Genomic DNA, 72089 nt, shown 5'->3' with positions numbered 1-72089 from the left:
ATATACCTAAAGCTCCTCTGTGGGTAAGTTAGAGAGCAATAAAACATATTCAGAGTGGTATATCAGAAAATCTTCAACTAAGAAAATTAAGGTAGGGACTGGAGAGATGGCCCAGTGGTTAAGAGCACTGCCTGCTTTTTCAGAGGTCCCAGGTTCAATTCCCAGCACCCATAAGGCAGATCACAACAGTCTGTAACTCCTGTTCCAGGGGATTCAACACCTTCACACAAACATACATGCAGGCAAAACACCAAGATAAATAAAAAATAAATAAATAAATAATTTTTAAAAGTTTAGATCCGAGACCTCTGTGGGTCCAGGTGTGAGTCTGGGACCTCCAAGGGAGTAGACTGGAGCCAGAGACCTTTACAGGACTGGGTCCAAGCCAGGGACCTCCACGGAAGCAAGCAGGCCCAGACCAGGGACATTTGTGGAAACAGGTGAGCCAGTAACAGGCCAGAGCAGGCCTGAGACAGCAAATTCCACAAGAGTAGGTACAAGGGAGCAATCACTGAGGGAGGAGGCCAGAACCAGAGATCTCTATGGGTCCAGGTGTGAGTCTGGAACCACCAATGGAGTAGACCAGAACCAGAGATCTGCAGGTCCAAGCATGAATCTAGAACCTCCAAGAGACTTGGCCTGAGCCAGGACCTGTTGTAGGAGGCCACTTGTATGTTTCCTGGCTTCCCAGACTCCCAAAATAACCACACAGAAACAGTATTAATTAAGTCACTGCTTGGCCCATTAGCTCTAGCTTCTTATTGGCTAACTCTTACAAGCTAAATGCCCCTAAAGAATAGATAAGGAAAGTGTGGTACATTTACACAATAAAGTACTACACAGCAGAGAAAATAATGACCTCTTGAAATTTGCAGGCAAATGGATGGATCTAGAAAACATCTAGTGAGATGTTCTCCTAGAGCCAGTTGTTTGTTTCCCGGCTGCCCAGCAGCTCAGACCCAAAATAATCACACAGAAACTGTATTAATTAAATCACTGTTTAGCCTATTAGCTTGTGCATATTTCTAGCTCTCTCTTATATCCTAAATTAACCCATCTCCATTATCTGTGTATATCTGTGTATCGCCATAGGGCTGTGGCTTACCTGGTCATGTTCCAGTGTCTGTCTCCGGTAGAGCTACATGGATTCTCCTGACTCTACCTTCTTTCCCTCAGCATTCAGTTTAGTTTTCCCCACCTACCTCTGTTCTGCCCTGCTATAGGTCCAAAGTAGTTTCTTTATTCATTAACCAATGGTATTCACATCATACAGAGGAGAATCCTGGTGTCGGAGGGTCTTCTTTCTATGTGTTGCTTTCATTGGTTGAATAAAGAAAACTGCTTGGCCTGATAGGTCAGAACATAAGTAGGCGGGGTAGACAGAACTGAATTCTGGGAGCAAGAAAGCAGAGGCAGGAAGCTGCCCGCCATGAAGCTGCCAGGTCAGATATGCTGAATCTTTCCTGGTAAGCCATGAGCTCATGGTGACATACAGATTATTAGAAATGGGTTGAATCAAGATGTGAGAGTTTGCCAATAAGAGGGTATAACTAATGGGCCAGACAGTGTTTAAATGAATACAATCTGTGTGTTGTTATTTTGGGGTATAAGCTAGCCAGGCGGCTGGGAGCCAGGCAGCGGGAAGCAGCCTGCCACTCCCTCTTACAACAGAATCCCACATCAGTGAGGTAACCCAGACCCAGGAAGGCAATTATCATATGTACTTCCCTCCCTCATAAGTGATTTTTAGACATAAAGCAAAGAAAACCAACCTACAATTCACAATCCCAGAGAACCTAGACAACAATGAGGACTCTAAGAAAGACATACATGGATCTAATCTACATGGGAAGTAGAAAGGGAAAAGATCTCCTGAGTAAATTGGGAGCATGGGGACTATGGGAGAGGGTTGAAGGGGAAGGGAGAAGAAGGGAGTGGAAGAGAGAAAAATGTATAGCACAATAAAATCAATAAAAAAGAAAAGAAAAAAGTTTAGCTCCAATCTTTGTCACTATTTTCACCTAGCACACTTCTCTCTGTCTTCTGCATGTCATATTAAAAAAAATCAAAGGAAAGAAAAACAAGGTAGACTAAATGTCCATAAAATGTAGGTATGACATTTACCACAAAATTTCAACAGTAAACTACCATGGTATACTTTAAATTCATTTAGAAATACTGAATTTCACTAAAGTATTCCTTTTTTTTACTTTTTATTAAGATACAAAGCAATGAATTTCCTTAGGAGATTTCCATCCATACTTTGTTTCTCTTGATCATTCCCCCTCTCCTCTATCTCATCTTCTGCTCTCCTCCCTGCTACCATTCTGCTGTCTATTATTTCCCTTTCCTTGAATTAATCTTTCCACTCAGCCCTCCCCCAAATCATTAAATGATGGTACCCTTTAGAATGAAATGTCAACAAAGTGCAACCTCTTATCATTAACCCATAACTTGTAACTGAAATCATGTCACAGTGCTATCCCGTAGGCCTTTAGTCTCATATTGAAAGTCCAAATTCTCAAAAATGGCTGGAAGTCCTCCCGCAGCTCCCACCTATCATTGCCTCTCTAGCCTCAGCTCCAATTCTTTTTGCTCTGCGTCATTCAGCTGCATCCTCACTCTACTCCCCTTGCTCTTGAACATGCTAAGACTCCCATCATGTCTTGCTGCTTCTGCTGTTCTCCGCCTCTTTCTGACCTCACTTGTCACCTCCTGTAAACACTTCTGCACCTGCCACACCTCTCCCAGGCTTCATCTTTCTCCTTAACTCCTCTTAGTGTCTCAGATCATGCAGACTTGCTATTTTGTCACAGGAGGAAATTTTACGTTGTATTAAATGTATATCCCTGACATTGATGTAAGAACACATGGTATGGAGACAGGATTCATAGAAAGAATTATCTTTAAGGAAAAAAAAACCTGAAGATTTATTTCAAAATGCTTTAAAGGACAGGAAGAAACAACTCCATTTATTCACTCACCATGTCATTCCATATTTACGTGGGTATTGTTTAGGAAAATACAATAATTAAACACACTCCCTCAAGAGCTTCATGAATGTTGAGAGTGGTGGCATGCACATGCAATCCCAGCATTCAGGGGGATGAGAAAAGGTTACATAATAAGACCCAGTCTCAAAGACAAAAGAGTTGAAGAGTAGGATGCTAGCTCAATGGTAGAGTGCTTGCTTATCATAGGTGAGGCCCTAGTTCAATACCCTGGCCATTGACATGAGGTTAGCTTCAAAATACTTTGTGAGCTGTGTCTTAGTCACTGCTCTATTGCTTTGAAGAGACACCATGACCAAGGCAACTCTTATGAAGAAAAGCATTTACTCGAGACTTGTTTACAGTTTAATGGATTAACCCATTATCACCATGGCAGGGAACATGGCCGCATGTAGGTCTGGTACTGGAGAAATAACTGAGTGCTACATCTTGATCCATTTACTGAGAGGGGAGTGGGTGAGAAACTGGGCCAGGCCTGAGCTTTTGAAACCTCGAGCTTACCCTAAGAGGCACACTTTGTATAACAAGGCACACCTTCCTTGCCACACTTCCTAATCCTTCCCAAATAGTGCCACTCCCTGCTGAATATGCATTCAAATATGGGAGCCTATTCAAACTACCACAGTCTGACAAGATGTTTTATGTGTGATGTGCTTGTTGTGTTCAGGTCTTCAGTTCCCGTGTGAAAGACAGTTATGGTGCCACATGTCTGTTACCCCAGTGCTAAGGGGATGAAGAAGAAAGGAGATTCTCAATGAGATGTATAAATACAGTCTTCAGCAATAGGATCTTACCATCCATTTGTAGAGAGCAACCAATAGCCTTAGTAATTTTTTGAGGGAGGGTGGCGAGATCCTTTTGGAGAACAACTCAATAAGATAGAATCCATTTCTGTCATGTGAGGTTTCACTTGGACTATACAGATCTCTAGTAGGGCCTTTGTCTCCCCAGTTATTTGGTGACTCTGTTTAGGTACCTTTTTGTGGGGGCCCCATTTTTCCTTGCAATCCATTGGCCACTAGTCCATGAGGACAAAGGGACAGAAGCAGCCACAAAGAGCTTTGTATGGCCTATGAACACGACAGAAATAGCCTTGCAGGAGACTGTTTCAGTGAGACGGCTCAACTTTATTCCAGAGTATAGGAGATATATAGGACTGGGGACAGTAACAGGGAAATCGCCTAACTTGCATTAAACAGCACTCTTCTTTCATAAGTCTTAGTTATCATCTGTGGAAGCAAGGTCCTATTGTCAAGTTCCTAGCACAACATCTAATTATCATATAGGAAGTAGGGGGAAAGCTTCTACAGGGAACCATGTCAAGGGCCACGGTAGAGATAAGTCAGGCATCTAGGCCTGGAGAGTCTCCAAGTAAGGTCAGGTAGAGAACAGGATGCATTCCACGGGGTGGAGCAGGGGGGTCCTCCATAAAGCTGCCAGGCCATGGTAGGCTACAACCTCCAACCAGCAGCACCTACCAGCATCTTTCATATATAAATGCTTCTCCATTTAATTCTCCCAGTTCCCCACCTGTCTCTCCATAACTACATATTCTATTTCCCCTTCCTTGAAAGATCTTTCTCTCTCTCCTCTGACTAAGCCAAGATTCCTTCATTTTGTTCCTGCTGCAGACATCTAAGGTCTGACTGACAGCTGACCCTCTACTTACACCCCATCTATGGGAAAGTCCGTTAGAAAATAACCCAACCCTGTCCCATGGACTTGAAGTCAAGATGCTTCAGTTAACTGATGATTTTTGCTTAAACTGCTCACTTGTTGGGCTCCCCCCTGCAACTAGCCACAAGGATATAGTCACTGCCTTTAAAGGATCCGTGCAGAAAGCAGTCAGGGCTTCTCTGAAATAAATGTTTCTCGGAGGCAGATGCATTTCTGTGAGTTTGAGGTCAGCCTGCTCTATATAGAGCAAGTTCCAGGACTGGCTCCATAGCTACTGAGAAACCCTGTCTCAAAAAACCAAAAAAAGAAGAGAAGGAAGGAAGGAAGGAAGGAAGAAGGAAATAGAGAAAAGAAAGAACCATTTCTCTCCAGGCAGTTTTTGGCCAGCTTAATAAAGACTCTCAAACTCAAACCCTGGCTTTGCTGAATGGTCCTTGGGGCCTTTGCCATGTGATACCTCATAGTCCCTTACTCTATACCTAACATCTGTGGTTATGTAGATGATTGCATACCTGTGGAAGGCTTAAAAACTACCATTCACATACTGAGGATACATCCCATATTTATCTTGGGGTCTGGGTTACCTCACCCAAGATGGTTTTTTTTCTAGCTGCACCCATTTACAGCAAATTTCACAATTTTGTTTTCTTACAGATGAATAATATTCCACTGTATTAATATACCACATTTTCATTAACCATTCATCTGCTGACAGAAATCTAGTTTCTAGATTTCTAGTTAGAGTGTCAGTGAAGATGGATGAGCAAAGTTCTCTGGGGTAAGATGTGGTTTTTATTTGTTTTTCCCTGGTGACGAAAATGTTGAACTTTTAAGTGTTTCTCAGTCGTTTGTGATTTCTCCTTTGAGAACTCTGTTTAGTTCTGCACTCTATTTTTTAATTGGGTTATTTGCTTTCTCACTGTCCAGTTATTTTGTTTCTTTAGATATCAGTCCTTTAGCAGGTATTATTGGTAAAGACCTTTTCCCGTTCTGTAACCTGCTGCTTCACCTGAGTGATGGTGTCAAGAAATCTTTTCTGATTAGCGGAAGGGAGGCCAGAAATGACCTCAAAGATAGACTTTGACTCATTCTTCAAAACTAAAGCTGCTCCTCTAACTTTAAGCAATGTTCACACTGTTACTCATTTTTCTGTAAGGTTATTTTCAGCACCTCCCTCTCCCCACTTTACAGAGAGGTAAAAAAAAAAATATATATAGGTTTACTGGCCCTCAAAGGCCTTAGAGTAACTTACAAGTCTAGAAAACACTAGAATTTTAACAAGAGTTCTTATATTTGAAACAGAAAAGCCTAGCCCAGATAGCCAGTGAATACGGTCAGCTGAGAACAGAGTATGGGCTGAGGGAAGGGAAATGAGATATTTGACTAATTTTAACAATAACTTATCTTTTGGGCAATGCCATGCCATATTCTGAGAGATTTTTGTTTCTTGTTATGCCATTTTACTACTTAAAGAGAATAACTGAAAAATCAAAGTTGCACGAATCTCCATTCATCTTCACTTCAAACATCACCTTGAGGATCAGGACATCAGATATGACAGCTCTCAGATTTTTTCCCAGGGTACTCAAGTCCTTTCATGCCAAAAGAGAAGAGGTAGGAACCCAGGAGCCACATTCATACTGAGTGACATTTCTATATCTTTCTAATATGTATATTTGTGATCATTACACCAGCTGGTTCAAAAGAACCGAAAGACCAGGTTCAAAAAGCTGTGTCTACTTAGTGGCTGAACTAAAATAAGAGTCTGAGAAAAAGAGACATGTGCTTAAGAGTACAGCAAATATATCTGCCAGATCACTGGCAACTGGGAGCAGCCCAGACACGGGGCGGTGGTGGGCAAGCTGGCAGCCAAAGGCTCCTGGAATCATACCTGAGGTGAGCCTGTCATCTGATGGGCAATGCCAAATATGACATCTCAAAGGACCTTCCAGAAACCTAAACAGACCATTGACAACAGTATGACAGTTGTGTGGTGACGAGTGAGCAACAATAGCAGATGGTTCCAGCATTATTCCTATATCGGCTAAAGACACCCCAATAGAGTCAGATTCCACACACAGTCATTTATTTATAAGTACACGTCTGAAATGGCATACGAACAGAAAACAGTTAAAGATAGAAACTCTTCCCTTTATAAATTAGCATCTACAGCTTTTAATCAAGTGTAAAATACCATCTTCTGCTTGAATAATTTTCTTAAGAAATTAAAATATGCAAATCAATGAAAAAAATGTCTCCAAGTAACGGTATGATTGTGTGATAAGGATTTTTATCCGTCATCATGAATATCACTTATCACAAACGTCCTCCCGAAGGCAAGGCACGGATGCTTGCTGTGTAGATCATTCCAAAGCTCAAAAGAAATTGATTCGGTTTGCTACCACTTTTTTTCTTGCAACCGGGCTCATGTTTTCCATTTCTCGTTGATTCAGAACCTGTGAATAGTTGCTGCGTAGTTTGGGAGATCCCTCCGGAAAACTGATTTGTGGCAACCAAGGGGTTAACTCTCATGCATTTTTTTTTTACAGGACACCCCGGAGGTTAATTATTAAGCAGGTGGTGTGCCTTTCATTTCCAGGAGGAGATAGACATCTCTTCCCCTGTCCACAGTGACAGCGGAAAGAAGAAGGAAGAAGATCTGATCTTCATTTCACCGTTGATGGAATGAATATCCTGAATGGAGATTCCGCAGCGGCCTAATGAGGCAACACAGCTCTCAGCGGAAATTTGAAATATTCTGAGGCACCATAGAAGGGAAGATTCTACCCGGCTTTCATTTTCTCATTTCTAAGAGCTTTTATGCTGCTCCTCCAACTAAGAAAATGCTGGTCTCACTGTTCATCACCCCCCTTCGACAGCGTATGCTAGTCAGGGTGTGGCCGCAGGTTCCAACCATACACAGGCACAGTATCCCCAAACAAGCATCTGGGTTTGGTGTCTGTCCATGACCACTGTCATGACAACACTTATGCTCTTTCAATTCTTGCTCCTTGTAGAAATGGCCGTGACACAGCCCAAGGCACAGACTACAGGCACGTTGGCATGCTGAGTGAGTTGTTCCACGTCTCTTGAATAATTCATGTCACTGTGAAAGGCACACTTCAACCCCCATTTAGAATCAAATGTGCAAGATGGCTCTAGCAGAAGTCAAGTCTGTAGCCCCAGGAAATACTGCAGTCAATATTTATTGAAATCCTTTATTGGCTGGAGGCTACCTTCTTTTAGATTTAGATGAAAGTCTTTCAAGTCCTATGGCCTGTAAACTTCTTGTGATTTATCTACTCTATGAGTAAAGAAAAAAAACTAACCTTTAAAACTGTTATTGTAACATTTTTGGTCAAAAGTCCTGAAAATTCCCAAAGTGTGCCTTAAAAACACCGCACAATGCTTGCTTTATCATCTCGGATTTCTCGTACTTGCAATGACACAGAGTTTGCTTCCATTACAGTATCTACTGCCTTCTCCACACACCTAAGTCAAATGCTGGCTCACAACAGATGTCAGATCTATGATGGGGAAAAAAATAATATATTTCTGTTGCTTAAGCAAAACAGCACAAGGTTTTCTTCTATATTTTCAGGCACGGATAGAGAAAGAAAACTGAAGGCAAATAAAGCAGACTACCCATTTTTAATCAAGATTTTTGTTTAAAGTTCAGTCTTTATAAGTAGCGCATGTGCATGGATATTTTGCCTTTTAATCCTAGCAAACTTACCTTAAGAAACTATGCCTACCAACCAAAGAGAAGAATTGCAAGCAAATATTACTCCGTGGGCTATAAGGGCTTGGGGAAGGATAGGTATGATTCTACCAATGAGTTTGCATTTTAAACAGGATGAATGAGTGCCTGGCACTTTGGAAATGGGGTCCTATGGTCTTCATCAGTCTGTTCAACTCCCTCTGAGATACCACATTTCAAAACAAGGCATTGGCTGGAAGATGGGACATTAAATGATGAAAATTAGTTCAGAATGATGCAGTGATGTACTGTCTCATCCCACTCCCAAAGACAAACAGCATCTTCTTCCAGCATTTTTTGTGCCTGAGTAGCTTTACTTTGTTTTTCCCCCTTCCTCCCTCTACCCACAGAGGAAGGGGAACTGGAGAATGAGGGATTCTGTTTTTTCTTCTTTCTCCTCGTCACCTCTGTCTCATTGTAACATGACGGGCCAGCTTGTTGGGGTATCTGTCCCGCCTGGTACCCCACAACTGGCAAGTCCCAGAGAAAATCAATCACACAGAGATCTCTATGTTATAAAGCTGATTGGCCCATTAGGTCAGGCTACTTATTAGTTCTTATGACTTTTCTTAACCCATTATTCTGATCTATGTTAGCCATAGGGCTCAGTACCTTTCTCAGCTGGGCAGGTTACATCCTGTCTCTTCGGTGGTCTGCGCAGGAGTGTGGAGGGAGCTTTCTGCTTCCCAGAATACTCCCAGTCCCTTTGATCCGCCTCTACTTCCTGTCTGGCTTTCCCACCTATCCTGCCTGCCTGGCCAATCAGCGTTTTATTAAAATATGATTGACAGAATACAGACAATTCTCCCACACCATCTCATCGGTTCTTATCTCTCAGCATCTCTTCCGTCTGCTTTTCTCTCTCTCCTCCTCCTCCTACCACTTTTTCCTTTTCTCTCCTGAAGATTTCACTTTGGCTTTCTTTGTTTTGCGAAGAGCAGGCCTAATTTTACACTTCAGGAAATGAGAGAATACACCCGGCAAGAACTTCTCAGGGAATGAGTCACTGCTGTTCCCGGAGGTTTGATTTGTCTTCTTTACAAGTCTCCTTGCTGCCCACAAAGTGCCAAGCTCCTGATGAACGGGACAGTGTGGTGTCACATTTCTTCCCCTCTAAATGCAGAGTAAACTTTCACAGCCTTGTTCCACTGCACTGAGAAATGAAATGATAACCGCATGCTGGAAGGCCCTTAAAGAGCTCTTTCTAGGTATGGCCCCTGAGTGGCTTCCACACAGCTAAACAGGTGCTTCAAAGAAAGAATACTTTATCCTTATAAAATGATTTCCCACAAGAAAACTTGGGCACTTCAATTACCTTTTCCAGGAATCCTAGTCACTCCATGGACACCAGAACTCGCATCTGGTATATAAAGTGTATCGAGAGAGAAGCAAGAGACCCTTCACAGTGAGAACACAGCTCTGGGGTCTGCCCTGTTCCCCATGACCAGCATAAAATAAACAGCAAGTGAATGTTGGTAATGATAAGACCTGAGTTTTATGACTTACTGTCCTGCCAAGACTAGAACCCAAGCACATCCCTTCTCTTCCCAGAATTCCGTTGGCTCTGAAAACAATAGAAGTGCCTTTGCAGGTTCAGGAAGCCACCACTTTCAAGAAAAGGCCTCCCCACAGCTCTGTTAATTCACTGTTGCAGGTCCTGTTGATTTAAGCCCGAAGCTGACAAACTATGATCATGACCCTTATCCAACCTACCGCCTGCTTCCAGAAAAGTTTAACTGTGGCACAGCCACACCCATTGACTGCATCCACATTGTCATGGTACGATTGAGTGTGTGTCATAGAAACTGTGATTCTTTATCTGATGAGTATACCAACAGTTCCCATGCTAATAATAGTTGGTTTACATGTATGATTACTGGCCGCAGCAACTTTCCAAGTATCCCATTTATAATATTTCTAACATACCCTGAATGTTTGGATATAGAGTCTTGAGAAGATTTTTGAGTAGAGTACTCATGCTTGTGATTACTGATTCTGAGAGAGAGAAAGAGAGAGAGAGAGAGAATGCTCACAGAAGTCCCCTGCCCCTGCTGATGAGTAAAATCACACCAAGAAAACAGACCAGCCACTCAGCATCTGGGCTTTGATCTTCTATCTCTAGCCCCTAGAAGTGTGAAGAACACATTTGTCTGGTTTCCAGGCCACTGTGTCTAGGATGCACTGTTATAGCAGCCTAAAGGGACTAAGAGAATCATCATCTTAAGAACTAAACTGTGAATCTTGCAAGACGTACCAAAATAAACACAGACAGTCTGGCTGGAGCGTCCATACTGGTGAGCATTCCTCCAGCCTGGCTGTGGACTGGAGGAAGCTAAAATTCTCTCAGCTAAGAAGCTCTGCGATACTAGGATATGGTACAAAACATTGATAGCATCTTTTATGTTTTTAATTGACCAAAGAAATGCCACACAATAAGAATAAACCTGCCCTCATAAGTACAAGAGTCAAAACCCAAGTCCACCTCTTAAAATGAAGATTCCTTGTATGAAGTTACTACCTCCTGAACTTCATCTAAATTGAATCCGAGTCCTTGGGAGCGAAGAATTGGTGGACATAGGACTATTCCGTGATAGAGGCTGGGAACCATGGTATAAAGGCAACTGGAAACAGCAGAGTAAATCACAGAACTAGAGCCCTCACTGGCTTTCCAGATACAGGGGCAGTAATAGCCTCATTATTCCCAATACTAACCTCTATTGGGTCTTTTCTTACTTCCTGATTGTAGCAGGTTAACTAATGCAGACCTCCTAGAATGAGAGAACCCGCTAACCTGAATCGTTGTCACGAAATGAGACCCCACCAGTTAATCAGCAAACTCTGAGTGTCTGCTCTGTACACTCATGTCTGTGCCGAGCATTACAGGAGATCGTAATCATAGTGAGACTCCTCGGCCTCCTTCCTGACCTACAGAAACTCAGAAAGGCAGATCAGGAGACATTTGAACTAAAGTAGTATACTGATGATAGTGTATTTTCTTCTTTGTCTCATTTCTTTTCTAAAAAAGAAAAAAAAAGAAAGTTTACGACATAGAAAATTTTTGGAGGGAACTGTTCAGAAATGGGAGTCTTAGGCACTGGCTTAGATCTTCTGATACAGGAAGGGAGTTAGCAATGCTTCTAGAATGTTTGTAGATCTGGCTAAGGAGTGACCCAAGGCCCTAATTCGGGCTCCTCTACAGATGCAGTCAGGGTTTCTGAAGCAAATCTAACTTTCCATGAGAAATAACATCTCCTCAAGGGAAATGGTCCAACCTCAGGGAGGTTGAATGGAAACAGATTTGCTGGTCCCAAAGGAGATCTGCCTACCAAATGCACCCAGATCCTCAGGGGCCACTAGCTTCTAAATGAACCACCTGATCTGTATAAAGGAAAATAAATCTTTTCCTAGGTTATTTGAGTACTAGTACCACAGAGAGTAATTCCAAAATGCAAAAAGAAGGAAATTGAAATCATTAAGAGAGTAAGCAATGGCAACGCCTTCTCTTTCAGCACGAAGGACTTGGTTTAATCTAAGATCTTTCAGCTGCCCTGATTCTAAGCAGCTCTGTGGCCCACACTGATGCCCAGATTCCCTAATAAGATCCATCATGTCATTTATGGACCGACCAGACAGGGAGCTGTGGGACCTGGAAGTGGGTTCATCACCACGAGGATGTCTGAGCAATCTCTACTGTGTGAAGTGAGCTGGAAAATAAAGGCCGATTCCTTTTTTACATATCGATAGGCAAATGGCTTATGGCGGCCACGATGAGCTGAAATCCACCTCTTTCAGCCCTCGTATGTCAAACTGTTCCTGACAGTGAGCTATGGGGATTACTTTGTAAAAGTTTGTTGTTGAATGTTCTGCGGGATTAGGAAATGGCTATTTTTTAAGTCTCAACACAAGTAACTGAATCATCAATAACAGAATGAAAGTTTCCCAAACAGTGACATATTTTAAAAATATGGTTCTCATGCCAAAGTATCATTACTTAAACTGTGGTACACGTACTGGGAAGACAAATGGCTGGCTAACTCCTGACTCTTCTAAGTGGGAAGAGCTAATAAGAGAACACCGGCAATCTGCTAAGGAACATTGAAGGCCTTTTTTTATTTAAAAAAAAATTTTTTGCATTTGTATATGTATGGGCCATGCTTGATCACATTTCTTGTATAATTAGCAAGAGTATTTCTGCAGCTTGGAAGCCAGAGATAAAATTAATATATTGGTTGATACCCACAACAGTCTCTCAGGTGTCATCATTGAGAATTATTATTTTCAGCAGTTCATGGCTCATTTCTTTAAAATTAAAATTAGTGTTGTGGCACCCAAGGATAATTTTCCAGCTGTCTCTACAGAGAATAATATAAGCTTGGTGAGTTTAATGAGTGATAGTTTACTGTCATTCAGAGTCAATGCGGTGGGTGAGCTCGGATTTGGTAGGAACTAGACGCACAGCCTTACCACTGTATCTTCATTAATATTGCCGTGTTAGCTGATAAATTATGCCCAGCATCTCAATTACCTTATCAAAGAAGATGATTCCTAATGACCAAGGAGGGGATAAGGAAGCAAGGAGAAATCAGAGCCAAATTAGTTGAGATGAAATTGAACTGTCCGCAGATTGGCAGGTCGCGTCTGAACTAGCTAGCAGGAAATGTCTAGCTAAAATTAGCAGGAAGATGTGGAAAACATAAATAAATAGGAACTGGAAGGTGAAGGTCATGGAAGGTGACAGAGAGGTGGCAGGCTCTTCAACTTCTCTAAACAAGCGACCAATACCTGCAGATGCACGCAGTTATAGAAGGCTCACAAACACACACCAGCTAGTATGAGTGTGACCCAGAGAGCTGGCAGTGATTAGGGTCTTCGTGGAGACCCTGTGGGTGAAAGCTATGCTGGTACTGTGTATTGGGTTCTTTTGCTGGTGAAGTCTTTCCAGACAGGCCATTCCCCTGAAGGTTGTTTCCTTTGCTCCCTGTCAGTTGCCTTCCTGCTGGATTTGGCCTAGAGAACTGAAGAGAAAGTGGAAGGCAGGGGGAAAGAAGACCATTGAGCATTTCTGACCCACCCTATCTGTGCTCAGTAACAGTGGTGTGAGAGAGTAAATCCCCCTCCTTGGTCCCCGCTCCCACTGAGTGTTCAGCAGTGAGTGACCCCATTCATGGACCACCAGCTTCTCCCTGTTTGTCTCTCAAATGGGGTTGGCCACAGCTGCTTCGTGCTCCTGGACTACCTACTGGCCTCACTGACCTCCTCAGTTCTTCCGGTGATAAATTCATCTAATGCTTTACTTAGAATGGTCTGTTTTTGTGGAAGGACTTTGGGTGTCCCCTGGGAGAGGCCACAGCAGCCAAGCCTCAGGAATCTGCAGGACAGAGCCATTCATCCTCACTCTTCCCTTCGTGGGGGAGGATGTAGATCATGATAATAATGAACCCACAGAGCCCAGGTTGGCCCCCTTCATTACATTCTTCTTCTTCAGGTAGCCTTAGAAGAGACAATGAAGCAATACAAGGCAAGCCCTAAGGGAACAAAAACATGAGACATCCATGCCTTCTCTCTTCCCCTACTGTCTCTGGGACACTGGAGAACACAAGTGGAGGGTGGACAGAACCACAAGGATGGTGACCAGGGATGGACAGCCCAGTACCAAAAAGATAATCAGGTCAGCCAGGACTCTCCTGCCCACTCAGGGAGTAAGGCATTCTCCATAGAGGAAAGGAATACAGAGCAACAGAGTGAAGTGAGCAGGCAGAAAAGACCCAGGCATGGCCTGAACTCCTCAGCCAAGTAGCAGAAATCTCACCCGAAAAAAGAAAATTAAAATTAGCTGCGCTTCAAAGTCAGACAGGTGGGAGATTCGGGGCTAGTGGAACCAAGAGGTGAATTCACATCCTGCCATCTTTGCAAAGGGGTCAAGACCGTTTCATGATAAATATAAAATAATGTCATTCCTTAAAAGTTTTTCAAACATCATTAGCATGATTTCTATTTCCTGCTTTCCTTTCCTTTGGGACTGCTCTCCCTCCCTCCACCCCCAGTTAAATCCTCTCTCCCTGTTTTTCCCATTTTCTCCTTCAGATCAACTCCTGCACTAAAATCTTAGGAAACATCATGTAAGAGGGGCCGGAAAGATTGTAAGGGCCTGAGAACCAGAAAGTCCGCTATGAGACTGTGCCTCCTAGAAGCGACAGGGAAGCTACCCCCACGATACCTCAACAGGATGGCTGTCTAAACGAGACCTGAACAATGACAGCACCAGTAGACATGCTAACATGGAAAAGGAAAATTCACTGCATCTCACCCCTAGACAAGGAACGACAGGCAATTAATTACCGCTAAAAGAGGGGGAATTAGTCTTTCCCAGGGACGAGCCTCTTAATTGGTTATCCAATATCAAGTGGTCAGTCCTGAAATCCTACACACACAGCAACCCTGAGAAGACCCAGTCAGTTATATTTACATATTTATGTCGCGCGCGCGCACGCGTGTGTGTGTGTGTGTGTGTGTGTGTGTGTGTGTGTGTGTGTGTCATAGATAGGGTTACAGTCGCTGGAATGGAACACTGTGACCAAAACAATTCTTAGAAGAAGGAAGCATTTAATGGTTTAGAGGATTAGCCGTGATCACCAAGATCAGAAGCAGACAGGCATGGTCCTGGAACAGTCGCTGGGAGCTTTACAACCTGTTCTGGAGGCAGCAGGCAGAGAGAGGAAGCAAACAGGCCTGGCTTGGGCTTTTGAAATTTCAAAGTCTTCCCACGGTGACAGGCCTTCTACAACAAGGCCACACCCACTCCGATGAGAACACACCTCCTAATCCTTCCCCAGAGCCCACCAACTTGAAAACTAAACATTTAAATAGATGAACCTAGGGGGCATTCTCATTGTAACTACCACAGCTGATTTTAATAACAATAATAATCAAAGTAAAGGAGGCCATCAATTTCAAGGGGATCAGAAATGGGGGAAGGAGACAAGGTAATTATATTTTAGATTAAAATTTTAAATATCTTAAAGAATTTCTTTATTTTAACTTTATCTTACACATATGAGTGTTTGGACTGCAGAGATACCTACACAGAACTTGCATGGCTGTGAGGGACAGAAGAGGGCTTTGGAACCCCCTGGAACTGGAGTTACAGAAAGTTGTGAGCTGACTTAAGGGCCTGGGAGGGGATCTGGGGTGTTCTGGAAGAGCAGGCAGCACTCTGAGAGGCCGGGCCATCACTCCAGCTCTGAGCTATGTTTTAAAGACTCAAGGGGATAGGGCTGTCAGTCCTGCCCCAAAGGAACCTTGCAAGGCACCAGGTCACCAGGAAATGAAACCACTCCATCAAGAGCAGCGGTAGGTGGGGCTCGAGACCACACCAGCCCCCAGTGGAGGACTAGAGACAGAAAATAAGGTTTAAATATAATCGGAAGTCCCTGACATTCGGAAGGAGTCCACCGCTGCCTCTCAGGGATCATTACCATATTGCTTCCCATAATCTCCTTAAAAAGTGAAATTAAAAGTCACCCCTGCTCCCCAGCTGCCTGCCTGTTTGCTCAATGGAATGAAATCCCTCTTCCTAATGCTGCAAATGAGCTGCAGACTTCAAAAATCCCTGAGACACTCTTGGCATTTTCTTGAAGAAAGTCCTCCTCAGCCACCCTTAATTAAACCAAGGCGGCAGGGGAGGCTTCCTTTCTGCCTCCTTCAAAGAGCACGGTGGAACCTTCTGGATTTCCTGTGTTAGGTTCTCAGCGGCGTGGGCCAGCTGCGAGGCAATCCAGTCCGTGTGGAAATCACTCATGTTAACACACTCAGGGGGCTTTCCCCCAGGTGTTCCAGAGAACATCTGCCTCTGTGTTGTATGTCCCTGGGGGACAGAACTGGAAGCTGTGTTTGAGCTTTGGTGAGAGCAACAGAGTCTAGGACTCCTTCCTCCGGCATGCACTTCCTCATCTCCTCTGACAGTCTCCCTTGGGAGCCTCGGAGTCTGCCCACATCAGTCATAGCCAGCATCTGACCCATGAACCTTCCTCCAAGCCCAGTCCAAAGAGATGTTCGCTGCAGTGGTGGCACCCCGGCTTTAAAAGATTTCCTCTCTCAGACACTTTGGGAATCCTACGGTAGAGGAATATCTTCTGAAATTAAGCCATTTAAAGAGAGCTAGTAAAATTCAAGACAGCTTGCCTATCAGCAAAGTAAATACAGTCCTTGAATCTAAGAGAGGGCTCAAGTCTCTACCCTCCCCCGGCAATAGTATTGAATAGCGGCCAGGAGTCACTCAGAGCAGAGGGCTCAGCTGAAACTGAGCTCCACCACCTACAGGGTGGTCACAGCAGCTACTTCTCTGCGCTTCTACCTTCTCATCTGTAAAATGGGAGGGGGATCTATAAGATGACGGTGCTAACCTCAAGAGGATTCTAAGAATCAAACAGGTTAGCCTGTGCAAAAAGCTCAAAAAGTCTCACAATAAGTGAAACCTACTGGATGAGAATTCTGTTTTCTAAATATTCAAGCACAAAGCTTGTGACGGCTGCAACTCGAGGGTGACGATGCAGTTGTTATTAGAGCATTTGCGAGTCTCGAGAACGTCTGCCACCCTGCGATGCGACCGGCACCCCTGGGCGTAGGCACACTTTGAGCACATTGCCTACCACAGGCAGACACGGTTGGGGAATGTGGGGGTTAGTGTAACTGCCAGCTTGACAGAATGAAGAATCACCTGGAAGATGGCCTCCGGGGGTGCCTGTGAGAGATTGCCTTAGTTAAAGACGACTTGGGGGGAGGGGGGTTGAGCGCACATGCGGGCACGCGCACACACCAAACCCAGCGTCCTTCCACTGTCCGCGCCAGCACCTGCACCTTTCTCAGCAGGCTACACTTAGGCTGCCAGATACTGAGAGCTGGTGAACATAAGAATCTTTGCCCCTGGGGGAAGACCTTTATCAATGCTAGGTGTGTCACATGTGAAGCCTCAGTGACCCCACCTGACCCGGATAACTGTGAAGTGTGATCAGTGCGTTCAACGCTCCGCTAAGGGACTGAGCCAGAGTCAGCAGCAGTGGACCCTGCTGGCTTTCATTTCCCTCGGACTCCAGTTTTATTCTGTCTCCCAGAACTCATTCATTCATTCAGCAAACAGTAGAATAAGTTATCGTACATACCCGGCAGTAACCCAGACACTATGGGTAGAGAAATATCTCAATCCCTAGCTTGATAGTTCTGTAGTCTCAAAGATCAAAGTTAGTCCTGGAAGACAACAGTCGCCCAGGAGAGAGTGCCAGCACTCACACAGCAAATACCACCCTCCTGAAGGAAGCATGGCCACCTCGTGGTGGTTAATTTGGGTTGTCAACCGGATCAGAAGCCAACTAAAAGGCAAGCCACTGGACACTGCCATGCGAAGGAAGGGCCCCACATAAAGGTGGGTGGCACCTTCTGGTGGCAGCTCAGAAAAAGGAAAAAAAAAAAAAACATGGAAAAGGAAGCTGTGCTCTCGCTCGCTCGTGATTCTCTTGACTTCGTTCTCTGCTGCTGTGGTCCTTCACTGCATCAGGGCTGAACGGTGGGTTTCCAACATGCACTGAAGACCGGCAGCACTCCATAGGTCCTTCGGGCCTTTAGCCCTAGGGTAGGATTGCTTGGGCATCCAGTCTCGTGGGCTGGGCAAGCACCAGGTTCTCTGCTTCTCCCGTGTAAGAAGAAAGTCATTACTGAACTACCCAGACCATACAGTATAAACTAACAAATCTCCTTAAATACATATTCATCCTATCACTTCTGTTCCTCGAGAGAACCCTAACTAATCCATCTTCCAAACGTATTCATCGCTAATGTCCTTTTCCAGAGAAATGATGAGACCAGAATCAGGTCATCAGTTGCTGTCTCTCCCGCCCCTTCTCTCTCCAGGGAGCTCTGGTGACAAGATACCCCTGGCAAGGGAGAGATCGCAGTGGCCTGCAGTCTAGCAGATCTGGGGGCTAGGCTGGCTGAGCTCAGCCTGCCCATGCTACCTCATTAAGGTCCTCACCACATCAAGAGCTGCAGGTGTGAGCTGGCTTTCTCTGGCTCTTGCCCAAAGCAGGAAGTAGCATTATGGGGACAAAGCAGATGCAGGAGAAGTCACAACTATGCACAGGACAACCCATGCAAGAAGAACTCCTCGCTCCACCTCTCTGCACCTCCAGGAAAATGGCAGCTGGGGCGTGAGGCTATCTTTCACGGGAAGCCACTCAGAGGGCCTGTCAAATAGGAGCTGCCAACAGCAAAAGGACTTCTTTCCCCGGGTTCTAACTGAGGGACGGCACGCATCAAGTAGCCTGAATCCTGCACCAAGCCGAAAGTAATCCCCCCAGAAACAAGTCACAGGTAGAGAGGGAGTCCTTGCCTCCACATGCAAACATAAACAAATAAAAAAGAAAGCATCCTTCAACTGTTGAGGAAAGAAAAAGAAACCTCTCAACTTCATACTAATCAGCAGATCATAATCTAAGAATTTATGCTAAGCATAGCCTCTAAACCTAGGTCAGCTACAGCTCCTAACTGCCACAGCTATGTGACTGCTGGAAGATGTTAGCCTCTTTATGACCTGGTTTCCCCATGTATTAAAAAAGGTGACCTGAGACAGTATACTTAATGTGGTGCCCATACATGGAGTCTTTCCTGAGTCCTAGGCCTACAGGGTCTGAGAGGAGGGAGGGGGAGAAAGGGAGAGAGAGACGGAGACTGTTCAGATCGACTCCTAAAGTTATTTTTCACTGACATAATGACCTCTAACAAATAACACTCGTGTTCTGCTTCGTCTCATCCTGCCCCTGGCTTGAGCCGATGTGAGCCCATCTCTAGGATAATTAAGGGCCTCTTCTGCCTGTAACTCAGAACAAAGCCTCATACAGAGACTGTTGTTCGAACAGCATTCTCCTTGGTTCTCAATGAAACCCTAAACACTCTTTGATTCAAGTCACTTAAAATTCCCTTCTACCTTAAAATGAGGAAATCTTGGCACAGCTCCCTGGGATTTGATGACAAATGGCTAAAGAGAAAAGATGCAAAAGAAGTGCTTCACAGTTGCTCAGTCACGATTTAATGATAAAAGAGTGTTTCTGAGGAAGCTTTGTTTGCATCTACACATCTTTGGGGGTTGTGTATTTAAAACACAGTCACATGATAAATATTTCATTTGCGTTTATCGGATAACTGGGAACAAAAGTTGCAATCCCAGGAAAGACATTTAGCACTTCTAAATGCTGAACATTTGAAAAATACTGTTGAGGGACTAAATAAGAGTAAAATGTACCCAAGAGGAACATTCAGAGGCTTCAAAACATCTTGTTGGGGAAAAAGAAATAAATAATAAAATAGTAAAGAACATCACAGCTTAAAAGACAGAGGATGGAGCAAAGATTTTAAAAATTAATGAACTGAGATCTTTTCTCCAGAAATGCAATTTCTGTATCATTTAATCAGACTTGAGCTTCCTTAAATTGCCTTTGAAAGAAGTTAATAAACAATATGTGCCTGCCCCGTTACAGCATTTTTTCCTAACAAGTAAAATGTACTTTGAGATTTGTCCTTCAATAAATAAGAGAGCACAAGTGGTCCCTGCAGGACTCAGCTGAGGTCAGCAGCGGAGACTGCATGGAGGCAAAGATCTTTCCCAAAGGCAGGAGAATCATCTCCTCTCTGCCATGATTCTGAACTACCTACAAGTGGGATCAAAGCTCATTCATAAGCATCAAGGCCCTGCCTCTAAAGACTTTAAAAATAAACCTGTGGGGGCTGGGAATACAGCTCACTTGTAAAGCTCTTGCCTAGTATGTGTGAGCCTTAGTTACCATCTCTAGTATAAAAATAAAGAAATAATTAAAAAATAAACATGGGTTGTGGGGTGATCCAACTGGAATTTACCCCCGTTAGCAGTAAACATGGGCTGTGGGGTGATCCCAGCTGGGATTCACCCCCATTCACAGTAAACATGGGCTGTGGGGTGATCCCAGCTGGGATTCACCCCATTCGCATTCATCAACCCATCACCAAGGAGCAAAGCCACAGATGGGTGAAGAAATGACCAGGCCAGGCTCACCATGCAGAGAAGCTGGGGAGGCTGTTCTCAGGAAAACAAAAGGCTATTTTGGGGCAGTGGTTACTTGGTTAAAGAAACCATGAAGAGTATGAGGGAGGAAAAATACAAGAAAGGAAAGGTGCCTCAAGAGAAAATCCATCCCTTTCCATTTTACCGAAAGTAGTGACTCCACTATTGGGCACCAGGGTGAGCTTTAACATGAACTAACAATGCGGATGACCACTTTTTGTTATTTAATTAATTTTTTAATTTGTGTCTGGAAGGCCACTCCACTCTCAGTATTTGGGTACATGGAAATCTGTCCTCCTTACAATATGTAGGAGCCAGCCATGATAAGCTAAATATGAACAGACCACCCAAAGAACCTTCTTTACTTCCAACCATTATCACCCGCCAAAGTAGGACTCAGCCATCGTTAAGTTTAATGGAGGCCTGAGTCTCAGTAGTTTACCCTGAAGCAATACCTGGTTGTAGGAAGGACCATAAACTGAGACTGCCCAGGCACCACCCAGGAACAGACCATCCAAAGGAAATGCCTAATGTTCCAACCGCTTTAGATAGAATCACCTGCCAGGGCTGGAGAGATGACTCAGAGGTTAAGAGCACTGGCTGCTCTTCCAGAGGTCCTGAGTTCAATTCCCAGCACCCACATGGTGGCTCACAACCATCAGTAGTGAGATTTGGTGCCCTTTCCTGGTATGCATGTGTTCATGCAAGCAGAACGCTGTATACATAATAAATAAATAAATCTTAAAAAAAAAAAAAAACACCTGCCAGGACGCCCCTAGACAAATGTCAGCCAATCAGGGGTCCTGAACCTTAGAAATCCCTCACCCCCACCTTTACTACTATAAAAACCCAACTCTAACTGAGCTCTCCGATCATTCCAATACATGGGGAGAGACCGGTTTGCAAACTTGTGTAGAATAAAGACTCTTTGCTTTTACATACGGGACTCGGTCTCCTTGTTGGATTTTGGGAGACTTCACAGATCTGGACATAACACAGTCTAGGTCTACATTTTAAAATTGATGGGGAAAATATATTTAAGCTGAAATTACAGTATCTCCTAGTGTAAGACAGGCAAACCCCATGCATAGCCAAGTATTTATTCCTTGGTGTTCTATAAACATATTTTTGATGTTCAACATGACTTAATATGAAAGCCCCGGTTTTCGGGAAAATAGATAATTATTCGGAAGTTTAGAGAAAGCAGTGGTGACCTTTGTTATGGTTTCCAACACCCAACGCTTTTGGCTGGCACTTCCAGGTTCCAGGGCCATGCATGCATCAACAAGCACTTAGGCAATTTACATAGCCACTCAGGGTCCTCAAGCCCTATGTGACCTACGGGCATCATAGTCATGTCATCTGTGCGCAGACGCAGATAAGTAAGCCCTTGTGCGCATGCGTAAGAGCCTATGGGCAAGCTCTAGGTAGCCTTTAAAAGCTGGGCGTGCCTGCTCTATGCTCTCTCCCTGCACCAACTTCCTGAGACCTGACCATGTCTTTCTCTCTCTTAATAAACTCTTAAAGTGAGTTTCATTGTATATTTCGTGATCTGGTCTTGCTCGCGCCCAGTAATTTCAACCTTTTCTGTTTCTCGAAGAAATAAAAAGAAAGAACTAAAGTATGAAATACAGAAACGAGATCCCAGTAGTTTGTTGCAGCCCAAAGCCTAGTTAAAGGCTGACTAGAAACTGAGGAAAGCTAAGATTGGGGGAAGTGATCTTCTCCAGGGTAGAAGAGGTCACCAGTTGGTAACCCTGTGCCAGTCAGCCCCGAAACAAGTATGCACAAATTACATTCATGGTCTGCATGGGTTATATTTAGGAATACATATGTGTGTATACATGTACACATATGCATGCAATAACAAATAGGAAAAAAAGATGCCATGAACTTAAAGGAAAGTAGGGAAGGCTGTGTGGAGGGGTTTGGAGGAAGGAAAGGGAAGAAAGAAATGTTGTAACTGTATTATAATCTTAAAAGTTAAAAAAGAAATGTTGGCTAAAAATGTGCACAAAATGATCAGACAAGGCAAAAAGTGGGTGTAGAGAGTTCCCCAAAACTGACTGCCTGCTCATTAGAAATTGCCTCTCAGATACAGAGACCTTGATTGAAATTTCATTGCCCAGCAATCTCAGATTCTTCTATATTAAGCAGGCACCAAACCATTCCAAACCAAGTGCTAAGATATGTGAAATGTGCTAACAATTTTAAATTGCTCTCCTCCACTCACGAAATGACTCCCAATCAACCTCCCATTCCAGAGAATATGAAGATGGCAGGAATTTTGTGAATATTAAATCACGGTGAATCATGCATGGCAATTTAAAATTATCACAGACTAATGTTTGGTTGAGAACAGTATTCTAATTGGAAACACGATGGAGAAGTTAGTCTAGTGCAATGCTCCAGGACATATTGAAAGAAATAGGGCCTGCAGAGCATTACACTGTGTGGCCATCAGTCTTGCCTCTGTGTCCACCTCCTTGCTGAGAAAGCAGGAAGCGTCCTGGGCCCGCCTCTTCAGGATATGAGCCACTCCAGCGAGGACATTACTTGGGGTCAGCTGCACTGAGAGGTGAGGATCAGCCACCTCAGTGACCGGAGAATGTATCCAAAAGAAAATGGATCACACCAGACTTATGCAACAGTTCGAAGCCCAGAGAAAGAGGCAAGGACCTAGCCGGACAGAAGAGTAACTCAGCAAAGGCCAGCAGCAGTGGCAGCAAGATAATGTGAATAAATTAAGGCAAACCGAATATTTAGAAAGCTCAGGAGGGCGCCAGTGCTCCTGTCATAGGGACTGCATGTGTGGGCAAGTGCGAGCCGCTGGGACTCACGGTAACCATGTAAATGGGTGTTCACTCCTGAGACTTAGACCAAGGGGTGCAGCTCAAGGCTGACCTGGAGTTGTTCTCTCAAACTGTTTGTGTACCTGGTATGACAGAGAACTTGTTAAACCCCCCCAATAGTCATGAAACGAGGGGTGCTAAATGTCTCAGGTAGGCATTTTTAAACAGCCTAGGGACTCCTGTAAGATATGACTAAAATTCCCACTAAATTTTCATCAAGTAAGAAGTTTGTGGTTTGGGGATTTTGGTTGTTTTGTTGGTTTATTTTTTGATTTTGTTTTTGTGTTTTAATAGTGGTACCATCAAAGGGCAGGTCTTCACTGAGTTATGTCCCAAAACTCACAGGGAAACCAATGGTCTCTTTTACCAAATAGAGAAGCCACAGAAAGGTGCCTTGTGCAAAGGTGGCAGAAGCTGTCGGGGTCACGCCCTCTCAGGTGTACCCATGCTCCACTCAAGTAAACAACCCCTGTGGTCTCTTTCTCACCTGTGGCAGATGCACGAGCCTCTACTAGTTGAATATTGATTTTTTTTCACCTTTATTGAAAATAGATTTTTTTCTGACATAATACATCCTGCTGACATTTTCCCCGCCCACTACTCCCCCCATTTTCTTGCTACCATCCCTCCCATCTGGATCTACTCAGTCTCTGTCTCTCATTAGCAAACAGGTTTTAAGACAAAATAATAAAATGGAAGATAAGATAAAAGAAAAATAAATATATCAGAATATGACAGAACAAACAGAAGGAAAAGAGTCCAAAAAAGGCTCCTAAAACATATCAACACAGTAACCCACCCATTCCCGCATCCAGAAATACTATAAAAACACTGAACTGGAGGCCATAATATACATTCATTCAAAGGACCAGTGGGGTAAAAAGAGAATAAAACATGCATAGAACATACTTAAAATTAAAAATAAGATATTTGTTTAAAAAATGAAAATCCCTGGCACGACATCACTAAACAAATTTCCAAAGCTGCCATTGAGTTCATGTTCTCTTGCCCATCTACCATCTACTGCTGGGCGTGCAGCCTCCCTTAAGAGTAGTTTGCTTCCCAGGGAGACTCCCTTGGAGAAAACTAGCTTTTCATTTGCAAGTGGTTATCAATTGGAGACAACTTCTGTGTTAGGGATGGGGGCATATGTCCTCTTCTTTCAGCTCGAGGGCCCATCTGGAGCAGACCCCTGCAGGCCCCGTGCATGCAGCCCTAGTCTCTCTGAGTCCATATGAGCTCTGATCATGTTGGTTTCCAGGCATCGTTTCCTTGGTGACCTCTATCCCCACTGATTCTTACACTCTTTCCAGTTCCTCTTCTGTAAGGTTCCCTGAGCCCTAAGAGAAGGGATTTGGTAGAGACAATGGGTTTAGGACTCAGTGTTCCAAGACCTGTCACCTTTCTGCTTGCCTGGCTGTGGGTCTCTGTATTCTCATCTGCTGCAGGAGGAAGCTGCTCTGATGTTGACTGAGCAAGGCACTGCTCTATGAGTACAGCAGAATATGGTTGAGTTATCTCGTTGCTACGTTCTTTTAGTAGAGCAGTAGCATTTGGCTTTATCCTAGGTTCCGGGGTATCTTCTCTTGGGTTCAAGGTGACTTTTTCCTGGTTTCATTTACCTGTAAATTTAATGACTTTCATTTTTTCCAATGACTAAATAATCTTACTCCATTGTGTAAATGTAGCACATTTTTTTAAATCTGTCATTCTGTTGAAAGACATCTAAGTTGTTTCCAGTTTCTGACTATCATGAATAAAACAGAACTGAACATGGTTGAGTAAGTGCCTATCTGGTAGGATAAGTGGCCTTTGGGTAAATGCCTAAGAGTTGGGTAGCTGAATCTTGAGGTAGATCAGTTTTCATCTTCCTGAAGAACCACCACACTGATTTCCATATTGACTGTGCAAGTTTGCATTCCCATCAGCAATGGATGAGTGTTCTCCTTGTTCCATATCCTCACCAGCATGAAGTGTCACTTGCTTTATTGATCTTATCCATTCTGGCAAGTGTAAGATGAAATTTTAAAGTAGTTTTGATTTGCATTTCCCTGTTGACTTAGGATGTTGAACATTTCTTTAAGTGTTTCTCAGCCACTTGAGTTTCCTCTTTTGAGAATTCTATTTAGATCTGTACCCCATTTTAATTGGGTTATTTGTTCTCTTGATATCTAGTTTTTTAAGTTATTTATATATTTTATATATTCATCTTCTATTGTATGTGTAGTTGGCAAAAATCTTTTCCCATTGTGTAGGCTCCCACTTTATCGAATGGACAGTGTCCTTTGCCATAGAGAACTTTTCAGTTTCGTAAAGTCCCATTTGTTAACTGTTGATCTTAATACCTGTGCTAACCATGTTCTGCTCAGAAAGCCTTTTCTTGTGTCAATTAAGTTCAAAGATAGTCCCCGCTTTCTTCTATCAGGTTCAGCATATCCATTTTATTTTGAGGTCTTTGATCCATTCCGAGTTGAATTTTGTGCAGGGTAAGAAGTATGGATCTATTTCCACACTCCTACGTGCGTCCACTCAGTTAGACCAGCACCACTCACTGAAGATGCTGTCTTTCTTTGAGTGCCATTTCTGGCTTTTTTATTTAAAAAGAACAGTTATCCATAAGTGTGTGGATTTATGTGTTGGTCTTCAATTTTATTCCATTGAAAAATATTTCTTTTTTGTGCATACCATGGTGTTTATATTAGTATAGCTATGTAGTATAATTTGAGGTCAGTGATGGTGATAGCTCCAGCAGTTCTTATATTATTCATGATTGCTTTAGCTATCCTGGGGTTTTTGCCTTTCCATATGAATCAGAAAACTCTCCTTTCAAGATCTGTGAAGAACTGTGTTGGAATTTTGAGGTTTGTATTGAATCCACAGATTGCTTTTGGTAGGATGGCCATTTCCACTATATTGATCCTACCAATACATGAGCATGGAAGATTTTTCCATCCTCTGATATCTTCTTCAGTTTCTTTCTTTGATGTCTAAAAGTTATTATATGATACAAGCCTTTCACTTTCTTAGTTAGAATTGCCCCCACAATAGTTTATGTTATTTGAGATTTTTGTGAAAAGTGTTGTTTCCCTGATTTCTTCCTCAGTCCATTTGTAATTGGCAGATGAGAAGGCTACAGGCTTTCATGAGTCAACTTTTGTATCCAGCTACTTTGCTGAAAGTGGTGATCAGCTGTACGAGTTTTCTAGTGGAATTTTTCAAGTCGCTTATGCATACTATCATATAATCTGCAAATAAAGATACTTTGGCTTCTTCCTTTTCCTCTTGCTAGTTTTCAAGCTGCCAGAAAGTGCCATGTAGAACACTGAGGGAGAAAAAGTATCAATAGTGTTTTCCAACACTGGGCTCTGCATGCTACAATGTGGACCCTGCCAGGCAAACTGGGCCTAGAGATACGTTAATGACATGTTTACAGGGGTAACCAAATGTATTCAGACTGGATTTCAGGCATACTCCACATAAGGGATTTAATACCTCATACTGTAAACCTGGCCAAAAGCCCTGTGGAGGTCATAAAACTTAAAGGGGGAACCTACTGCTGTTGTCTTACTAAATAATCCTGCTGTGACATCACCTCCTAAATAGTCATGTTTATCTCCATAGATTCGCTCTTCTTCCAACCTTGGTGAGAGAATCTTCTTTGGGAGTGTAACCATCAGAGGAGGCAGAGAGTCACATGTGGTCAAAGTGCTGAGAACAAGTAACAATGAGAGCTCCGCTGCAGATGAGTCTTCTCTATTAACTCTCCCCCACCAAAGGCTCGGGGAACATCATGAAAAAGAACGTGCAAATAATTGTGAGCACCAGTGAACTTGGGAGACAGGCTGATAAATGCTGTCTTCTGGACATAGCATAGCCACAGCTCTCATGAGCTCCCAGCAGCTGCGGCTACCTATATAATATCAAGACAATCAACCCTCCAGCATGGATAGGTAACACGCTCCCAAAGCCCCGTCTCAGATAAGGAGCTACTAGCAGTTCATGTCTATTGAAGGGGAAAGAGTCACTTTTGGGGGGGAGCATAGTCTCATAAGTCCCCCATACCCCAGTAGAAGGTACCACAAGTCAAGCACATATGATCAATCCTAACCGAACTCAGTAAGTTATTAATTAAAATTTTAAAAGAGCACAAAATTTGGGAGGGAGATGGTTGGGGATTCCTGGAGAGGCGCCAGATGGAGATAGTGAGAGAACGGATTTGATTAAAATACATTGTATACATGCTCTAAATTTTCAAAGAATAAACCTTTAAAAATATTGTTAAAAAATAAAAAGTCTCTTCCCCAGGAAAGAATAGGGGTACGAAAGATCGAGGCTAATACAAATGCTTCAGACCAAGCACTCCTGAAGGACTGTCTCTCCCAAGTTGTTGGGATGAGATGGGGGCCAGAGCAGAGAAGCCAGCGATGTCAGAAGAGAAAACCATTTTCTGTTCTCTTTCTCTAAACCAATGAGAGCACACATCTCAGAAGTCATACACCAAAAATTAAGAAAGATAAAGGCGGAGGGGAGGGGAGCTTACATGTAACAAACCCAAGGACCCTGGGAAAGATTAGTTCTACACACATAATTCCTGCTTCAGAGTAATACATGATCCCCAAAGCTGCTTCCAGGTTTTATGATCAGTTTGTGGGGGGAGGGACGGATATATGAAGAGAAATGCTCTAACAGACACCACCTAGAGGAAATTACAGGCATTTCGTACTACCCTGTGACGATCACCTATCACTTGAGCTGAGTCTGAACCAAGAATATCCGAAGACCTGTGCCCTGCCTCGAAAGCTCATAGCTGCTAGGACCCTTCTGAGTAGGCTTGCGTCCTGGGCTTATATCCTGCACGGACCTGCCCGATGGAGACGCCGCAGGAAGTTGCCGAGAGTTGTCCTCCACTGAAGCCCCACTGCCCAGGAGGATGTTGAAGAAATTGAGAAGCACTGAGGAGAATCTATTGGCATGCTTCCCCAAGGTTTCCAAAAGAGGCTCCATACCTCTTAGCTGCAGTGGTTGTAAACAAGACCCAGAGAATCAACAAGCAGGGCTCTCAGCTGGGAGCTCCCTTGTGGAGGATTGTCTCTGGAAGCAGTAGCTTCAGGCTACACAGGAAAACCTATTCCTGTTGAGCTTTGCAGCCCTCCCTCCGTATATCAATGCAGTGGCATTCTTGCAATACCCAGAACAGCAGAGATACCTGATTTTCTCACATGTGTATTAAAGGGTTTTCTGACAAATTCTCCAGAGGAGAAAAGACAGAGTTGGTGGACGCTTTCCTTTCTTTCTTGAGACATTCACTGTCTTTCCACGTAGCCCTTACCAGCCTGGAGCTCACTGGGTAGACCATGCTGGTGCTGAACTCGCAGAGGTCCTTCTGCCTCTGTCCCCCGAGAGCTAGAATTTCAGGCATACGATACTGCATATAGCTGACCATTTTACATTAGATAACTTCAGTGAGATGCAAAACTAAAAAGCTTTATTCAGGCCCTATTGTATCCTAGGGCCATTAGCTCAAACCTTCGGTTCCCTGGGTCTTAGTATGTGACACTGGAAAAGAGCATTGGCAGACAGCAAGGCATGATGGGTGGACCATCTCACTTAGAGCTGTTCCAACTTTCTCCTATCATCTACTCCATGTGCATATCAAAATTAATTCTTTTACTTTTTATTTATATTTAATTATTTGATGATCTCATAATGAATTTAATTCTTTAGGCCCTTGTTACCCTGATCTATCCCCCATCCTTCAAAACCAAATTACCTTTCAAATATGTTTTTTTTTAATCTCTGGCACATTAGGAGATACTTATTAAATAGAAAAGAGCATATGAGCAAGCCAAGGGTAAGGTAAATAAGAGATTTGCATTCCCCACATAGCTTTAACATTTATAATATTTTATAGCAATGCTTTTATTATTCCTTGCCCTGCTCCTAACATTATTTGGTGAGTGCTTAGTAACTACTTGTAGAATTAAATGTATTTACGTCTCCCACTATGAGGCATGAAGCATGATGAACTGGCAATACCCATTGACTGTCATCCTAACACTAGAAGCATCCATGAAGTGTAAAGCATCCCGTCCTCACTGTCTCCCATCTACTCAGACTTCATGCTTGAGACCAGTAAAAGCCTGAACATATGTCGTTCCCCAGACACTGGTACCATGCCTGCCTACAGCATGCTCCAAGGCTAACAGTGGAAAAACACTGTACCCTCTAGGTGTGTTTCTGTGTGGCCCACAAGTCGAACAGTAGCAAGGGGTTGGAAGATAATAAAGAAGGAGAAATGGAAAAACGAGCGAACTGTTTTTCTGTGTTCACACCTGTGAGCACAGCTGCCCCACACTCCAGCTCACAGTATGTTTTCATTCCTGCACAAAATGAAGAGTCACCGCGCGAATTCCATCCTAGCTCCTCGGAGGATTTCCGTACACAAGACTTGAGGAGTTTTAATATGTATTAATGAGTCTGTCTAAACCAGTGACTAGACGACATCAAACACAGCATATCTAGTTCTAAACTTAAAATTCTACTAAGTTCAGGGAAGAGTTTATTATTTCATGAGTGCCAGTCTTACAATTCACTCTCTCATCTCTACAGTGACCATCTCTAGATACCTTTCGATTTTGGTTCCCACGCATAATCCCAGGTTATTATAAAAGCTTATGGATATAGCTTCACATGGATTTTTTTATACCACAAAGGGATTTTTTGCTACCTGTCCAATTTTATAATCAAATACATTTGTGGTTTCTAAACCACACACCTAAAATTATTAGTATACAGGAGATGTACAGTAATATAGACTATATGATACAAGAGCCAAGAGCTAGGACATGCCGTCTGAGCAACTAGAACTGAGGTCTAAAGATCCCATGTTTTATCTAGAACTTGGGCATAGCTTTGTAATAAAGGGTAGGTATTGGAGACAGATACAGATCATGAAAGTGATCGGGGAACTTTTAGCAGTTGATCAGACCATTAATCTTGGGGGCCTCGTTTTACAGAAACATATAGCCTACATTCAATGCTAATTTCGGATGCTATTGGAAATATCCATAGTTATGACTAAGCTATTGTAGAAAAAAGTGGTAAAGGAAAATCAGAAAATTGAGAAAGAGCGCCACCTACTGGCATCTGTTCCCCTACCACTAATAACAGGAAACATTCATAAACCACACTGAAGAACTAAAAAGGTAACCTCAAACTTTACTGAATTAAAACTTTACTAGGGGCTTAAGTCAATGAATAGGCAACATTCTTTGAGGCCGACTGGACTTCTGATTTTAGCTTATTCCAGGAGGCAGAGTTGGTGTTTTTAACAGGAACTCAAAAGATATTTTTAATTAGTTGGCTTCTGGAAATCACTGGTACATAGAGTTGTGTTACAGCAACCAGAATCAGTGTTGTATAGTAACATAATGGACTATTTTCTGCATGTCTATAATCCCCAGTAGAGCTTATAATGTATAACATTGCTGTAAGTCCTTAGTACACAAAGTCTGGTACATATTACCAGTTAGCACAACAAACATGGGTAAAACACAGCCAGGGCACTCCAATATTACACATGTGACATTATTCCAATATTACACATGTGATATTACTCCAATATTACACACGTACTATTACTCCAATATTACACATGTAATAGTACTCCAATATTACATGTGTAATATTACTCCAGTATTACACGTGTGAACTGCCTACCCTCTTGGTGAATGTCTTTTCTGGTAACAACAATTAGATAACCTTGACTTTACCACAATCTGCTTGAATAAAACTGAATTAAAGAGAATGTTTGGGTAATTTTAAATCGGAGAACAATTTAAATCCACCCTCTCACTACTACCTTGCCCTACATACACCAGCAGCCAATGTTTGAGCTGAGTTGTGGATCAAGGATTCTGTCCATAGTGCTAGAAGCTTTCCCTTAGTGAAAAGGAAATGCTTATCATAGAACACACACACACACATACACACACACACACATGCACACATGTGCACACACCTACATGCACACAGGCACGCACATGCATATACACACACGCACGCATATATGCACACATACACACACACACTTCCTAATTTGAAATAAACTCTAATTTCTTCCTGAAGTTTACCACCACATGTTAATGCACTAGTTAATTTCTAGAAAGGCAAAGAAGATGGGGGAGGAGAAAGGAAGAAGGAAAAATGAAAAGTGGAATCCTGCCCAGTACCAGATACAAAACCCTATATGGACTCTCTCTGAATCAATTACCTAAATGCAAAAGGCTAGTAAGAAGAAATTCAATATCCCCACATGACCGAGGGGATGGAGCTGAAAAGCACAGAGGCAAAGTGTTCATTAATCAGACTTCACAAAAATAAAAAATTTCAGTTGGCTGTAGTTCAATAACAGAGCTTTTACAAAACATGTCTGTTCTCATTCCCCTTCCCCCACGACCCATCACCACTGTACCCAGGATATCTCTTTTATTTTGCCTTCCCAAGGAAATCCATGCCTTCTTCTTTGGGCCCTTCTTTTTCCCTAGCCTCTCTGGCACTGTGGAAATCAAAAAGTCTGAATAATACTGAGTGAGTGTGATCTGAGAAATAAACAAGGCCATCCCTGCAATCAGAACTAACAGTACCACAGAAATAAATGCATTTTCTATTTAAAAATCTACAATTCTGAGTCCCTGCTCTGAGCCAGTGCCTGTCTGGGTGACATCACGGGCACTGTTGCTACGCCTTATTATCTTTGGATGTTTATCCCCTTGGTTTCCTGAGACAGGGTTTGTCTGTAGCTTTGGAGCCTGTCCTGGAGCTAGCTTTTGTAGACCAGGCTGGCCTCGAACTCACAGAGATCTGCCTATCTCTGCCTCCTGAGTGCTGGGAATAAGAGCATGCACCATCACCGCCCGGCTAATATTATCTTTAATTTTTATATTCACTGTAAGGAAACCAAAACCAGAAGCAAGCAAAGACAGGCACACAGCTGTAAACGCTGCATGGTCCACACAGCTTATACCCTCCCAAGGTCTTGTCTACCACACCACAGAGTCCTCCACCTGCCCTAGAAAGGAGAGGAGATGAGTTTTTAGAAATAAATTGCTACTGAAGTCACTGAATAAGTCAACAGCAAAACCAACTCCTCTATTTAGGAAAGCTTCCTAATGGTCTTTTCCAGTTCTATCAGGGTAGTGATAATGACACATTGAGGACAAGGACATTTGCTCTCCTGAGAGGCTGCTGCCATCCTCTCCTGGCTTCTGGTGCCTCCACCCCTTCAGAGTGTTTTTCCTGCAGCACAGCCAGGCTACTGTGGTGTCTCTAACCTATCACCCCTCTTCCAATAGCTTCCCGGCTTGGCAGCAATAGCATCGGCCAGGACAGCTAAAGCCATATGGATGTTTATTATTCAGTTTAGTAGCTACGTTGAGTACAAAACTAACCAAGACACTTTCTGCCATCTTGTACATGTAACCACTATTTTTCCACTGGTGAGCTTACCCATCTGTTCAAACCCTACCCCAGGTATTCGGGTCCACAGCCCTGGCTGGAGCTAGAGAGATGCTGTGTATCTGGTGGAGTGTAATGCCCATTGCAAGGTGTTAGGAAGGCAGAAACAATGTAAACATGTAAAGGTGACGCTTAGAGGCGGGGCCTTAGGAGAATGGTGAGTATAATGCCGTGGGTGGAGCCTCCACAGTGAGGTTCAGGTGGCTTTAGACATGTATATTTTCTGGGAGACGTTGTACCACTTTTGGAACATGACGGTAAGAGCGCCATCATCAGGCAAAGCCCATGGATCCTGCACTTCCATAGCTGTGAGCCACAGTAAGTCTCTTAGAAAATATCTCGTCTTAAGGACTTCATTATAGTATAAGTGATATAAACATCATGGTAAAAATGGTATAAATTTGTAAAATAAAAATAAAATGGTAACAAAACGCTAAAACATAGCTACTCCATCTTTGTTGCTATTTATTTTGTTTACTTATGACTTTTCCTCTTTTTTTTTTTCTTTTTTCTTTTTCTTTTTTTCCGAGACAGGGTTTCTCTGTAGCTTTGGAGCTCGTCCTGGAACTAGCTCTTATAGACCAGGCTGGCCTTGAATTTACAGAGATCCGCCTGCCTCTGCCCCCTGAGTGCTGGGATTAAAGGCATGCGCCACCACCTCCCGGCTATTTATGACTTTTCTTACTGTGATTCACGGCAGCTGATAGAGGAGACCACAGCCAAGTGGATCCGGAGGGTTTTGCATGTTTGAAGAACCGCCTGGACCATTGAAATGCCTTGGCCCAGAAAAGAGGGGAAGAAAGGAAACTTTTCTGACTAGGCGATGCCTGGACCAGGGTTAACTGGTAGTTATCTATCAGAGAAGGAAGTAGAGGATCCAGACAGAGAGGGAGACGGGTGCAGGACAGCGCATGCGCATCAGATGTAAAGGCAGTATGGAATGACTGTGCATGCCTCACTTGGACTTGGGACTGCCAAGGGACCTGAGCAATAGACCCAGTGATGTTAACATACTGGTCCACTACTGGGAGTATTAAAGATCAACAAGACGGACTGTGCCCTATTTAGCTTGACAAAGAATCGATTGCTGGAAGCAATGCCTGAGGAAGAAATTTTTCCCAATTTTTAAACATTTGGTATATAAAAAAACAAAGATTTTTAAATGAATAACAGTGATTCATTTCTTGAAACTGATTTCTTGTTGAAAATATACTAGGAGATACATTATTGAGACACCACTGCAATTTCTGGAATAGGACAATGAAAAGAAAATTCTCCCAAGACATCTACATACAATTTTAAGAGAACAGCCATATAGGGCTACCCATGCATGCTTCAGCATTGCCAGGGCATAAATTTCATGTTTCATTCAGGGGGTGGGATCCTATGTCCGTATACTTGTGAACTAAACTGCGAGTGCGAATCTCCAGCACTATTTTAGAACACGTTCATTAACATCCGGTTATAGAGACACAGTCACTGTCCACAGGGTCCTCTCTATCTATGATCATTTGGAATGTGTCATCCACATGTCATCTCGCCCTGTTTCTGTGGCCCTGGTGGTGACAGAGGTTATCAGCAGGGGATCTGCCTTCTACAAAGCAAATGTCAAAATCTCCCCTAAAGTTGCAGAAGGATGGAGAAATATGTTAAATATGCACCAACTTAGTACTGCTTATTGCACTAATGCAACCTGGGCAGACAGCCCTGTTAGAACCCCACAATAGTTGTGTCCTCCAGCCTCCTTCTGCAGGACTGTTGACAAGCTCAGATTTGCTACAACATCCTCATAACCACAGCAGGTGGTCACTGTGAGGCCTTCTTCTTTAACGAGAATCTGTCTACAGATGGAAGCCTCTAGTCCATACACAAGTACAGCCTGAAAGAGAAAAGATTTAAGTGTCCTGGTGAAGACACATAACCAGCTGCACACAGATACCAGTAGACCAACCCAATGCATGACCGTCTTTCTGCGGAACTCTATGAGACATTTCAAGTTCTTCTCAGGGCATGCCAATCAAATAGAGCTCTCAACATATCATTGTCATCATGCTGTGTCGATTCCTCTCTGGCTAATGCCTGGCTCCCTCCACTCCCTCATCCTTGGTCCTGGTATCATACACCTAATTTAAAAAAAAAAAACCTGAGTATGTTCGCACATGACAATAAATAAAATGAAATCCCTGAGATTTAAAAATAGCAATGGGTCAAAAAATGTATCAGTAAGTTGGAAAGATGGGCTGAAACTAAAAACGTAAGATGTTAATGAGCCATCATTCTAAACGCAAGTACAAAACGTCACTGTGCACTAATGATCAAATGGGCCTGACTTGAAAGTTGTGTTCTAAATATCCTTCCTACAGGGGTCTGTAGGCAAGCAGTAAAATTGACTGATATTTCTAGACTTCTTCATATTCTGACATGAAATTCTTACCAGGTATTTTTAAATAAATGTATAAATGAGCATATCCAAAATACTCACAACAGCAATTTAGTATAGAATACAAAATTATTAACAATTTAAACAGCCATCAATAGAGAAAAGGTTAAGAAGAGTAGGGCGATACTATTGAATGTTAGAAAGTCCCTAAGTGTGTCTTTAAAGTCATTTTGTATTTACTAGCATGAGAAGAACCTTTATGATCTAAAACAATGTTTCAAAGGCATCATTAGTTATGATATTCATCTTTATGAAACATACAAAAAATACATACACACATGTGCATTTAAGTACAGCCATGCACAGCATAACTCTGGGTTGGGCAACAACTAATCGCATAACTGACATTGGTGTCATATGATTGTGTCACCTAGTGGCAGTGAGAGCCATCTTAGCTTAAGAAGATTTGACTTTTACACAATGATGACAAAAATCACCCAGCTCTACATTTCTTAGACGTGATCCTTAATTAAACAATATGTGAGTGTGTTTAAAATAAAAGTACTCACCTAAGTGAGTATTTTTCTGTTATCTTTTCTAAAGTTTCAACAATATTCTGTTTATGGGAAGAAAACACTATTATTCGAAGACATGACTTTCAGGTACTATAACAATGTAAATCATAATACAATGTAAGTGGTGTAAGTATAACTTTTATAAGAGTATAGTGTTTGATAATTTCATTAATAATTAATAGAATTACACCGCTTAGGACTTGGCAACTGTACTTTATCACTCAGAACACTAGTCAGACCACACTTAGACATTTCCTTTCAGCCTGGGCTCCCAACACTAGAAGTGATGTTGATAACCAAGCTTCCTCCGGACATCCTCCCAGGAGAGTGAAGCGCCAGGACACCAGTCCCTGAGAAATGACTGATAAAAGTGACAATCTAAGGGCTGTATGGGAGTGGGTGTCCATGACAAAAGGGGTTCATGTCTGAAAGAAAGATCTGGATTGTTCTATGTAGCCTTGGAAGATCCGTGAGTAAAAACTTAAAGATCTTAACGTGCAACCAAAAGGACATGAAAAGGAAGAAAGGATGAAGGGGAGTCGATGAAGAAGCGTCTAGAAACTCAAGGTGTTTGAAATTTGAATGGGACAAAGCAGTGCATCAACCTGCTGTTGAAACTGAGCAAAACACACATCCAAGTCAGGAGCAGTATGGTGTGTTCTTGGACTGAGATGGTCCCTACTATGCTTTCATACTTGAGTGTTCTGAAAGTTCACTCACCCTCTAACATCCTCCAATATACAGCCTACAAAAAAGATGACAGGAAATAAATCAATATCTACGGGTTCAATAACCCATAGCAATAAGGATAACTTAATCCCCTTGAGTGCTACACGGCTGAGTCAGAGCTTTCACGTGTCAGCCCTTTTTTCCGTGGAGTTTAGAGAAATTGTTATGAAAATGTTAAGTGCATAAGAGGTGAGCGTGTCTCAACATTGGAATTGTCTCGTGCATCCACCTAGCAATATGAAAACCTCCTTGTCTGGGTTCCAGGCTGGTTTATCGAAATGAAAGTCATCTGAACATTTGAATAACTGTATGGCCTTTCAACTGAGAGGTCTCATGCTTGCAATCCTTTTAAAACAAGGTTTTTCACACACAAGAAATTACCTCACTACTATGAATTATTTTAGCTGTTAAAAATGAGCACAATATTTATTTTTATCACCCAAATGTAAATATGAATAATGCCAGCAAATTACATGATTTCTCTGAAATATGTATAAACTACACTATAGGATACTTAATTAGCATAAGAAATAACATTACAAATTGGAAATAACATAAGACCCATTTCTCCATAGGAGTCACACATCAGATGCAGTTATTTCCTCTGCATGTGTGGCTTTTCTGTGTCAGCACCACATGACAGTCAACCATCATGCTTTTCAGTGTCCCTGAGAAAAACAGGGTGTGACCCTGAGGAAAAGTTCACCAGGACCCAATGTTCTTCTGAGCAGGACTAGGAAGAAAACTATGTGGACAAGTTCAGGGCCAGAGGATCAAGGTCCCTTTAGAGAGGAGAACCTTTGTGTGCTTAGTGAAGAAGACAGACCACAGTCATTTCCTGAAGGTTATGAAAGAAAGTATCAGGGCTGGGAACATGGCTGAATGGTAGAATGCTTTCTCAGCATGCCTGATAGTCTGGGTGGGGTCTCCAGCAGAGTGAGACACAGAACTGGATGCCTGGAGGCACCTTACATAGAGCAAAGTTCTTCAGTCATGATAGCCAAAGTCACAGCTCAGACTGTCCTATGAACGCATCATGATGCCTATGTCTCCTCAAGCAATTTGTGTTTACTAAGCATGTAACTTACCAGATTAACTCCATCTAGTAGAAACTCTTACCCCATTTTGAGGAGATAGTGGGTGTTTCAGTAATTTATCAAGGTCATGATGTCAATTCAAGTCTTCATAACACCAAATTCTAGAAGTATCTTATCACAAAAATTGACCAGGTCAAGAATTAAATGATCTCTCTGTTTCAGCACTGCCTATCCTTGGGGATTTTGATATTAGATGGTCCCAAATTTGTCTTATTGCTTCCTGTTGGAATCGTCAGGATCATCTAGCTCCCTGGATGCTTCCCTACATGTGACATTGTTTCAACTATTTACAAAGTTGACATATTTACAAACATAAGTGGAGACACTTCTAAGCATAGGATGCTCTTCTTTCTTCCAGGATGTCTAGATAAGAACCAGGCAAGCACCAGATCCTGCCTGAAGATGTGCTTTGAAGTTCTGTAAGGATATCATACATATAAAAACAACTAAATAGAGATGAAGACCATTGCAGAAAACCACAACCAATCAAAATGCAGAGTTGTCAAACCCCATCCCAGGTGATACATCTACAATATAGCTTCTGCGCCTAAGACTCATTGCAGTTTGTCAGTTACTTTCTTCTGTGCCCTACAGACTGTCTGGCAGACTCTTTCATGAGGCAGGAATGCTGAAGGACTGTCTCACCTTCTTTAGAAAACTTCAGCAGACATTTTTCTGTGAGTCGTGCACGTTCAGTTCATACAGCATACCAACAAGCAGTTTAGGCAAGTGCAGTTTCTTGCCCAAATGGCTAACTAACTCCATAAGGAGCCTCTTCAGTTTTCATTACCCTCTTGAAGTAGAATGGTGCTGCCAGGAGCAAATGTGTCTCACTGTCATGAAAAGTCCTAAGTTCTTAAAACATTTTAAATGCCATATTCTGTAGTCTTTGAAAGGTTTGGAGAACAACTATCCATCTGAAATACATCTCCATACATCTAGAAAACCTAACTAACATGAATACAAGTTTGTCTATTATAAATGACTATCTATCAATCTGTATTACACATTACATTTTCAAATGAGCTGCAAAAATACAATACCTTAATTAAGAGCAGAAATGTGTGTGTGTGTGTATATATATATATATATATATATCACAAAATTGACTTTAAATTTGTATCATTAAACCAAGCTCCATACCAATGCAAAGTATTCATTACTATAGCATATTCTCCTTTAAATGTAAGCAAACATTTATAAGCAATCATTTAGGGAATTTGGGCATTCTCTGTTTTTTGTTGGGTGAAATGTTTTTTAGGGTTCATGGAGACCTTTCAGGTGGTCTTGGTCCATCAAACTGCATTAGTCTGGAAGGAATCCACAGGTTGTCATGCTCTGTGGAAACAAAAGAACCTCTTTTCCAAAGCAACTTATCCTTAGACTCAAGTTTTGAAGTCAAGAAACCTTTAAAATAGATATATGTTGATTTAGCTAAGCAACCCATACAATGAAATATCTCTCTGTACTTAACTTATTCACAGTCAAAAAATTCAAAGAAAATAATATACATAAGCCAAACTCTCTGTGTATATTTCATCTTTACATGATTTATTTTTCTTTACTCCTTCAATCTATGACTGTCTGTACTCTGTCTCTTTAAAGATTTTGTTTCATTTTCTAAAACCACTTACTTCCTTTCATAGCTATCTATATTCTTTTTACTCTCTCTCTCTCTCTCAAACGTACATACATTTATTCAACACTTTGACCCATTTAGAGGTCTTTTCCATCTCAATTTGTCTTTATTGCATGCATATCTGTAATCATTTTTTGACCAGGTACACCTTTTTTTAAAATGATGAGTGGGCGTGGCTACTACCAACTCAGCCATGACTGTTTGCTCCACCCAGTCCAACATGGTGGAGCCATGTTCAATGCTTCTGAGACTGTTGGCTGGAAACCATCCTCACTATCTCAACTCTGGGAAGACAGTGCCATATATAAACACTTTTATCTGAGTAAAAGCTAAATCTGCTATGCAGCACACTGCAGTCTGCATCTCTATATATGGTGGCGAGAATCTGCCATACTCTCCTGCCTGTGCACGCCTAGAAGACCTGATCTGGCCACTTTCCCAGGATGGATGACAGGCATGCTCTCAGCTACTTTCCTCCTAACCCCGAGCGGGCATACAAGCACCCAGACCCGAAGTATGTGGCAGACCATATGGGTTAGTCCCATAGGCCAAGACTACTCATTAATTTCTCAGCTGCCCAGACCCAAAATAACCACACAGAAAATATATTAATTACAATACTATTTGTCCAATAGTTTAAGCATATTTCTAGCTAGCTCTTAAATCTTAAATTAACCCATTTCTATTAATTTATATTTTATCCCACATCAGTATCTTCAATCATTTGCTTGATATAATAATTTCACAAAGTATTCAAATATCAGATCACATTGCATGACACAATATATGGTACCTGTCAGTTATATAGTGTAGTAAAACAAGGGGAAAATAAATAAATGAAAAGTTAAAATTAAACCAATTGCCCCAAAGCAAAGTAATAAACTTACTTCAAGTTCACTCAAGTAACCTGGGGTATGCTTTCCCCTATGGGAACCTAAAAGGATTTATTTCTGAATTTTTCTTTGATCTATGTTTTTAATCTTAGCAAACACTGTGTAGGTAATAAATACGTAAATATCATACATAAAGGTTTTGTTGACAGAATAAAACAAATTCAAAAGTTTCCAAAATACTGATAACAAAACATTAATACATGGTAAACAATACCCACAGAAGAGACGTGGATAATACTATACCTCTGGTTTTTACCAAATCATGCATTTTTAAATGGCTCAGTGTAATTAATCAACTACCATGAAGAGTACAAAATCTCAGCTAAATGAGAGAAGTTGACCTCAGATGAAAAAACAAGTGTTTCTTAGCTTGACACAATGTGACACTTTGAGAAGTCAGCCTCCTTTGGTTTGGCCTGTTGCTTTATGAGGCAACTCCTTCGACAGTAGGTTCATCCATGTTAGAACATGCAGCTTTGCAGCAGGTCTATATGCATAAAAAAAAACTAGCGGGCTCATGCAAGCTCACTGCCATCAGGCAAGTTCAACACAGGAGCCTTAAAGACAGCACTCCAGTCTCAGCCTGATCCTGTGCGCTAATGCTTTGAGATTTATCTAGAAGGTCTGTGCAAATGGTAGAGTCCTAGCCAGCTGTCTGAACGTGAACTGTTCAGTTGAACCAGGCATTGATTGCACTGCAGGAGACAAGCAGTGTTTCCGCCATGCAGCATCCACTAACTAGGGGATTCTTCAGAGCTTCTGGGCTTTAACAAGTACTGATGTTAATCCAGGGATCAGTCAGCTGAACAATGGAATTAATTTATTCATTATTTATTCAGACAGCTGGGTAAGTACATACCATGCCAGGCATATAAATATAAGGATAAGTGAGGACAAAGAGAGAAAGGGAAAGTTCCTAACCTAGTGTGGAAAATGGCATTGAGTCACAACCATCTGTGGTTTGTAAGCTAAAACCTTAATGAGTTAGGGAGATTCACGGCGAAAGAAATGGAGAGAAGAAAGGAGGAGGGCGAAAATAGATCATACGATGTTGTCCGAGCCTCTGGACACTTACGATCTTGTTAGAGGCAGAAGGTGTAAAATCGGATGTAAGAAAAAACAAAGTGAAAAGATGATAAACTTGGAATTAAAATGTTAACTTTACAAAAGGAAAAATTATTTATTTATTTATTTATTTATTTATTCTTTTGTGTCTTTCACATTGTTCCTCCTGATCCAACCCATCTCCTGCCCCATCCAAAAATAAAATAAAATTGAAGAAGATAAAGGGGAAAAAAGAAAGGAAGGGGGAAAGAAGGAAGAAGGGGAAAGTCTGTCATGGACCCTACAGTGTGACACAGTGAGCCGTCCTGTAAACTCCTTTATCTATACGTTTTTACATGCAGGCATTTATCAGAAAGAATCATTGGTTTGCTTCAAGGCCCTTGGAAAATGCTGCATCACCTACGCTGGACCCTCCCCGGGACTCTTCCTGGACATCATGTTGCTGCCCTGTGTCGTAGAGATCCTGAAGTCCTGGGTCCACAGGACTGCCCACCCCGCCCCCCAGCTGCATGCTCCAGGAAAGTGCAGATTGGGTGGATATTGGGGTGGGCCAACACTTGACCCTGGTTCTGGGACTGGATAGTTGCAGGGTTGGTTAACTCACCAGCTCTCCCCTCTCTTCGCCACCAGGGTGAGCTCTCAGGCATTGCCCTGGCTAGTTCACCCCTTGCAGCGAAGAGCAAGGGGCGGGGTCAGTTCTTCAGCTTTCCCGTCCTTAGGGCCAGCTATCCCACACCTACCCCTTCAAGGCCCCCTCTTCTGCGCTGCGCAGGTTAGGTGTAGAGACCACTCTCCCTAGTTACACAGCTGATGCGGGGCAGGGAACAACGCTCCCACTCTTTATGACCTCAGAGTCAGTTCTCCTACCTGCATCAGGTGTTGTTGGGGAGGGGGACATCTCTCCCCTACCCATGCCAAGGGAAGACTATTTTGAAGAAAAGGGACAGCTAGCAAGATAGGAGTTAGGGAGGGCGGGGGGTGGAGTGGAAAAAGAAGAAATGTGAAAAAGAACAAAATATAATGAGATGTATTGAAAAGATGCCATGAGCCATCATTTGGATACTAACTTAAAAATTAATTTTAAAATCTATTAATTGAAAAAATTATTTAAAGGGAGCCATTCAGATCTCTCTCTCTCTCTCTCTCTCTCTCTCTCTCTCTCTCTCACACACACACACACACACACACACACACACACACTGTTGAACTGCAGTGCCATCTCAAGATGCACTAGCAGTTTTCTCTGTTACTGAAGGAATTGTCTGAAGAAGTCCCAATTAACACATTATCTTCTGAAATCTGAGTCGAGAGGCTGCAAGGGCTCTCCATGGCGGCGCAAGGCAATCTGCACACATCTGAGAGAGAGAGCTGGGAGAAAAGCTTCATGAATGCCATCACATCCAGAGCGCACCCACTGGGGAGCCAGTGGCTGGATGTCATTGGGTGATACGTCAGCAGCCAAGGAGATTTGAATGTGTAATTACCATATTTATATTCTCACTCTCTGCCAAAGTTCTACATGAAAAATGTTGTTTTCCATATGATTTTTGCACTAAGGTCAATTGGCTTCTTTAGTGGCATAATGACTTTAAGACGGCTCTTGTGAAGCATAAAGTCAAGGTGTCCCCTGGCAGAGACAGGAGAGGCACTCATGTCTTTGTGAAGCTCCCAAAAAACTGCAAAACCCAGCAAGAGCTTCTGTGAGTCTGTATTCTGAGTCTGTATTCATAGTGAAGCTTATCTCATGGAGGGGTTTACCTCATGGAGGGGTTTACCTCAGGGGGGCTTGCCTCATGAAGGGGTTTACCTCATGGAGGGATTTACCTCATAGAGGGGTTTACCTCAGGGAGGAGTTTACCTCATAGGGGTTTTCTTATGCAAGGGGCTTACTTACCTCTGGACATCATCATTGTACCAAAGCAGGAGTTTTGTTTCTTGGTTTTGTCCAGGTGTTTGCTTTCTTGGATGATTGGTTGGGTGGTTGGGTGGTTGAGTGGTTGGGTGGTAGACTGGCAGTTTGGGGTAGTTTTTGTTCTTATTGCTTGTTTGTTGTGGATTTTTGACATTCAGAATTTCAATTTTCACACCTTATATAAATTAAAATATAAAAGAATACATCAATTCCTTCTTGTTTTAAAATTAATTTTTTTAAAACCAGGACCACCTTCTGGCCCTGTCAATGGGACAGTCAATCACATTTACTGTAGGCATTTGTCCCACACACCTATGACATGGAATCATAGACAGGTCCTGCGGTTTCCTGACCAAAAAAGCAGCTTCCGCTGCCTGGATCCCAGAGTCCCCTCTGCTGGCAGCCCATGAGTGAGCCAGCCTGCTACCCTACTCACTGAAGTCAACAGTTTTCTGCCTGTATGATTTGTTTGTGGGAGGCTGACTCCTGCACCTGGGTCAGTTTCCCTAGTGTTCCACAGAGTCTTTCCCCTGATGTCTTGCCACATGTACTGGGAGCCGCTGAGAGAAGTGAGCCTGGGTGCCCTCAGATACATCTTTCTTTCCTTTTTCCCCTGCTCCCTAAGTAGCACACCTCCACTTAAGGCTGCAGACTGCATGGTAGGGGAATCCAGAGAGACAAATGGCTCTTTCGTACTTTCAGACATCAATAATTCCCCACTATGGAAAGTGGGCACAAAAAATACTAGCTGGAAGGAAAGGGGAAGGAGAAAAATGAATGAACAAAAGCATACACAATATCTCAACATATTATTCTGCCAGATAAAAAAAATTCTATTCTAGGAGAGCCAGAGATAAATTAACTCTGGTTCAAGACTTGAGAAATATCTCTCAGATTTCTACTTTAGTCAGTGCAAAGTGGAGCAAGCAAGTGAGAAGTGTGGACGAGCCCACTTTCTCGTGAGAATAGATAGAGAATAGACAAACAAAGTCTAACTCTTCCCTCATTTGCACAGAAACGTGTTACAATCAATACCTACCAGAACCATGCTACAATCAATACCTCCCAGAAGCATATTACAATCAGTACTTACCAGAACCATGCTACAATCAATACCTACCAGAACCAAGTTACGATCAGTACCTACCAGAGCAGTCCTATAGCAGGTCTTTCTATTCCACAGCCAGCAAACTGTCCACATTTTGTCAGCATTTCTGTGCCTGCTGTCAATGGGCCACTTGGGAGTAATGACTCCCAGATTGATTACAGGTAGTAGGATGCTTGCTATTTCACCCTACAGATGGAAACTTTTGAAAAGGAAGTGACAGAAACAGAGCCACACTTCCAAGCTCAGAGACACTGCTCTCCTGGGTCCAGAAGGAATGGCTAACTAGAAATAAGGAGCCTGGGGTCATCTGTATAAGTGGAGTGCGGTAAATGTACTCCCTAAGGGGGGCACACAGAGGGGAAAGGGTCGGATCTGTCCCAGAGGACTCCAATGTGAAGGCCTTGATCAGAACAGAGGATGAGAGGACAACAGGAGATGTAGGTGATGCCATGAAAGCCAAAGAAAAAGGATGTGCAAAGGAATCTGAAGAACTAGGTAGGGATCCAGGCAGAGGAGGCTGCAATGTTTCCCTGGACTGAACGACAAGAAGTCACAGGACAGTGTTGGCATGAGCCTTTAATCCCAGCATTCAGGAGGTAAACGCAGGTGGATCTTTGTGAGTTTGAGACCAGCCTGATCTACAGACTGAGTTCCAGGACAGCCAGGGCTAGGCAGAAAAACCTTGTCTTGAAAAAAAAAATAGTAACAAGTCACTCTCTCCTGGCTGCACCAAGCAGCTCTAACAGAAATCATGCTGGAACATCAAGTTCTGAAGAAAAAGAGAAATGTTGCCATAGACTACTCTTCCGATGAGTGTGCCTTCATCGCTTCCACAAATTCATCCTTTCTGCCCTGAAGAAAGACCAAAAACATTTCATATTTGCCACAAAAATTAGCAAAGCAAAGTAGTTTCAGCTGATGACAAGAATAAGGTATATAGACACATGCGCGCGTGCGCACACACACACACACACACACACACACACAAACACACACACACACACACAAACACACACACACACACACAAACACACACACACACACAAACACACACACACAAACACACACACACACACAGAGAGAGAGAGAAAGAGAGAGAGAGAGAGAGAGAGAAACATGAAAAAAAACAAAGCATGTAGGTGTAGGGAAATGACTTAAAAGAAATTTAAAAAGAAATATAAGCTAAAAATGCTGTTGAATGGACACATAGCAATGAGTTATACGGAGAGATACAGAGCAGGTGGGAATTGGTGGTTTTTAGACCATGATTTATTAATCATTTTCATCTCCTACATCATATCTTTGTATAATACAAATTTCATAAGCGAGAATTAGCTTTATAATTAAAAAATCAAATTTATTTCAAATTTGAAGTGAACACAAAGATTGTGCAAAGTGCAGTATCAAAAAAAAATGCTCTTGGCTTATTTGTGACCAAAGTTCAAATCATTCAAAACTGTATGACCTAAAAGGGCACAGGCATCCAAAAAGCAGCTCCCGGAGAAGATCTTCCAATTTTGCCAGACAATATAGGGTCATAATAAAATATCCTGCTGGGTGGTAGTGGCCCACACCTTTAATCTCAGCACTTGGGAGGCAGAGGCAGGTACATCTTGAGTTCAAGGACAACATGATCTACAGAGAAAGTTCTGGAACTTCCAGGGGAAACCCTGACTGGAAATAGATAGATAGATAGATAGATAGATAGATAGATAGATAGATAGATAGATAGATAGATAGATAGATAGATAGATAGATAGATAGGCAGGCAGGCAGGCAGATAGACAGAGAGATAAAACATTCTGTGGGGGAGCTTCCAAAAGTCAGTAGTAAACTCCAAACCACAACAAAGAAATGTTCTTCAGTGAAAAGTAGAATCTGACCTGAGAAGAGCCACAACTGGAAGGCAGCTTTCAAAGGGAATCTTAAATTATTGTCCTTCTGCAACTGCCTCTATGGTGAGCGCTTGATTTGCTTGCCTTTTTAGGTCTGATAAGTGGATTGGGAATATGACTCAGCGGTAAAACACTTAACCTAGCATGTATGAAGTTCTACGTTCAATTTGCAGTACCACAAAAAATAGACAACCAGTAATCACAGGACACAATGTTTTCCAAGCAGTACCGAACAATCTTGGGTACCCTTACAACTAGTATATCAAAAGCTAAGAAACCATGGTACATCAAAATCAGTATCAGCCTTGTTTATGCACCTAAATATGCAAGTGAACAGCAATAGCGCCCAGAAATTTCCCTTTCCTGGCCAGTAGGGCAACAACAGCTGCCTCCCAGAGAGGGGGTTTCATTATTCTGCTGTGTGAGTTCAACTATGGCTCCTGCTCTGCTCATTAAGTTGGCATATTGGGTCTGGGTTCTTCCTCTGTGGGTGAAAGATGGGGCAGTGAGTCTGCTGCCTGGAACCCCAAGGGAAATGTAGCTTCTTTGAGTGGGATCTGACTCAGCATCCTGTCACAGCCAGTGACCCACTGAGCCAGAGAGGGAGAGGTAGACAGTCAATTAGCTCTGGGCCCGACACTGTCTTAAGCTTCCAGTCAGGTCTCCCTCCAGTTCATATCTATTTCTAGATATGGATTTTTTTTCTGTTCCAGAATGCATTGTCTGTTTCATTCTATGACCCAAAACAGATACGGCTGGGGTTTTATCAAGTCACGGTATATCTCTAACCCACTGCTGCTCATTTTTCCTTTCTCCTGTCTCCAAACAGCTAGCTGCACACATTACACCTTCCTCTAATGCTCTCCTAACATTTATGCCATTTCTTTTCACTCTCAAAGCCAAACAACAAAAGCATTTTGGGTGTCATTCATTCAGTTATTCACACTCAAGGCTACAGTGACTCACTCTGGGTAAAACTAAAATACCATTTTATTTGTAATTAGAGGATACTTAGAGTTTACTAAGGTCTGTCCCCTAATCCTACAAATAAGGAAACATGCATTGTGACCTGAGAGAGCATACTAAAAATGGCCCAACTAGAAGGCTTTATTTACATACATAGGCCAGTAGCATAAGGAAAAAAAGGCTATGTGTTTCAATTATTTGGAGCTATTGTCTGCCCCAGTAGATAACATTCTAGAGAATATGCTGTGCTCACTTTACTGAGAGAATCTCATCTTTTATGCACAGATACTTAAGGGGGACTGGCCAGGAAAGGGAAGGGTTTCTTCAGAAATGTGAGGGGAACGAAAAAAGGAATAATTTGGGGTGAATACGATCAAAGTGCATTGTGGAATGCCAAAAGGAACCCCATCCATATGCATAATTAATCCACATTAATAAGAACTTCTTTTTAAATATTTCCCATCTTCGGTGTGTCTTCTGGCTCTTGTTGGGCTGACCCCGTGGAAATAGTTGCTGAGTAACTAGTGCCAGTTCTAAAGGCCACACAACAAAAACAGAGGAACTGGCAACATAACTCAGGGATCAGACGCTGGCCTTGCACAGTGAAGACCTCAAGTTAAAACTCCATCTCTACAGAAAAAACTTAAAAATAAAAGAACTCTTTCCTAAAGGTCACATGCACCTGTCTCTCTCTCTCTCTCTCTCTCTCTCTCTCTCTCTCTCTATCTATCTATCTATCTATCTATCTCTATCTCCTCTTTTCACCCTTCCTCATTTTCCCCACAATCCTCTATGCCCACATAGATTTTTGCTCCCTGAAACACACGTACTTCCTTCCAGATCCCAGGTGAGTCTTAGAACTCTAAGACTTGAGTCCCTCTGTTGCACTGTGAACTAAATCCATCTGTTTGTATGTGACTGGAGGTTATTTGGCCTGGCTTGCAACTACTGACTTACCACATAACCCTATTTTGAACATCAAAACAAATATGGCTTTGAACAGATAAGATTCAAACTGAAGGAAGGTCCAAGGATTCGGTTAGCTGAGCAAGTGGCTCAGCAATATAATCATAGGTTCCTCTCCCATTCTGTAACACTACCCTAGACCGAGAGGAAAAGTACCAGCTTGTTGGGGAATCCTATTTTCAGGTTTACGTTTTGTTTATGCTGTATTTGTTTAACTCTGTGAAACTGATTCTTTGCCTGTCTAAAATACCTGATGGGCTAATAAAGATCTGGACAGCCAATAGCAAGGCAGCAGCAAGCAGTGGCAGGGCTAGCATGCAGAGAGTATAAATAGAAGGAGAAATCCGGGCAGAAACGAACAAAGGAGAGAGAACAAGGAGAAGAGGACTTCAGAGGCCAGCCACAGAGTAAGAAGGAGCATAAGGTAAGGAAATAGAGAAAGATAAAGGCCCAGAGGCAAAAGATAGAATAATTTAAGATAAGACAAGCTGGCCAGAAACAAGCCAAGCTAACGCCAAGTATCCGTAACTAAGAATAAGCCTCTATGTATGGTTTATTAGGGAACTGTCTAGTGAACCCCCCAAAAATTAAGAGTAAAGCAGCTAGGACATCATCTCTTTCAGTGTCTTCTTAGGAACAAAGAAAGACAGTCCACTCTCCTCATACTGACTGACCAAAGGTGGACCCTTAAAATCACATTCCCATGAATTTTCCTCCCAGAGAAGAAAACATCTGGACCAAATTAGTTTTCCATGGCACAGAAGACAGATGTAGCTGATGCAGGGTGAGAGGCAGCAGGTATCCGGCCTCTGCTTTGGCCTCGGCATTGCTGCCACAATCTCGCATTGTAGTGTGCCTGGAAAAGTTAAACACGTATGTCAGATACACAGACTCAAGTAAGAATCCTCAAAATCTTAAATTTATAAACCTTGTGGCATTTCATAAAAGATTGCTGGAAATTGAAACCACATTGAGATTTCATCTTACTCCAGTCAGAACAGTCAAGATTAACAGAACAAACGACAGTGGATGCTAGCAAGGATGCAGGGAAAGGGGAGCATTTGCTCACTGCTGTGGGGATGCAAACTGGTGCCGTTGCTAAGGAAATTGATGTGGAGGTTCCTCAGAAAGCTGAAAATCAATCCGCCACAAGACTTAGCCATACCATTTGTCTTAGTCACTGTTCTATGACGGTGAAGAGACACCATGACCAAGGCAACTCTTACGAAAGAAAGCATTTAACTGGGGGCTTGCCTAAAGTTTTAGAGGTTAGTCCATTATCAGTATTGCAGGAGGCACGGCAGGCGACAATGGCAGCAAGCAGGTATAGTACTGGAAAAGTAGTTGAGAGCTACATCCTGATCCAAACTTAGAAAGAGCAAGAGCTGGGCCTAGCAAGCTTTTAAAACCTCAAAGCCCATCCCCAGGGGCATGCTTCCTCCAACAAGACCACATCTGCTCCCACAAGGCCACACCTTCTAATCTTTTCCAACAGTACCACTCCTGGTGACTAAGCATTTAAATATATGAGCCCATGGGAGTCATTGTCATTCAAACCATCCCACCAGTCTTGGGTATACACACAAAGGACTCCACATCTTACTACAGAGATATTTACTCATCCATGTTCATCAATGCTCTGTTTATAATAGTCAGAAATTGGAAACAGAGGTCTATCACCTGATGAGTGACAACAAAAATGTGATATATTTACACAATGAAACATTATTCTACTGTTAAGAAAAATGAGCTAGGCAGTGGTGACATGTGCCTTTTATCCCAGTACTCGGGAAGCAGAGGTAGGTGGATCTTTGGGAGTTTGAGGCCAGCTTGGTCTACAGAAGAAGTTCCAGGAAAACCAGGGATACACAGAGGGGCCCTGTTCTGAGAGAAAGAGAGAGAGAGAGAGAGAGAGAGAGAGAGAGAGAGAGAGAGAGAGAGAGAGAAAGGAGAACACAGGAAAAATAAAATTATGAAGCTTTCAGGTAAATGGATGGAGCTAAAAGCCATCATCCTGATGGAGTAACCAAGACTCTGAAAAGACAAACATTGTACTGTTTTTCTTATGTGTGAATGTGAGCTTTTAAGTGCCAGAAATATGTGCTTCATTCAGAATATCTATAAAATTTAGGTAGCAAGTAAGGGACCAGGGGAAGGGAGGGGATCTTCCGAGGAAGGGGAAATGAAATATAATGTTTCAAAAGGATGCAGAGGAAATTATATTAGGAGGACTAGGTGGGGAAGGATGAGAGGATGAGGTGAGAAGGGAATATGGGGAGGGATAACTAACATGACTTTTTGAAAAGCCACTTGGAAAACTAGTGATTTAGACATTTTCTAAAATATAAACAAGGAAAAAACAAATTTAAATGAAGTTACCAGGTAGTGGAGGAGAAAATGTATCAACTACATGTTACCAAATAAAGCCCCTAGTACCAGAAGCGGTTTGCATCTTTTGGAGTTATTGGCCAAAGAGGCCCCATAGACACTCCACCAAAACACACTAGAGGCTATTACCACTGATCTTGGTTACATTCTACGAAAAGGTCTTATTGCTGAAGACACCACATACTATGTCATCAGACATGGGGGAATCGAGCTGCTGTTCAACTAGAGGCATTCACTGGGGAAAAAAATTAATCATCAATTTCACACAGCCGAGAACTCTGCAACCCACAAGAGTGACCTGCCTGTAACACATACCCACTGGAACAATAAAGGCACAAATGTTATGGGAGTAACCAAGCACTTTTTGGTTAGGTTTACGGTCCACTCCGTGAAGTAGAGCCTGTACTTGACACTGCTAATCAGGCCAAGACCCTGAGACTAGACAAGCCGTGTGCCTGAGGAGAGAGTCCATTACTTTAATTCTGCTAAGAGAGCACAATAATAAAGTGACTTCTAATGACATATTGCTATACCCACAATCAGTGCCTCACTCAGCCCTCACCAGAGAAGTTTCTCCTTGCAGGGGATGGTCAGTAAGCACAGAGGCCCACAAGAGACGTGGGAACACTCAGCTCTAGAAGTCTCCACCAAAGGCCTCCCATCTGGGCTCTATGGGATGGATGTGACCTCCGTGAAAGAGCAAACAGACAGACTGCAAGAATCAGTGGGTGACTCTGAGGCCACAGCATTTCCCAAAAACAACAGGAACCATGCCTATGAGAACCCACAGAGACTGAGAGGCTGAGAGGACCTGCACAGGTTCAAGCCGGAAAAATCTCAGCACCAAGAAGGGGACATGGGCGCAAAGGTCCAGCCTAAGAAGCTGCTGGCAGTGGACACCTGCCAGGACAGGATAAACCCATTTTCTACAGTGGCACGAAACTGGGCGTACCAGCCACACTCCAGGGCAGGCCTCATGCTCAGGAGTATTTGAACTCCATGTTTTATTTTGGTTTGGGTTTTATGCTTCTTTTTGGGTTTGGGTTTGGTTTTTTTGTTTTGTTTTGTTTTTTAAGAGAGGTTGGGTGGGTAGGGGGGAGCTGGGAGGAGCTGGGGAAGGGGAAGGTATACGATCAAAATATATTTCTGAAAAAGTATTTAAATAAACAATAAAGGTAAAAGATTGCTATAAGACAATCACCAGTTGAAAATATGTGTTGACTGCAGGTCCACCCGTTTTAAGACGCATTCTGGCTCAAGAAGGCGGTTGAGTCCTGGACTTTCAGCAATTTTCCCTCTAATTTCTAGGGTTTTGTATATGAAAATATTTCTTATATAATTTTTTTAATTATAGAAATGCAAAACTCTACTCGGCAATCCTAAAGTCCTCATTACCCTCCAACAGTCTTTATTTCAGTATTCTATAAAATGAAATAACCCGCAAAGCCTCCCTTTATCTAGCCTGCATACCGAGGCACAAATATTCTCCATGAACAGGATAATTAAAGAAAATATCTGTCATAAATGCATGCTCACTGGATCAAAACTCGCCTCTAAATGCACTCTCTCATTAAATCTAGAGAGGTTATTTCTGCTGTTTCTCCCATAGCCACTGTAAAATCTTAATGGGCTCAGTAATTATTTCCTATTTTTTCGAGGCACTTTCTAATTTGTACATTAGCGACACTGAACCACTTAACTCCTATCTTTGAGACAGTATCCGCAGCCCCTCTCCGCCGTAACACACCTTCAGCGGAAACTCCATTCGACTCTGCTTTTATCTCCTCATTTCTCCAAGCCCAGGAGTGAGTCTGGCTCCCAGGGTACTTATTGTTTTGTTTGAAATATTCAGAGGGTCTTTTTTTTAACATTACGCAAACTCTCGCTTAAACAGAAGCTACTTCTGGATATAATGTGTTCGTCTGTCTCCCCACCACCCACGCCGCGCTACCGCGTGCCTTTTTCCCACCGGTGTCCACGTGCTGATGGAAATGTGCGCCCCATTATTTTCCTTGGTCTGAAGGGGCATGGTCGATCGATAATTAACCAGGCCAACATAATACAAAAAGATTTAGCTTTTAATAAAAGGGGAAAACTTACACGACCAGAGATCCCACGAACACCAGATGAGCAAGGAACCAAAGAGAGGAAGTGGCAAGGCACTTCAATCTTTTATTTGTTTTGTGTAGCCCCAGGGGGACACACCTTAAGCAGAATGTGATTGGCTGAGATTCCCCATCATCGGTCCATCATGTCCCACCTTTACAGTTGGTGGCATAGAACATACTGAGTCAAGTGCTGACTGATGTCCCTTCAAGCATGTCTAAGTCCACTGAAGTTACTAATAGTAAAATACCATAAGCCAGATAGATTACAAACAAAAAACTCGCGGAGACTGGACATTCTAAGACCAGTACCAAAGATTAATGCCTGCCTTCCGCCTCACAGACTGTCATCTGGGAACATGGGTATTCCCTGGTACTCTTTCTGGTGGACACCAACGCCAGTCATGAGGGCTCTGTCCAGGTGACATAATGGCTCCCAAAAGCTTCACTTCCAAGTGACATTCAAACTATAGCAATCCTCCTCTTCCTCTCAACAGTTCTGGCCTGGAAGAGATGTGGGGGAGGTAGACACTAATGCACTCCTTCTAATAAAACATTTCCTTGTCTCCATTAAAATATATCTTCACCATAAATGAAATTTCTTTTCAATTCCTTTTTTTTTTCCTTTCCAGTTAGCCTTCTAGCCTAAGGTTGACTTTTTAAACAGTCCTTTTGATTGACACCTTTCTCATCAGACTCCGTTTTCTGTTGTCGCCTTGGGTGCCGATTGCTTCAGCTCCTGTTGAACCACCCCGCTCTGTTTCTCTCTTTTCCCAACTAAGCACCCATACTATGAAATTCTCCTCTGAAATGCCAAAGAATTTGAATATTATATATAAGAATATAAGGATTAGGTTTAACCAAAGGAAAAACTGTTTCCAGGACTGGGGGGCAGCACTAACAAAATCTCAGGGAGCAATAGCTCTGACACCAAGAAGGAAAACAGCAAAGAAAATTTTAGCTAATCCTGCGAATTGACAAGACTCCCAGCTAGCAGAGACTGGAGAGGCAATAGAGACCCTGATCTAGCAAGCTGGGAGGGAAAATGGCACTGTCTCATAAAGTAAGGACACAGCTGGCAAAGCCCTCGCCCTGGTTGAGCTTGGAAGACAGAATCAAATCTAATGACTCTGTGGGCTTGGCAAGACTATGGCCGTGTGGAATTCAGAAAGTACCTCTTGGCTCATTTCGGCTGAGGACGTGTGCTAAGACAGCGAAAGAGGAGGTGAGCGGCTGCAAGGCTCGGCTTGCACACAGAATTTAGGGGATACTTAGGGAAGCCAGGGCTTGCTGGATTGGATAATAAAACCGTTTCTCATTTCTAGTTTCTCAAGCCAGTAAAAGATTCTCACGGCAGGAAATGGCCTCGGGATAAAGATGAGATCAAGGGACCCTGCCAGTCCGTTTGTTAACACCCTGAAAGACCCGAGTCGGTGACTCGGGGCTCTAGGCTATATTGAGTGCTTTCTTTGGGTTGCTGTTGCACTGCAGCCTGGCATGGCTCTCTCAGAGGAAACAGTGTCCTTGTCTCAGAATTCTACTTGGAGCTTTTATTAAACTTAGCCGAGAGATTGGAATCAGACTCCTGGAGAACTCCAGGGAGCCTTCGACAAAGCCGTTCTGATGAAGTGATGCCGGCCTAGACTAAGATGCACTGACACCGGAAACTGCAGAGAAGCCTCCAGCTCTCCTCTTCCTGTGAGAGAGAAACCGGGTTCCTTCCACCAGCCACCTCTTAATGGAAACCAAAGCCAGGAAGCGGAGTTAGGAGCTATGAAGAACAATAGACAAGGCACTGTTTCTCACGCAATTGGACTCAGCCAAAACCCCAAAGGAAGGCTCCCTGTGGGGCCGGTGCTGGGACACCTTCCTCCTATGTCTAAGCAACTAATGACTATCACACTTCCATTTTCTAAGAAGTCTCAGTCCCTGTGGGTACAGGATGACTCCTTTCCTCTGGCATATTGGAAACTCAGCCAGGCAGGTGTTATGAAGGCAGGGGTGGATATTTTGAAAAGATGGCCACCCCAACTCCCTGCACTGCTACAGGCCTGCAGCCTTTGTAATATCACGTAACTCAGGAGGTAGAATCTGTATTTCTCCTCTGGAGTTTTGATGGATGTATAACTTGGCAAAGGCCCTGTATGACATCTGAATCCCAGTGTCAGGAGGTCTTGTGGATTCTGTCCTCGCCCTTTAGAAGGTGGTAGGACTTGGAGGAAGATCAAGCTTAGCCTCCTAAAGAACAAATCCATCAGCAGCCATTCTTGCTTATCTCGCCCCCACCCCCAAAGCTACAGAGACAAATAAGACCCCAAGCAAATCCACCAGAATGGTGCCCATCCTGCTAAAACACTGAACCATGAGCAAATAAAATGATTTTTTTACTCCACTAAAGATTGAGTGATTCCTTATGTACTAAGAGGTAAAAAGACAAACACAGAAACATTGAGGAAGAAGAGATTAGCTTTCCCAGTGAGAATGTTGATACTATTTCTAAACAATGCTGTTTGTAACTGCGTTTATTTACCCAAGTGAGTTCCAGACTGGAAAAAAAAAAATCGTTCTGAGTTACCAAGTGAAACAGCAGGACACGGAGGATCACATGAAATGGACATCCATGAGCCAAGTATGGTGGCACAAGCCTGTAGTCTCCACAGCTCAGGAAGCGGAGGCGAGTAGACGGACACTGGCAAAGACAGGCTGGATCCCGAGGCAAGATTCTGCTTCCAAATAAAGACAGACAAAGAACCATCCGGATCTCCCTGGAAGGCTGCCTCTATGCACACGACATTAGATTTTCACTCGTCTCCTTCCCGGTTCAAGATCCATAAATTATTTTATTGTTTTTTTTTTCTTCCCTCTCACTACCTGTTCTGGACCCACAAATTGTTCCCAAGTAGCACTGTCCTGACACTGACTTCGATGTCAATGACAGCGGAGCAAACTAGTCTGGGATGAGGCCTCCCTGCGTGCATAGCAGCATTGAGCGTCCATAGGAGATGTGGGCACTGTGTCCCCATGCAATGGGACTAACTCTCGAACACTGACTCTCACTCATGCCTCTACTTTCCAAAGAAAGGTGTCTTTGCCATCCTCTTCTGAAACTTTATTTTCTTCCTTAAGCACACAAAAGGGAGACTATCTGCCATCTCTAATGAACAAATACAAAATGAGATCTTAACGTTCACGGAGCCAGGAAAAAAATTCATCCTGGTCTATTCTTATACCGATGTTTCAGACAAAAAGCCCACCCTCCTCAGACATGATGGGAGAGGTGCGACTGGAGATGACTAACACCGGAAATAGTCTGTACAGAAGGCACCGGGGAAGATAACAGCCCACGATAGGAGTCATACCTCCAACCCCAGGAAGGAACCGGCACTGCTCTTTATCGCCAAAACTGCTGTGGCTATGTCTCCTAAGAAAAGCTGGTCGGGATCTGAGGACTCAGGTCCAGCAGAAGTCAGCTGTAACCTCCTTGAAGCTGAATGGATAGCATGTCCTAGAGTAAGTTCTAAGACAACAAAACTGCCAGCCCTTCCATTCTCCTCCAAGGAGGGCGCTCTCCTGGGATTGCCTGAGAATGCTATCTAAGATAAGAGTGTAACGCTGCGGACTCAGACCCAGGGTTATGACCTGGTCTGCCCCAATTGCACCCCATCTATGATCTCTTGGAGCACGTGAAGGAACCTGACCCTCAGAGCCAAAACTGCAGGATCTCCACAACACAAGGCAACGACAGGATACCCAGGAAGAGTCCTAGTGAGGGCCCAGCACCAATAGCGTTAGAAACCAAAGACCTTAAACCAGTCCAACGACTCTTTGCAATGAATGATATATGAACAACACTGCAGCTTCCATGATGAGATTTTTAATTTCCTTTTTTTCAATTTTTGTCTTTTTTCTATTAAATTTTGTTTTATTTGGGGGGGGTGCGGAGGCAGAGGGCAGATGGGAAGGGATGGGGAAATAGATCAAGATACATGGTCAAAAGACACATAGAGTTTTTAAAAAGTGTGTGGAGCTGAAGCACTTGGGATAATGAAAGACTCTTGGTCCTGGGTGGTAACAGAAGAGGTGAGACAAAACAGAGTTGAGAATGGAGAAATCAGATGGGAAAAGTTAAAACCACGACTCCACCTTTCTCTTACAGTCTTTACAACTCTACCGTATGTTTTGTCTACTAACTTTGAAGGTTGAAGTTGAAATGCCTCAGAAAGAAGGGAAAGGGACTAATTCTAGTGCACAGTTCCTGGTGGCTAGGGCCTGGGTGCCAAAGCTCACTGCTGGTCACATGGCAGACTCAGGTGGAAACATAAAGAACTACCAGTAACAAGATAACAAATGACCCAATTGTACCAGTCAGGCACAACCTCTTAAAAGCTCCACCGCTTCCCAAAATGGCACCATCAGCTGAGTGTTCAAACACATTTCACATTCAAACCATAGCACCTATATGGGAGCAAATTCTTCCTTCGACCTTTCAGATTCAAGACTGTCAGGTTTGATCTGTGTCTTGAGTCCACAGACTGAATTCACACTCGCTGAGTCACACTGCAGACTTCATCAGCACCTAAGAAGAAAACCCTTGAAGATCTGGAACTCAAGAAAAAATGTCAACAGGGAGCTGGAGCGGAATCTCTGAGTACACAGCAGATCAGGAGCCCATTGAGATTCAAGTCCATTGACATGGAACAACTGCTTGATGTGGGATTTCCCTCTGTGTGCTGTGAAGACTATTGGTTAAGAAAGAAACTGTCTTGGCCTGTTGATAGGGCAGACCATAGGCAGGCAGGGGAAACTAAGCTTAATAGTGGGAGAAAGGAGGTGGAGTCAGAGAGAAGCCATGTAGCCCCTGCCAGAGACAGACACCAGAACTTTAGCCAGTAAGCCACAGCCATGTGGTGATACACAGAGTAATAGAAATTGGTTAAATTAATATGTATAAGTTAGCCAATAAGAAGCTAGAGCTAATGGGCCAAGCAGTGATTTAATTAATACAGTTTCTGTGTGATTATTTCAGGGCTAAGCGGCCTCCTCCTACAATTACTCACACAGTACTGAAAAGTCCTCTCCAGACAAATGGGCACATTTCTCCAGCAAACCCTGAGAGAGACTTGGAACTGAAGTACAGTGGGCCCCACAATAGCCGTTGAATCCTCTGATAGATAATAATTTTCTTCATGTTTTCTTTGGCCTCCTTTTCCCTCCCCCAAATACAATTGTCAATTTTTTTTTTATTCAACAACTTCAGACTGAACACTTCTTCGCTAGAAACTGTTGTAAGTGCCAGGAATAGACGCAATAACACACACACACACTTCAAGCTCGCAAACAGCAAATTGTCCGACAGGGAAATAAGCAATAAAAAAGATCAGAATGCCCCAGATAACTATAAATGCTCTAAAAGTAATAGTACAAAGAGATTCGGAAGAGGTAGCTATATGACTTCTTTGAATTAGCTGGTCAAAGAAAAGATCACTAGGAAAGAAGACATCTTTTCTAAACTGCATAGCAAGATATGACTTATTGTGGTGGTTTAGATAAGAATGATTTCCATAGGTTCAAATATTTGAATGCTTCATCACTGGGGAATGGCACTATTTGAATGGATTAGAAGGATTAGGAGGTGTGACCTCGTTGAAGTAAGTGTGGCCTTATTGGAGGAAATGTGTCACTGGAGTTGGGCTCTGAGGTTTCAAAAGTCCCCCCACCTCACCCCCACTCTCTTGTGGGTCAGGATATAACTCTTTAGCTACTACTCCAAAATCAGGCTCCCTGCCACCATGCTCCCTGTCACTGTGCTCCCTACTGCCATGTTCCCTGCCATGATAATAATGGACTAAGCCTCTGAAACTGTAAGCAAGCCCCCAATTAAACGCTTTCTTTTATAAAAGTTGCCTTAATCAGCATGTCTCTTCAAAGCAATATAACAGCAACTAAGACACCTATTCTCGAGTTGGTAGAAACAGCATTCCTGGCTTGGGGGGGGGGGGTGTCTTAAGACACAGATCACCATAAAGAATTTTAAGTCTCAATTCAGACATCGCTTCCTCTGGCACATACTCCTAAACCATGCTCTTGAGTACACACACACACACACACACACACACATACACACAAACACACCAAGGCCAGACTCTCTTCTCACAGTACCTCTTGTTTCTTTAGTACAGCAGTGTTTATTAAAGTCACTTTCCAGCTTCCCAATCCTTTCTCTCCATGGGAAGATCATACCACACTGTCTGTCGCTAGCAACATCTAGACACCAGGTCCAACTGTGATTATGTCAGCAGATGAAGTCATCACAACTGCCGTACATCCCCCCCCTTGCTCCAGGCCCAGAGCATATCTCGCTGTAATGCATCATGTCTCCAGTAGGTGAAGACTGTTATAGACTAGAATCTTCTTCAGTACAGACCTGTGCTCACACCCTCCGTCCATTCACATCCAGCTGATCGTGACATTTCCGTTCTCCTAATCAGGCTATATGTTGTTGGAAACAATAAAGAGGGGAATGTTATGCAATCTACTTTTTTCATTTTAAGAAAAGCTTCCTAATTCTCTTAATATAATTTTCGCCTTTATAAGCAGCAGCCAAAAATCTCTTCCTATGGTTGTTTCTACCATCTAAATAGTATCTTTCCCCAGTGCCTGCTTTTGGATTTTTTTGCCTCTTCTTTTGATAAAGCCCAATCTTTTCTTTACTTTATTGTCATGTTTAGTCTGATTTTGAAATCCCCAATCATTTCGCTCAGATAATCTTGCTTTTTTATCATCCCACTCAGCGAGGAACTGCATAGACATTGACTTTACCCTTGGCACACTAAATTCAAACTCATTCACTCTACAGTCCCCAGACCAAGTAATGCCACATTCAAAGAGAGTGCCAGAGTGCTCCCAGGTGCCTGCTGCAATAAACACTGCAATCAAGTCATTTGGTTTTACTTTCCCAGCTTCCTAAGCTCATAACTCTCTTCTGCATATACAAGAGTCTAATAAACGAGGGAAATTTACAATGCCTACAGCACAGAAACTCAGAAATAAGGAAGGGTAGCTAGCATGTAGTAATCAGAGCTCCCACTGTCCAGAGTTCTGTGTCCTCACACACCTCTTCTGTCATTCACAGCAATGTGCTGTGCATCTAAATGGCATCACTCTGCATTTTTAAAGGGGGAACACGGCTAGCAGTGTGTGTGTGTATGTGTGCGCGTGCATGCTGCATGAAGACAGGAGCTGGGGAGTTTCTACTTGAGCCTGAGTGGTCTGAGGAGGTCTTTGAGGAAATGAGCTGAGAGCTGGATAAGATGAGCAAGCCGTTCAAAGGGACAAGGGAAGTGTTTCAGGCAGTGGGAAACAAATGCAGAGTCCTGGCCTAAGAGAAGGAAGGAGCTTGGGGTTTGAGAGGCAGAAATAGAAGTCTGCCTTTGACACTCAATAACTTTGTGGTCTTGTCAGTGGTTCTCTGGACCTTTTCTTCATGGTCGTAAGATAGCTATGGTGATTTCAAATATTATGACTACATCCACAGCATGAAGGATGAAAAAGCTGGTGACAGGAGCATCACCCTTTTACCATGAAAGGGGACAAAAAGAATCTTCAGAAACACTCTACTAAAATTCTTTGTGATGATCATTAGCCCCACGTAGTACTTCACAAATAACCCCACCTAGCCAGCCATCAACAAAGGACCCCGAGAGAGCAGGGACCTTCCATGACTCACCATCTAGAAATAGGGGCTTGGTTAAAAAAAATAAAATAAGGGCTGGAGAGATGGCTCAGAGGTTAAGAGCATTGCCTGCTCTTTCAAAGGTCCTGAGTTCAATTCCCAGCAACCACATGGTGGCTCACAACCATCTGTAATGGGGTCTGGTGCCCTCTTCTGGCCTGCAGGCATACACACAGACAGAATACTGAATACATAATAAATAAATAAATATTAAAAAAAATAAATAAAATAAAAATTTTGCTGGTAAGATGATGGGGAACCTCAGCCAATCACATTCTGCTTAGGGTGTGTCCCCCTGGGGCCACACAAAACAAATAAAAGATCAAAGTATGCTTGCCGCTCTCTCTTTGCCCCCTGAGTTCTCGGATCACTGGAACCCTGGTTTTGTAAGTTTTCCTTTCTTTTGTTTATTAAAGCTATATCTTTTATAGTAAGCTAGTCTGGTTAATTTTTAACTACCAATTGACCACGCCCTTCAGTAAGACGAGGAAATTGAAATTAAGTAGCTCATAATAGTGACTGGTTTCATCGTGCTAGGAGAGAAAATCAAGATTGTAATCAAAGAAAATGAAAGGAAAACATTATTGGCCTTCATAATTCTTTGTGAGTTGTTGAATTTTTTCTACCAACAATTGAAAGTCATGAAGGTCATATACAAAATATATGGCATGGTGTAGTTTGTATCTTTATAAATGAGTATGGTTACTATGTGAAGAGCAAGCAGAGGAAAGCAATCTCCAGTCTATAATCAAAAGATGGTGGCAGCTTGAGGGGGCAGCAACAGAAGAGAGGAAGATGGATAGGTCATTAAAAATATTTTGGGAGTTATGGCTGGGAGAATTTACAAACATATCAAACAGAGGAAGAGAAGCAGGAAAGAAATAAACAAAAACACGTGACCTGAACATTGTATCTCCATTAGGTTACAATCACTGAAAACTAGGCTCAGAGAGAGGGAAAATAAGGGCCATGCTGGGGAAAGGCTGAGCCTGTGGTACTGACCAGTGTCGGTCACAGCTGTGAATGCTGTAGCATGCTGCCCCGCTCTCTCTCCAAGATCAAAGCCATAGTCCTCTCAGCTGCCCTGATAGCTACTCGTGACTCATAGATGAATTTCTAGGCATTGCCATTGATCCAGGGAAACTGCCCTGTCCAAAGTTATCCCTTCTCCACGAGAGTGCCCACATCCAATTGTCGAAGCAGGGGCAAGATGGCCTAGATCACTTGCCTCACTTTGGAATGACATCAAAGGGACATTCAGTAACAGAGATCTACATGGACTTGGTGACGTCTTGGCTGTGACTGCGTGGTCACTCATCTCCTCTCTTCCAGCAAGTGCTGTTCTCAACATTGCTCCCCAGTGACCTCCGTGCATACCTGATCCAAAACATTTGGAGTGACTGAGAAAACAGAACGTAAAGTCATCCCCGTGGCTGACCGGCAATAAAGGTCTCATTCACGGATGGTAGGTACCCTGCTGATGCCATGGCATTTAATCGCTGTGCAACAGTTAAACTTTTCACAGTAATGAACCGTGATGGGATGCTGGCAGTCAGTAAAGTCTGACCACCTGTGCGCACAGGTGTCTTATCGCAGGCATTCCAGAAATAACCAGCACGGGACAATGGAATCCGGGACGTTTTGCTGAGTACTACCAATGAATCAATGAGAAAGATGGAGAAAAGCCGAGGGTGATTAATCACTTGTTCAAAATGAATTATGAAGACAAAAAGGTCCAGTTGATTACATGGAAACACGTTGTCATCCTGTGGCCAAAGACAGACAAAGCTACGAGTCTGTTGGGGACTTGATCCCAAAGAGACGAGCTACAATGGGGTTGCAGTTTCAAGTCCACTAGGTCTGCTGAACCAAGACCAGACTTCTGGCTGGGCAGAGTCCTCGCTTGGAATGAAGACTGGCATCCAAGCTGTTGCATTTTAAAACTCTGAAGCCCTAGTATCCCGCTCCTCTGTGTTGAAGGCTAAGACTCCTCCTTTTCAAGCAATTAGAAGTGTCTATCCTAGAAGAAACGGTGCTCCCTTGCCGGGACCACTGCAGCGCCTCTCCTCTTAATTAATGCCAGCAATCAAGTCAAAATATAACCCAGACAGAAACAGCTGGGCTGAGGAAGGCGGAGCTCTGTCCCCCAGAGCACTTCAGGACAGCGTGAGCATGTACCAGTCAGAAACGTGAGCCGACTTTGGGGATGGGTTTGTTATATGTGTGAAGTTCAAGGCATCCTGTTTTATTTGATTCTTTTTTTAAATTGTCACAGTTGTGTTTTCTCTGGCAGCCCTAGTGGCATAGTGACAAGACACTATGATAAAGGCACCTCGTATTAGTTACTTTTCCTTGTTCTTGTGACCAAATGCATGGCAGAAACGACTTGAGAGAGGATTTATTTGTGCTCACAATTTAGGAGAAATCGTGAGCCATTAAGGGAGAAACATGGCCGTGAGATGAGCTCCCATCTGTGGTGGTCATGTGGGGCGGCCTGCTCGCATCTCAGAGGAGCAGAACTTCACCTTGACCTCTACAGACTTACATCCACCCGAAGGTCCCATTACAAAGGTTCTACAACCTCCCAAAACAGCACCACCCACTAGGGACCAAATAGTCAAACTCGTGAGATCATGGGGGATGTTTCATGTTCAAGCCAAAACAAACCTCAGTGTCCCCAAAGATGGTTCTAAAGAAGTAGGTCTCAGCTAGGCTTTTGGCAACAACTGGAGTCTTCCAAAGTGTACAAGCTGCTGTGGCTGTGAAGCCGAAGCAACACGCAAGGGCTCATGGGTTTCAAACAGTGGCTCCCACTGTGGAGCAGAGCATAGCACCCAGAACGGTGGGCTGGGCTGAGAACGACTGTGAATTGGCTGTATCTTGTCTTAGAAAACGTTATATGTCTGTGGGTACACTAACAGCTCTTCATTTTGTAGCTGTCCTCCAAAATGTTTGAAAGCCACTGATACGGCACTGGCTCACGTCGCTGTGGAGACCGTATCGGATCCGCAGTGAAGATGAGTGTGTTATAGGTAAGGATAAGTTCGACCTTGCCCCGTAAAGTCACCGTTCCAGACCAGCTCACTTTTTCACGGGCTGTGATCCTTGCAGATAGGCAGCAATGCTTCGTTTATATCACACTTCCCAGCTTGGTTTCAATCTCCTATAATCTCTTTAGGAAAGCACATACCGGGCTCTAACGCTGTTGCCTCCAGTAAATATAAGTGATAATGTGAAGTGAAAAGGAAATGAAATCTCTCCTGTATAATTGATGGCCTGTACTGGATTTACGAATTGCAGTTTTGAAAGAGGAAGGCGAATGTCTGGGTTTCAGGGACTCAAGGAGCAAAGAACTGGCCCGACAATTTCGGAGCTTAGCCCAACCATTCAGGATAAGGTATAGTTTGAAAATCCACACATTAAGGGTTCCCTTGAGGTCAGATTTCTGAGTCTAATAACAAAACTATATTGAACTAAAAATCAGCAGGGGTCAGCCGTAGGGCAAAAATGAAATCCTGACGGAAAATAGCTTTCTATCCGTAACAGTTTTATCTGGACCTCAGTTTCCAGGACTGCTACCCACGATCACCGTAAAAACCAACCACATCATTTTATTTTAAAGGGAACCAGCTATTGAAGCTGTATGTCAGTGCCAACTCCGCAGACAGCAGCCTCAGGGCCCATTGTTCCAAAACAGAGGGGCTGGAGGGATGGCTCCAGACTTAAGAGCACTGGGTGCTCTTCCAGAGAATCCACATAATGGTTCACATCTGAAGTTCCAGTTCCAAGGAATCCGCTACCCTATTCTGGCCTCCGCAGGCACCAGGCACACAAGCTGTGCACAGTCATATATGCAGGCAAAACACCAAAACATACAAAATAATTTTTTGATTCTACTGCTATCTTAAATCTTAGGAGACAGAGGCAGAACTGCCACAAATTCAAGGCCAAACTAGAGTACATAGTGAGTGCCAGGCCAGCATGAGCTATATGTGTAACCCTGTATCAAAATAAAATAAAATACATTCTGCCTTCCAAATACACCAACTATCTGACTGGCTTCATCGACCACATTAGTGTGGTAGTATCGTGACATCTCTTCACACCTTTTAACCTTCCCGCTCATCATATAGGTTGAACTGTGACAAAGTACTGTGAGGTTTGTGCTTACTTCTGTCAACTTGCAGTGGGAGATCTTAACACTGATTGCTCTTTCTTTTCACTTGTAGTCTTGTCTTCAAAGGATGCTATCATGTTGGTAGCTGACAGCTCCCTTCCAGCTGAAACCAAGAAGTATTAACATAGCCCAGTCTGCTTGACTGTCTGATAGACAACCCAGAAAACTGGTGGCACCCTCCATAGAGCAGGGTAGTAGTTTGAATGAGAATATCCACCCACCAGCAGCTCAAATAGTTGAACACTTGGTCACCAGTTGGTGGTACTGTTTCGGGAAACTTAGGAGGCATATGCTATGGGACAATGGTCTTGTACCCTATAAAGGTTTGTCAGTTGTACTGGTTAAATAAAATGCTGATTGGACGGTACCCAGGCAGGAAGTATAGGCAGGGCAATGAGAACAGGAGAATTCTGGGAAGAGGAAAGGCTCAGTCTTTCCTCTTGTTGTCACCCAGACACAGAGGAAGCAAGATGAAGATGCCTTGCTGATGAAAGGTACCAAGCCACGTGGCTAACACAGACAGGAATTATGGGTTAACGTAGGATGTAAGAATTTGTTAATAAGAAGCCCGAGCTAATAGGCCCACCCGTTTATAATTAATGTAGACCTCTGTGTGTGTCTTTGGGACTGAATGGCTGCGGGACCCGGTGGGACAGAAACCTCTGTCAACGGGCATGTCCTTGCTGGAGGAAAAACACCACTGGAGTGGGCTTTGTGTGTTTATCGTCTCACCTCATGTCCAGTTTGTGTTCCCTGCTTTGTGCCTACAATTCAAGATGTGAGCTCTCAGCTTCCTGCTCCAGCCGCCAGGCCTGCCACTCGCTGTCACGTTTCCTAGCTGTATGAGCTCTTAGGCCTCTGGAAATGTGATCCCAAACAAACCCTTCCTTCTAGAAGCTGCCCTGGTCATGGTGATTTTCACAGCGACAGAAAGCAGCCAATCCACGCAGTCAGCTTGGCTCTCACTTTGTTTTGCTTTGCTTTGTGGCAGAAGGGGTATGGGGGACTTGTGTCTGCCTTTTCCAGGAGCACACTGTTCCCCAGATGACCGGGCAAATGCAGAAAACAAATTCTTATTCGGGAGAACTCAACCTCTTTGCTTCTGTCTGTCCACTAACTCTAAAGAGAAAGAACTTTGCATCAATATGCTCTTGTCCCAGAAAGGCGCAGTCACTACAACACACTGAAAACCCAAAGTCAGTGGAAAATGTCCCAGGGCCAGCAAGGGGAATATAAAAGCAACGGCTTTTTCAAGGATCCCAGCACATACAGGGGAGAAGATAAGAACCTTTTAGTCTTTGTCTGGTAATAAGCTTAAATAAAATCAAAGCTATTATTGTATGAAAGGTAAAACGGAATCTCCTGGAGGAATGAGCACAGGATGAGTCAAGGCCCCAATGAGTACTCTGTAAAGCAGCTGACAATAAAAACTGAATTGATTACCTGAAAAAAACTTTTTAAGAAAGGCATAACGGGCCCTTTTTCTGACACAGAACTGTTTGGTGGTCTCCCTCAGAAGAGGCCTGTGGTGGGATTGTCTTGCTTTGAATTGCATCCCCCCTCACATCCAGTTGATAAAAAGTCTTCTTTTATAAGAGTCATTTGATGTTGAAAGGACTCTTCAAAACATATGTGAACAGCCTTCAGGGACTCTGGGAAGAACCATCTAAATTTGGTCTTAATGACAGGGAACTTTCATTCTCTGTAAACAAACTCCTATGCCAAATTCCAAGCAAGAAGAATGTATGTCATCTGTCCCTCCAGCCGGGAACAGGATTGAGGACTGGTTTTCTTCATCTCCTTGCCACATAGACAACAAAATCAGCTCCTACCAGGCAAAAGATACTGCTGCTGTAACAGAGAGATCTCTGTCTCTGCTGCCGATCATAACAGAAACATGCAAGAATATCTTCACACCTTACCTGTCATAAGCAAAAAAAAAAAAATCCTACAATTAAGTCCTTACCCTGTGTTCCCCCTATGCTGGTGAGGGCCCTGAGCACTCTGGGCAAAATGTAAGCCTGACTTCTGCCCTTGCTTCACTTCCCTCTTTAAAAAATCTCCACAACAGGGGCCTGGAGAGATGGCTCAGAGGTTAAGAGCACTGACTGCTCTTCCAGAGGTCCTGAGTTCAATTCCCAGCAACCACATGGTGGCCCACAGCCATCTATAATGAGATCTGGTGCCCTCTTCTGGTGTGCAAGCATACATGGAAGGATTGTTGTATATATAATAAATAAATAAATCTTTTTTAAAAAATCTCCACAACAATGTCATTAGGAATCACTTTCCTGCTACATCCTTATAGTAGAATAGTAGTGTTTGTTTTCCCCTTAGGTCCCCCATCTATCTAGTCTTGGGGTCTTAGCCACCCAAGTGTCAGGGGCAGGTTTCATCTCATGGGATAGACCTTGAACCCAATCAGAGAGTAGTTGGTTACTGTCACGCCTGCCTCGCCAGCAAGGAAGACACAACACCGGACTCTTCTCACTGCGGTTTTATTTAGGACCTTTGAATTATCTTTTCACCCTCTCGCCCCCTCTCACACCTCTCGCCCCGGGGCAAAGCCAGTCTACATCTTAAACAACCTCTGGGTAGCCAACCCCAGCAAGCCACGTGGGAAACGCAGGTAGGTCCAGAAATGCGGAAGCAAGCCAGATCTTTAGCGTTAGCCATATATGGAGTTGTTCACAGCTGAGAGCACTCACCATTGGGAAGGTGGAAGGCGGAAACTAGCGCCACCTTAAGGCGTGACATCACGCAGCTCTTTACAGTTCCCCCTTTTTGTTTTAGATGCAACAGGCAAGAGTAGAGGCCTGATCTCTGAATATAGAATGACATTTGGACTTGTACTGATCCTCACTCAGACATCATCCACCCGAAGAGTATCAGACCAGTCTGATACCTTTTTTTCAGAGGTGGGATCTAGGGTATCAACCCACATGCAATCAGGCATGCTCTTCTCTGGGCCCAAAGTGGCTGACCTTGAGTGCAGCGCTTAGCCTTGCATCCTGAGCGTGACAATTCTATGGTCATCAACCATGTGTAGGGGGACTGTCCTGCTTCAATGGCTGTAACAGCTTTAATAATCATGGCTGCACCATGTTGCTGAAAAAACCTGATCTTGCATATACACCACAGGCAAGCCAGGGTGATTAACACCAAGAGGCCTGCTAACATTCCCAAGCCCGCCCACTCTTTTAGATGATTTATGGCAGTGGAGATCCAGGACGAGAGTCCTTCAGTCATTCCCACATCCACTCGGGTAGAATTCACGGTGACGATGATCGCCCTCAGCTGTGCCATCACGGCATCAAATTCTCCAGTCCAATTACCTAAAAAATAACTAGACAACTGCTTAGACAAATTTACTGCACGGTTCAGGTAATAACCAGTCACTGCATCTGGGATCATAGGGTGTAATCCTCCAGCTGCATCGAGAAGTCTACCAGAGGTGTGCTGGACACTACAGGCTTTACTTTTCCGTTGGCCGCACTCGGTAGGGCGTAAACCCCGTTAGACATTGCCCCTTCAGGGGAAGTCGCGCCGCCCACTGCCACCTAGGCCGGTCCGCACGCTTGCGTGGCTATGGAGCCCATGGCGGCTCGAGCCCCCGGCCTCCCTGCCTTCCCCGCGGGGCTAGCCTTGCTCTCTGCAGCTGTGCTGGTGGGGAGTGTGGCGGGAGCTGACACCGAAGGTGCCGTACCTGTGACCTAGGCGGCACCGCGCCCAAGCCACTGCAGCTCATGGGGCTGATGGGAGAGGTGGCGAACAGGGTCGCTTCCTCGTTAGCAAACTCTATCAAGAGGGCTCTCCAGTCTAAATACTGTCCTGGGCTTAAACACGCACATGCAAGCCCATTCCAATCACTGGGTGTCATGCAATATCTATTCAAGGCTTTCACTTGTGCCACAGTAAAAGAGGCTGTAAATTCTCACAGATTTAGTCAAGGACTTAATCACCTTAATATCCAGGGGTTCTTTGTACCTATATAAGGGTTTTAAGCAGTTCTTAAAAACTTAAGTTGCACCATGTAGAGGTAATACGGTACTGCCTGTTTACTGCCAGTCTAAACCTTAGTTGCACTTTTATTATGATAATTACGATCAGTCCTCAGTTTGATAGCTTGGGGCACCTGTTCTTACTTACGGTTTTACAGCTTATGGTGCTGCTTTTACTTTCAGTTTGACACTCTTGGCACTGCTGTGGCATCTGCCAGGCTAGGCACCGACTGGGCTGGGGCAATGTGCTTTTTACTACAGCCACCTAGCAAAGCTCTGCTCCAGCTGCCTTCTAGCCACAGCTGCATTCGTTTTGGGTCCAAATTGGTGCATGGAGTGGAGCAGAACTCAGGGAAGCAGGCTTGCTGCTCTGCAATCACTGAAAGGATCCCACTTAAACAATCTTTTAGGGAATTTGGGCATTGTCAGTCTGTCTGGCTACTTCCTGATGAGCGGGGACGCTGCATTCTTAGGAATATTTACTACAACATTCAGGAGGTCTCAGTGATTCAAACCACATGAATCTCAAATAAATCTTTAGGCTCTCATTTTCTGTGGAGATGAAAACAGAACCTCTTTTCCAAAACATCAAATCCTTAGGCCTATATTTTAAATTCAAAATACCTTTCTTAGCAGTTCCTAAATTCAAATATCTTTCTCCTGTCCAGTACACAAAAGACAATACCAACAATATAACATACATCTGTACACATTTACACTAATCCTACTCTTGCCGCAGTCACATTAACCCCGCTCTTGACGCGGACTTCCCCTTTACCTGGGAATTTACTAGTGCACTTCCCTGCCCGCAGCAAGTTCTGAGTCCAGACGAGAGGTTGTGTCCCCGTTCCCGGGTTTCGGCACCAATTGTCGCTGTCCGCCTCGCCAGCAAGGAAGACACAACACCGGACTCTTCTCACTGCGGTTTTATTCAGGACCTTTGAATTATCTTTTCACCCTCTCGTCCCCTCTCGCCCCCTCTCGCCCCGGGGCAAAGCCAGTCTACATCTTAAACAAACTCTTGGTAGCCAACCCCAGCAAGCCACGTGGGAAACACAGATAGGTCCAGAAACGCGGAAGCAAGCCAGATTCTTAGCGTTAGCCATATATGGAGTTGTTCACACCTGAGAGCACTCACCGTTGGAAAGGAGGAAGGCGGAAACCAGTGCCACCTTAAGGCGTGGAATCACGCAGCTCTCTACAGGGTACTCCCATACACTTTGCACCATTATTGTACTAGTGCATCTCTCAGGCAGGTCGCCGTTGTAGAGAGAAGCCTTTATGGCTGGGTTGTTGCTCACCTTTCTACTTTGATAGTGTGCAGGGTACCTACCTGTACCTTGAACACTAGTCATTGGGGATGAAGCTCTAAGTGGGCATCAGCTCGTCTTCCCTGTGCACTAAGAGTTGTATAGGTGTTGTCTTCAGCATCAGGGACTTGTTATCAGTTTGTGGAAAGTGACTTACAACCTTGGCAATGGTATTGGGGTGTTTGCAGGCTGCCACAGGGTTCCTTCGGCCAATAACTCCATTAGATGTAGCCCAGTCACAAAACTGGAGGCTTTATTTGATGATAAGAGGTGTCCAGTTGGGGTTCCATTTCCTCCATTATCATATTTATAGATCAGTATCTTGCTCAGCCATCACCAGAGAAGCTTCTTCCTGCAGTAAATGGGAGTAACACAGAGACTCACAGCCAGACAGTGTGCAGAGAGAGAGAGAGACCTTGAACATTCCATCCTAAATGGGAGGTTTCTATCAAATTCCTCCCCCTTGGGACTAGAGAGATGGCTCAGTGGTTAAGAGCACTGACTGCTCTTCCAAAGGTCCTGAGTTCAAGTCCCAGCAACCACATGGTGGCTCACAATATTATATTTTTAATAAAAAAAAGAAAAAGAAAAAAATAAAAAAAGGGGGAAAAGTGAAAAATTTTTTTAAAAAATATAAAAAAAAAACAAATTCCTCCCCCTTGGGGCTCAAGAAACCCTACAGAAGAGGAGGGAGAAAGGTTGTAAGAGCCAGAGAGGATGCAGGACACCAAGAAAACAAGGCCTTCTAAACACAGCAGGACCAACATACACAGGAACTCAGAGATTGTGGCAGAATGTATGGGGCCTGAATGGGTCTGGGCCAAATGAGGTCCTAGCACTGAGCCCCATCCCTAAACCAGAAACTATCTTCAACCGATTACTACTCACAAAGGAAAAAATTGACTCTCTCCAGCAGAGTCTCTCAAGGGATACAAACCTCACTTAAGAGCAAGTCCCATGCCCAGCAGTAGATAGTCAAACAAAATTAACAGAATGGCATTTTGGAGGGGTTTTCTTTGTCTCATATGCTTTGTTGGGGCTTTTTTTCCCCTTACAGGTCGTGTGTGTGTGTGTGTGTGTGTGTGTGTGTGTGTGTGTGTGTGTGCATGTGTGTGTGTTTTATATCTTTAGTAAGATTTCTGGGTGCACAAATGTGTGTGTCTCTGCACACACATGTCACACACATGTATTTCTTGAGCTTTCTTTGGCTCTTTTCGTTTTGCCCTATTATAGTTTGGTTTTATTTTAGCTTATTATTTAGTTATTTTAGTTATTATTTTTTAGGTGTCTGTTTGTGTTCTAATGAGAGAGCAAAGTAAAGGGTGTGGATTTGGGTGGGGGGGTAGAGAGGATCTGGGAGTGGTTGGAGGAAAAGCCATAATTAGAATACAATACATGAAATAAAATCTATTTTTAATTTAAAATGTCTTTTTAAAAAAATTCCCAGCAAACAAACCTTAGATTCTGGAAAAATTAATGAGGCACTGTGTCAAAGGAAACCAACTCACAGGTGAAGTTCTCGATTTTTCCTCCATTAGACAAAGGTCTGAAAAAGACCGACCAACCATTTTTTCAGAGACAGTCCTTGTTTTTAATTGACTGCAATCTGGTTCTGCAAAATTTCAGACGACAACACTAAAGACCTCTACCTCTTTGTCTGTCTTGTTAGTGTGATTTTTTTTTTTGCTAATTCCAAGGAAAATAAATTTCTGATACACAACACCTGCCCCAGGAGCCGCCAACCGGTAAAGTGTAGTTCGTATCTAAGTTCTACGGTAACTTCAGCTGACACTTGGTTCTGCTACCCTGAGTTATATTAGTTACTTGCCAATTATAACACCTGAACAACCAGGTGTCCTGGGCACTGACCATATGCCCCTTACTGTTTTGTAAAATTTACTTCATTTAAATAGAATTCCACTTACTACACTCATGGTACTCAAGTTGCGTGATGACCTAAGATGGAAGTTGTGTTCACTCTGTAGGTGACCAGTTGATCCCAGCACACACTCACATATCCAACACCACCTCTATACCCTTTGAGCACTGTTTCTCAAATATTCAGTAAATTGTCTTGCCTACCAACCTTCAGTTCCTCATGTGTTCTCTATGGTGATAAGAAATGGTATCAACATCCTCCAAAGACCAAAACCAGAAATCAAAGACTCATCCTAAATTATTCTTTTCCCTTCGACATACATGTCCACATCCACAGACCCAAACACGTCAATGTTATATACAACTGATTCA

The sequence above is a fragment of the Myodes glareolus genome, chromosome 11 (genome assembly GCF_982192425.1).
Source record: "Myodes glareolus chromosome 11, mMyoGla1.1, whole genome shotgun sequence".
In the NCBI taxonomy this organism is placed as follows: Eukaryota; Metazoa; Chordata; class Mammalia; order Rodentia; family Cricetidae; genus Myodes; species Myodes glareolus.
Note: the sequence above shows the minus strand (reverse complement) of the source record.